Source organism: Salvia splendens, chromosome 6 (assembly GCF_004379255.2).
Source record: "Salvia splendens isolate huo1 chromosome 6, SspV2, whole genome shotgun sequence".
Classification (NCBI taxonomy): Eukaryota; Viridiplantae; Streptophyta; class Magnoliopsida; order Lamiales; family Lamiaceae; genus Salvia; species Salvia splendens.
In genome coordinates, this window is record NC_056037.1 from 5,081,376 (window position 1) to 5,133,802 (window position 52,427).

General features: G+C 37.8%; 7 protein-coding genes and 1 long non-coding RNA gene across 12 annotated transcripts in view; 4 read left to right on the forward strand and 4 right to left on the reverse strand.

Moving 5' to 3' along the window:
• Window positions 1–1,131, forward strand: part of LOC121806997 (protein gamma response 1-like) — a 3,142-nt gene extending 2,011 nt beyond the window's left edge. Inside the window, exons 2-3 of the mRNA XM_042207183.1 lie at window positions 1–81; window positions 396–1,131. The exon at window positions 1–81 is cut by the window's left edge and continues 1,349 nt beyond it. Of these exons, the coding sequence (XP_042063117.1) occupies window positions 1–81; window positions 396–1,003 (689 nt within the window). The 3' untranslated portion in view covers window positions 1,004–1,131. The remainder of the gene's footprint in view (window positions 82–395) is intronic.
• A 1,102-nt stretch (window positions 1,132–2,233) lies between these two features.
• Window positions 2,234–7,869, forward strand: LOC121807147 (SURP and G-patch domain-containing protein 1-like protein). Of its 5 annotated transcripts, none has more exons than XM_042207348.1 (9): window positions 2,234–2,378; window positions 3,644–4,053; window positions 4,897–5,023; window positions 5,551–5,657; window positions 5,970–6,122; window positions 6,636–6,770; window positions 6,922–7,098; window positions 7,305–7,483; window positions 7,583–7,869. In XM_042207348.1, exons 2-9 carry the CDS (start codon window positions 3,660–3,662, stop codon window positions 7,607–7,609), a joined length of 1,299 nt encoding a protein of 432 aa, XP_042063282.1. In that variant the 5' UTR covers window positions 2,234–2,378; window positions 3,644–3,659; the 3' UTR covers window positions 7,610–7,869. The 5 variants fall into 5 exon arrangements, with proteins under 5 accessions (XP_042063282.1, XP_042063284.1, XP_042063280.1 ...); XM_042207350.1 differs by having other exon boundaries at window positions 2,238–2,378; window positions 3,657–4,053; XM_042207347.1 differs by having other exon boundaries at window positions 2,255–2,378; window positions 3,110–4,053.
• An 18,791-nt stretch (window positions 7,870–26,660) lies between these two features.
• LOC121809430 (transcription factor bHLH130-like) lies at window positions 26,661–28,884 on the forward strand. The gene is made up of 6 exons (XM_042210051.1): window positions 26,661–27,319; window positions 27,556–27,884; window positions 27,977–28,150; window positions 28,233–28,298; window positions 28,385–28,453; window positions 28,540–28,884. Exons 1-6 carry the CDS (start codon window positions 26,881–26,883, stop codon window positions 28,603–28,605), a joined length of 1,143 nt encoding a protein of 380 aa, XP_042065985.1. The 5' UTR covers window positions 26,661–26,880; the 3' UTR covers window positions 28,606–28,884.
• A 1,943-nt stretch (window positions 28,885–30,827) lies between these two features.
• On the forward strand, window positions 30,828–32,530 carry LOC121806192. Its single transcript, XR_006051646.1, has 2 exons — window positions 30,828–31,194; window positions 32,001–32,530. It is a non-coding gene; the product is annotated as an uncharacterized LOC121806192 (long non-coding RNA).
• LOC121806191 lies at window positions 32,520–35,831 on the reverse strand. Its single transcript, XM_042206139.1, has 7 exons — window positions 35,486–35,831; window positions 34,111–34,284; window positions 33,947–34,039; window positions 33,799–33,867; window positions 33,401–33,607; window positions 32,913–33,038; window positions 32,520–32,825 (listed from the first exon to the last, which is right to left on the reverse strand). The coding sequence occupies exons 1-7, from the start codon at window positions 35,747–35,749 to the stop codon at window positions 32,667–32,669; spliced, it is 1,092 nt and encodes a 363-aa protein (XP_042062073.1). The 5' UTR covers window positions 35,750–35,831; the 3' UTR covers window positions 32,520–32,666.
• Window positions 35,832–36,174: 343 nt separating this feature from the next.
• Window positions 36,175–42,369, reverse strand: LOC121806776 (chaperone protein dnaJ GFA2, mitochondrial-like). The gene is made up of 18 exons (XM_042206921.1): window positions 42,137–42,369; window positions 41,973–42,045; window positions 41,809–41,883; window positions 41,180–41,262; window positions 40,988–41,071; window positions 40,852–40,890; window positions 40,339–40,446; window positions 39,494–39,538; window positions 39,297–39,384; window positions 39,103–39,167; window positions 38,960–39,034; window positions 38,201–38,273; window positions 37,657–37,748; window positions 37,492–37,563; window positions 37,177–37,233; window positions 36,986–37,034; window positions 36,761–36,827; window positions 36,175–36,515 (listed from the first exon to the last, which is right to left on the reverse strand). The coding sequence occupies exons 1-18, from the start codon at window positions 42,209–42,211 to the stop codon at window positions 36,419–36,421; spliced, it is 1,317 nt and encodes a 438-aa protein (XP_042062855.1). The 5' UTR covers window positions 42,212–42,369; the 3' UTR covers window positions 36,175–36,418.
• A 1,932-nt stretch (window positions 42,370–44,301) lies between these two features.
• LOC121807623 (mitogen-activated protein kinase kinase kinase 20-like) lies at window positions 44,302–45,204 on the reverse strand. Its single transcript, XM_042207894.1, has one exon. The coding sequence runs from the start codon at window positions 45,202–45,204 to the stop codon at window positions 44,308–44,310; it is 897 nt and encodes a 298-aa protein (XP_042063828.1). The 3' UTR covers window positions 44,302–44,307.
• Window positions 45,205–49,547: 4,343 nt separating this feature from the next.
• On the reverse strand, window positions 49,548–49,949 carry LOC121807997 (metalloendoproteinase 3-MMP-like). The gene has a single exon (XM_042208328.1). The coding sequence runs from the start codon at window positions 49,947–49,949 to the stop codon at window positions 49,548–49,550; it is 402 nt and encodes a 133-aa protein (XP_042064262.1).
• Between the last annotated feature and the right edge of the window lie 2,478 nt (window positions 49,950–52,427).

Consider the following 52,427-nt stretch of genomic DNA (forward strand, 5'->3'; position numbering starts at 1 on the left):
ATCTTACTGAAGAAACTATGCTACCTCTTGAAAGTGAAAATAAAGTGATGGGACACAACGAGACTCCAGGGCCATCATATGGTAAGCTCTATATTTGTGTATATTTTGATAACATTTCATTTTTTCTGCTTGATTATCAGATGTGAGTTGGTCATTCTGGAAAACATTCCTGGTTTGCTTAGCTGTGTCCTTGAGCATAGCCTAATCATTGTCAGGAAAAAACTAGCCTCCACTCCATCACACTACATTAATAACTTGCAAAATCTGCGGCTATTAGTATCCTTTATCTTCAAGCCTTTTCTTCTTTTGAACTCAAAATTTGCACACAAATTGTGGTTAGCATAATATATTCATTTAGAATGCAGCTTCTCATTTTCATTTCACCGCTTTTTCAGATATCGACAAAAAGGAGGCTGTACCGGTTCAGAGGACCAGTCCTGCCGCTCCTACAACTTCCCGTATTCTCATTGCTCCAAAGCACCCGAGTAGTTCAAAACCTTGTCCCTCAGCTGGTATGAAACGCCCCCATTCTCTATGGAGGGACACAAGGTCTCATCAGAGCCGTGTGGGACCTGATCCCCATGATGATTTCCTTGATACTCCTCTAGAGAATGTTAGAGATAATTTAGGGAAGGCCATGAAGGTGGCTAGTCCAGATACTACTAAGCTGAATGTGGTTAACAGTCACCTTGATGACTCTGATGATCAAACACAGGACATTGGTGCTGAAGCTAAATCAAATAAGGTGCACAAGTCGCCTCCGAGAGCTGGACCGTCAGGTTTTAAGTACGTGGAACCAGTGCGAAAGAAATCTGATCGTGAAAATCTGAAAGGTTTTGAATGCAAACAATGCAAGAAATTCTATGATGCTGTTCTCCCTGGTACTGATAAGGAAAGCAGCCGCTGTGAACACCACAATGGAGTATCTAGGCATCGATATAAGTATGCTCCTCCTTCAACTCCTGAAGGATTTTGGAATATCGGATTTGAATCTGAAATGTAGTTTTTCAGTTGAATATGCATACTGCATACAAATGTGAACTAACAAATAGGAAGCCTGAGTTGTACACTTAAAACTGAGCAATGGCCGCCAAGTAAGAAATTTAGATCATCTACTACACATACTGATAAAAATTGTTATCATACCTAACTTTTATCATGCAATTTATTTGTGAGATCCATATGCAAACTTAAATTCTGTTTATCCTACTGTATGACTTAATAAAAAGGAAACATAAAGCAGCTGAACTAGGCAAAATAGCCCCATAACTTGCAATTTAATAACTATATTTGTGTTTGGATCATTTTACATCTTGAACACTGAGGCAGTAGGAAGTGACAATCCAAGGTCAATTATAATGCCCTAGTGAATAATTATGTAATGACGTCATCACATTACACCATTAAGAAATGTGGATCGAATTGGTTCCAGTGTATTGGAAGTGGATGGGTGGCTTAGTTAACTTGTAAACTTACTTACCCACTTTTCATAATGTATATATCCAGAGTTTGAAGAGACAAATGTGCAACTGAATGTTGATTTATGTGTTATGTTTACACATTTTGTGGTCGTCCCTTTGTCTTGTTTATGCAGAAAAATCGTTAGGACTAGCAGATCAAACTTTGGCCTTAAATGATCACAATGATCGAGGAGTCCACATAAATAACAAAAAATTAACGACGATGATAGAAAAGTTAGCAAATGAAGATGAATAGATGATGATAAGCAATAATGTCTCCACTTTTATAATGTCACAAAGGAATTACGCGGTGATGTATTTGGCATTTTAGTAATGTTACAAGATTTTCGTTTACAAAATAGGCGTTGAGCCACTTACTTGCTAGACCAATGCCATGCGATTAAATAATGTATAATAATCTATCCTGCCCTGCCCTTTACATATTTACACACTTTTGGGTCTTGACGTTAATTACAAGTGTTATCCCACATTTGCTAGTAACAACATAGTATTACTCCGTCTTTAACTCTTTCGTTTCGTTTCGTTTCGTTTCGTTTGAAAATATACCACATTTGCTATTTTGATATATCCCTTAAAAATATACTAATTCTATTTAGAAAGTTATTTATTTTTTTAAAAAAACAGAGGGAGTATAGTATTCTTGTTGGGGTAGAGGGGCAAAATAGCCATTTCCGTCGAGCGCTTTTTTTTTTGAGTGTGTTGGAGGTACCGACAGACCTAAAGTCGCATCACTAATAAAACAATAAAAATAATACGAAATCGTTTTGCATTCAAACGAATTGGGTTTGCCCTCATCCTAAACATACAGATTCCACCTATTTCTAATTAGGGTTCCGATTAATTTTCCACTCTCGATCGCCTGCACTCCGCCTACCCTTTCTCTTCATTGTTTATTAGGTATACTAAATAGCATGTGATATCCGAATTCTGCTCCTGTTTCTGGATTTTTATGTTCTCATTTTTGGGTTTTCTTTATATTGTTGATCGCAATTCACTATTTTCGAAATTGGTGGGGGATGAAGGTGAATTGTTATACTTCCTTGTTAAAAGGATTTTGGTTTAGCTCAACTATTGGCGGAATGATGTTTTAGGAGCAATTGTATCGTCTTTGACTGCATAATGTTTGGATTTTCTCTAGATAGAAGTATGTTTACAATCAATCCAATAGAAACAGATGATTTTACAGATCTTATTCTCCTTGCTTTTAGGTTCACGACAGACCTTTTCAGTTTATTTTTTTTTCTGCTGTTTGTTGTTATAAGGGTATTAGTTACTCTTTTGATAAAACAAGAGATTTTATGAAGAAAAGGATTAGTTGTGAAAATAAATCAATAATCTCCATAAAAAATGAACAAAATTAATTTGATTAGATGAAAACAGAAGAAATCATTAGATAAAATAAAAATATACAGAGTTCTCGAAATTGATAAAACATTGAAATATACAGCTCCCATGTATGGTACCTGGAAGGGAGATTACAAAAACCTTGAATTTTCTATGACTTAATACCCCAACAAAATCTAAACTTTGCCATTTCCGCACTTATAAGGATCCTCTTGCTCCTTGACTTCTTTTTAGCTACAATGACCAATAGAGTTACTTCAAGAAGGGTTATTTTGACATTGTAGGGCATGTTATTCATTTGTTGTAGCTAGTCTTCATGTTGGAAACACACCTGTATTATTTCTTGTACACGTGCCACTCATTACCGGGTTAGGCAAGTTTTTATTCTAGCTTTGTATGACTTTACAACCACTGATTGTCTTTTCAGGTGTCTGATCTATTCAAAGTAATACTCCTATATAGTTTTTGGAGTGCTGTATTTTCTTCTTTTCTCAACTTGGTTCAGTGCCTGTAGGATTATCCACATTGTGCGTCTTTTTTTATTATTATGAAAACAGATATGTATATGTCACTATTATCATTGACCACCGTACTCAATAGATATTTTTTATCAATCAATTTCTTATTTTAATCATTTAAAGTCCTACTTCTTGCTGACCATGATATGCAGCCTTTTGTGGTTTATTATGCTACTTATTATTTCCAAGAGTGCAACTATTTATTAGAAGCATTAAAATTGCTGTCTTTTGTTAACTCTATTGCTAAATCGAATTTGAGCTTGCTTGTCAGTCAGTGGCTAACAGTAAGCATTGAGCCAGACTTGGTGTTCAGGTAATGGATAAAGCAACCAATCCTAGCTTATTTGTTAATGATGGATCTTTCATGGAGAGGTTCAGACAGCTTCAACAGGAGAAGGAGAAGAAGTCTGAAATATTGGATAAATCATCAGGCTCTAGTAAACTTGTGACATCTAGTCCAAAGACTGTTATTAGTAATACATCCATAGAGTTTAAGGCTAATGGCTCTCGGAAGCCAAACCAAATTCCTTCAAGTGGAAAACTTGCATTCAGCTTGAAGCAAAAATCAAAACTCATCACACCCCCTGTTAAGTTTGAGGAAGATGAAGATGATAACGATGCTGGAAATTCCTCAGATGATGGGCCAATGAAGCGGCAGAAGTTGAGCCAGCATGATATTTCTGAACAGTCATCTAAACAAATTGATGTTGGTAATTACTTCTTTTGTTCATCTATCTTACACTTGGCAATGAAATCAAGCAGGGTCATGTTTTTGTTGGTCACCGCTCTGCCTGGAAGCAGCTTCTCAGGATATTATGATATGCTTCTTGCACTGTTTGACTTTTACTGTCTGAGGTTTATGGCTTCCTGTACATGCCCTGTATGTACAAGCAATGGGTGTGGATTGTCACCTTATTTTCCATTTCACAGTGGTCTTGTTCTTACTTGCACAGTATATTTTTTTCAATCCCCTTTTTTTAAGCAGCGATTCCATTGAGCCCATTACATTGTAGTTATAACTGTCTGTCTTCTTTTTGTTGTATGTTTCGTGGTCCTAGGAACTTTTACAAACTTTATGGAGTAGCCACGAATTTCTATTGATCTTTGTTGATTCCCTTGAGTCTCTTATTTTTATCTACACAGAATTCTGCTTATTCTTTTCACTTGGAGACTTGTCCTTGCCCTTCCTTCTGGTCGTCCAGCCTCTGCCAGAAACTTCTATATTTCTTTGCTAGGAAATGAGTCATAGTGCCATTGCTTTCTATAACTATTAAGTTAGACCTTCATTTTGCAAAATTGGTGTCAAACTGCTGCGTGTGCCTTGTCCTTCTTTATAGAATTTGACATTTTCTGTGCAAGCTGGTAGAGTAAAGGCAAAACATTCTTGGAATTACTTTTATCTGATGAATGTAGCTTATGCATAAGCCTATCAACATCGACGGAATGAGATTTCCACTGAAAGATTTGGAATATGTGGCACGTCTGCTACAAGAGTAATTTACATTCACTTGTTCATGCTCTTGGTATTGATCAGTTATTTAAGTGAATTGCAGCACCACCTCCCCCAAGTGATCCTACAGTAAGGAAAGTTGCAGACAAGCTTGCAAGTTTTGTGGCCAAGAATGGAAGGCAATTTGAGCATGTAACTAAGCAGAAAAATCCCGGAGATACTCCCTTCAAGTATGTACTCATTTTCTTTGGCTTGTCTCTGTATATTTATTGGATTAAAATGGCTGTGTCTATTACTGCACTCACTGCATTTTTTCTGTAATATCTGAAACACTTTGTTTACAGAATTTATCCTTCACCAGTGTTGGATCATCTGCTATAATTTTTTTGTATTTTCTTATGTTTGTCATATCTTTCACTTATAATGTTTTGCATTGCGTAGTTTGAAACAAGACCCTCTATCTAGAATGGTCAGGAATATCTAAGATACAGCAACTTATGTGTTGCTGATTTTTGTATCTACTATTTTAATTTCTTAAAAATGAGACGTCTTTCTTGATGATTAACTACTAGACTTTTGAGCAATTTCAGTGTTCAGTATGAACCTGATTGGGTTGTGCCTATATTTTATTACTGTATATTTGTTTCTTAGCCCTCTATTTGATGATAGTTGCTACTTATCCCGAGGGTAGGTTGTATGTTGTTAGTTTGTACTTACTCTTATAGCCTCAACATCTTCCCTATTTTTGTTCAATCAGATTTTTGTTCGATGAAAGTTGTCCAGATTACAAGTACTATGAATATAGACTCAGTGAAGAGGAAAAGGCATTGTCCCAAACCAGAGATTCACAGACATCAGAAAGTGGTTGGTTTCTGCTGAAAATTTTATCTTCGCTTTTGGTTGGAAATGTCATATTCCAAACAACTAAGATTCCAAACAACCATCATTTCTTTTGGATAAGAAGATCTTTTGTTAATGCTTTATATTGCTATTTGGTGAATGACATAATTTTGTCCAAGCTTTGAATTCTTTCTTCACGTACATCTGTGACTTACCATTTTATACTCAACCGGATGTGCCAAGCTGGATTTCTTTCTATAACTTCATTGACTATACAAATTTGCAAACACACATATCTAATTTTTCATTTTCATCGTTCCCCTCATGGTGATATAGGTAATGCACCTCCCAATCAAGTGGCCAGTAGGCCTAGTTCCCAAAGATCACAACATCAGCATTCTAAGTATCAAATTCCACCTTCAGCATTATATGAAACCACAGATCACAAAGGAGCATCCTATGGATCATCACAAACAATTGGAAGATATGGTATCTTATTCTTTATATATATATATATATATATATATTTCTTCAGTAGGTTAGGGTGTGTGCAATTATCTAAGTTTTACATGAATCTGTATGTTCTGCTCCATTATTGGCTCAGCTTGAAATGATTCAGGAGTTTTATTGATAATACGATTTAAGAGTTCTATTAATTAATAGATGCATTCTTTAAGGGCTTTACATTGAATAAATTCCTTAAAATAAAATAGATAAGATAAGATTTTGTAATGATCTGACATTAAGCAACTTGTATAAGTAAATAAAATCGGTAAAGTGTTCTAGTTTTTGTCCATTGTTGGATCTTCAATAAAAACTGGTGGATTAAGTAGAAAATTTTCTTGCTAGACTTGTACTAGTATTTTAGAAGGTCCGTTTATGAAGTGTGTATTTACAGTTTGTAATTTTGAAATGGATTTCCCCTAATTCTCTATCTCTGCACTTTTGGTCGTGTTCTGTTGCTTACGATATTTGGTATCCCGTGTTTGCAATTACTGATAGGTGAATCAAGTGCCCCATCTGGCTCAGATCCTATAGCAATGATGGAGTACTACATGAAAAAGGCTGCACAAGAAGAGAAGCTGAGGCCTCCTAAACACTCAAAGGATGAGATGCCCCCACCTGCATCCTTACAAGGTTGAGATTCATATGAGAAGGCTATCTTCCTCCCCTCTTCCCCCACTCAGAAACCCCAGAAAATAACTGCCAGCAAATGCTCATTTTAATTTCATTGTTAAGTACCACATAATTTGAAGTTCCACTCACGTGTAACCTCCTCTTTATGCAGCTTCAAAAAAAGGTCATCACATGGGTGATTATATTCCTCCAGAAGAGCTCGACAAGTTTCTGGCAACATGTAATGATGCAGCTGCCCAGAAAGTTGCCAAAGAGTATGCAGATAGGATGAAAATTCAGGCTGATAATGTAGGCCATCGGCTCTTATCTAAAATGGGTTGGAAGGAAGGTAATAGCTGATCATATAAAATGGTATATGTAAATGTTGAAATGAAGCCTAATCTTTTGAGAATAGAATCATGTCCTGATTACCATGGAAATTAGAATAGCGAATATATTCCTTGTTTATCTGCGCTTTGATAGTTATATACAGCTGTGGCATACTGAAGTAGTGAATGCGATTATTCAAGACACTTATAACATGTGTGAGTGCAGGTGAGGGCCTGGGTAGCTCGAGAAGTGGGATTGCAACTCCTGTTATGGCAGGAGATGTGAAAAAGGACAACTTGGGTGTTGGTGCACATGCTCCTGGGGAAGTGGCCCCTGATGATGACATTTATGAGCAGTATAAGAAGCGCATGATGCTTGGCTATCGTCACAGACCGAATCCTCTGGTATGTGCTCATAGCATTCTTCAATATAAGTGCACCCATCCTCGTGGTCTTCACAAGTATCTCATGCCATCTCCTTTTGCAACTTTTGCTTGTTTGCAGAACAATCCTAGGAAGGCATATTACTGATGGCTTGATCAAAAGCGTCTGCTCCAATAAATGATCATTCCTGTTCAAAAGTTTCTGCCCCATTTTATTGGAAAAATTTAATGACAAATTCATGCCATGATACCCCAAATGCATTACTCTGATCTTTTGTATATTTACAGTTCTCCCTCCCTTGTTCAGGACTATTTCCTTTGTTACCCAGTTAATTTTGTTTCACTAGTGCTTTTCAAGTTCCATTGTACTTTCTTTTACTGCTACAAAAATATGAGTTTATTTTACTATGATCTTGGCGAATGTGTTAATTGATAACAAAATGATAGCAGTTTGCAGTGGACATTTGGTTTTCCTGTGAGATTTCTAGTTTTAATGTTAGTTTTGGTGCAATTATTCTCTTTAACGATGTTGAAGTCGCACCAATCTCATTTAACATTCTTGCATTTGTTCCCTGGATTACGTTCAATGGTGAAAATCGTTTTGCTAAAATTCAAAATTATACTCCCTTCGTCTAACAACAAGATTCATATTTTTCCATTTCTATTCATCCCATAATAAGAGTCACATTTCACTTTTGTCCCTCCCACAATAAGAGCCACATTTCACGTTCCACTAATTCAATTCACTAGCATTCTATTATAAAATCAATATAAAAAAAGTAGACATTATATTCCACTAATTTTTCAACTCATTATTCTTCACATTTCTTAAAACTCGTACTCGTACCTGTACCGAAGAATGTGATTCCTATTATAGGACAGGGGAGTAATACTTTTTTTTTTATATTTTTTTTGGCCCCAAAATTAGAATAAAATAAATGGATAAGCTTGTGTTTGGATATCATAGTATCCGAGGCCCATAATGGATATGATTGTCGTCACCGGCAATTCGAAGGTGAAACGAACTAATTAAGGATATGAGAAACAAACAAACAAACAAACTCAAGGACATCACATCAATAATTGCATTCAACTATGATTAGGAGATGAGAAACATCGAGGACCATTCATTTGCAATTCGAGTCGAGTCGAGTCGAGTCCAACTTTCCGTCTCGCCGAAATATTGTAAGCTTATTTAAATTATTTGGGATATTTTTAGAGATATTAAAAGGTTAAGTTTAAGTCCAATAAAAGTCCATGTCTGTTCTGTTTTTGCCTTCTTTATTTTACCTTGCGCCGCCCAAGATTTAAATAAATTAGTGGATCCCAAATAGGGCAAGTATAAATAATAAGTTGGTCGTGATCAAAGGGAAGGGTATTCAATAATATAAATAACTCCAAAATCAACCTTATTAATATGATGATGTATTTTTGTTAAAATTTTGTTACGATTCTTTATTATTGTATAATCAAAGATTGACAATATGTTCGGAAATAATAAAAAAAATTTAAGATATCGGTCGATTCATTATAATTAAGTGAATAGATTTATAAGTGGAGTAGTAACTCTATAGTTGGGGAAATAAGAATATAAATGGATATAGGTGTTGAATTAGGGGAAAACAATTACTCCATACTTTAGTTAATAAATGCATTAACACTGTTCATAATACTGCTATAGCTTACTTTTCTTTTTAGGTAATATAGCTGACTTTTTTTTAAATATAACTGCCTTTTTTAGATGCATATCTTTCGACAAGACTCATTTTGTTCTTCTTATTATACCCTTCAAATAAACTTTTTTATTTGATTTTTTGTATTTTGAGAAAAAGAATGGGATCTTTATTTCCAAAATAAATTTGTTTTTTTTCTATTACTTTCTAGAGGGCAAAATCGACATCTGAATAACATGCATGCTCAAATAAAGAAGTGACATTATTTAAAGTTGGATTTTTCAATTATAAAAAAAAAGTACTATCATCTCTATGTGCTTATATTGGTCTAACGGAACTATTTGACGGATAGCATATTTGAGGTTCAAATTTAAGAATAATGTAATTTTTTAAATTGTTTAGACACTTAATGGTTGATAGAAAAATGACGTATTCAGACTTGAAGTTCTAATTATATTGAAAATACTAGATAGACAAAATGATAAAGTGTATATTTATCATATTTGAAAATACGTATATAGTTTTTTAGCTATTTAGATGAAAACGTCTAAAGTAACTTTGACTTTTCGATAAAGTTAATAATATTTTTATTCATTCTATTTACTTTTCATTTAATACATTTTATTATTACTACTACACCAATTTTTTACTCGAACAATATTCAAAAAAAATTATATTGAGTTAGTGAAGTGTTGATGAATACAAAAATATCTTATCAACCAAACAATATCCAGATGGTTGATTCCTACCGCTTATAACTAAGTGGTTCGATCCTACTATAGTTTAACAAGTTAATTCATAATATAATAAAAACGTAAAAATTAACAAAAACAAAATCAATTAATATACCAAACAAATGTGTTTTTCATGTGCAATCCACGACGCACTAATTTACGCAATATCACATTAACCACCAAGTATCATTCTTGTTGTGTTTGTATAAAAGTATAAAACTTAATCCTAAATCCTAATATAGAATAATCTAAAGAAGAACATGCAGTGTAAATTCTCAAGCATAATTAAGCTTTATTGTGTTTTGGACGACTTACTTATCAGAATTGGATGGTAAAAATATGAAAATTCTTATTCTTGCTTTGTATAAAGAATATTACTTTGGAATATATGTTGATAACATTCCTCTTCTTAATCCGTATTCATATTCTTTATATTCGTGACATGCTAAAAGCATCTTAATTTAATCGGTATATAGTATCTATAACAATAGGACCAAAATCATAAAAAAAAAAAAATTTAATCCAATTTAATTTATAGTAATTTGAATAATAGATGGTCCAACTTATTATAAGTATTAATTATGCATTAATTCAATTGTTACTTTTATATAGCATGAATAATAGTGTCTATAGAGATTCAATTATATTTTATTATTGGAAGGATTAAAAATATTCCGCATGCCCCCCACCACGATCGCGGACGAACCATGGCCACGGTCTCAATCCGGTCCAAACTCGACTCAATATGACTCGTACTCATTTAATGACTTCAACTCATGACCTAATATATAAATAAAATATTTCTTGTGACTAAAAATAATACTACTACTTGTAAATACTATAAATATAAATATTGTTGTCTAATCTGCACCAATCCAAAAATTCAACTTTTGAGATAATATAAATTTGAAACAATTTGAAATACCTTAAAAACTTTCAAAACGAATCTAATATTTTGATTTGGTTCTGGTTGATTATACCAATTATAAATATTTTGCTCAACATTTTATCCCTATTACTATAATGCTTGTGAAATTGTTTTTCAATCATGTTATGTCTGAATTTGATTAGGAAGAAACAAATAATTTTGGCTGCACATAAAATTTCAACTGGAGTCTTATTCATGCATTATGTTTGTCACTAGATGCCGTCATTGTCAACATAAAATTGTAGGCATGGTGCAATAGAGAAGTGGGAAAATAGACTACATCAATACTTTCCAAGTTTTCAACTAATGCTACATGTGTAAGAATTAATTATAGTTAAATAATTTAGAAGAATAAATAATACTGTAATTATCCGAATTTATAATTTTTGCAAGTTTTTTCAAAGTTATTTGTTCAAAATAAACATATAATTAGTACTCACCATAAAAGATACACATAAATTGTTTATCTAGTGCAATATGATATGTATCTAAATCTCGATATATGTATCTATATCTCAATGTGATGTTAAATTTGAGATTACTATAAAAATTTTGGATACAATTAGAGATCATATATATGTAGACAAATAGTGTAACCTAATTCTAGACAAAAATCCAAACTATCACCGTGGTTAAAAACTGATAATTACTTCATTTCAGGTTCTATACTCTAATATTATAATATCAAATTTTGTATTTTTCTAGTAAAATTGTTTGACGTACGCATGCTAAAACAACATTATATTACGTAAAAAGTACCTATTTTCAACAAAATTAAAGAACAATGTTTCAATTACACGTTTTAAAACAACATTATATTATGTAAAAAAAAGTTCTATTTTTGACAAATTAAAGAACAATATTTCAATTACACGTTTTAAGATCGTTTTCATAATATAAACTCAAATAAAGATTATAGAAATTGATGCAAATGAATTCTAGCATCATAGATTGACAGGAGTTCATGACATTTCTAATTTTCCGGGTCAAGCCTCATTTGGTTCGGATTTTCATTAAATCAAGAGTTCACACGCACACACAATTCATCAAAAATTTCAATTATAAGATTAACTACCTCTATCTCGAACTAATTAGTTGACCATAATTTCGCCCAGTTGACAAAAGCATAACTAAATTGTTAATTTCAGAGATTTGCCTAAAATGCAAAGGTTTCACTTTTTTTAATTAATATAGACCTATTATTAATTAGAGTGAACTACAAAATTAGCCCATATGTATAACTAATCGAACGCTGGAGGTACCCATGTTTAAAAAAATGCACCAGACGCCTCTACGTATGGGTATAATATCATTTGAAATCCTTTTTCACTATTTATGGTATTTCATGCCCTTCTCACTCTCTTTTATTTTTCCAAAATGCCACCCAAGGGCATTCCGGTCTTTCCATTATTTAACACTTTTGAAAAGTTGAAAATAGTTTGAAAATGGGGGTTGTTGCAATCTTCTCCCTCTTGCCGTTAGCCATTTTTAGTGATGATAATATTATAGTAATAAGAATTTTTATATATTCCTAATATAAATTAGTTTTAAAAGAGTGTGGGTAAAATAATTTTTGTATATTAGTAGTATACTTTAATCTTTATTATTATTTCTTAAGGAAAATAATTTGGGAATAAAATATATTTAATTACCATTAAATCATTAGATTAATATGTGTATTATATTTCTAGTATTTATAATTTATTGGTATTATGTTTATATAAAAATCAATATTTTAATAATATATTTTACAATATTTTTATAATTCATATTTATTTATATTAATGAAATGTAATAATGAATGATTGGAAAGGCAGACATGCCCTTAGTGGCATTTTAGAAAAAAAAAAGAGAATGAGAAGGACATGGAAGACCATAAATAGTAAAAAAGGACTTCAAATGATATTATACCCATACGTAGAGGTGTCTGATACATTTTTTGAAACATGGGTACCTCCAGCGTTCGATCAGCCATACATAGGGGCTAACTTTTTAGTTCACTTTATTAATTAATGCTATACGTATGCAGCGGCGTATCCAATTGTAACTAGTATATTTAAATCTTAAATAGGTATATGTAATCATAATGGTGGAGCGGTTGGAGTCTCTAGTGTTATGGCTGAATGTGTGGGTTTGATTCCCATCGCCCACATTTTTGCATACCATCTGTTTTATTAGTCCTCTTTCTTTCTTACTTTCTTACATGACACTATGTTCTAATTATTACTCTTTGACTTTATGTTTTAGTTATTACTCTTTATTTAATATCATTTAGATTTAAATCAACTTTCTTTCAATTTTCATATTTTAATCACTTGATTTTTTTTTCTACACACTTCTTTTATAGTACACTTTTTTTTTCTTACACTCATTTGTAACTCTCTTATGGCTTTGTTTTCTTCAATTTTTACTTTTTGTTGAAGAATATATATTTTAAAATCAAACTTTTCCTCATTGCTCGTTTATGATAGTACATAAAATATGAAACATATATTTGACGTAAAACATCAGAAATAAATTATATAGAAAATGGTAAGGATGCATTATGTCGTTTTTTTAAGTAATTGAAGTTTTTGCCTAAAATAAGTCAAAAGATGATTTTTAATTAAAAAATACATTCTGCAAAATTTATTTTAAAATTTTCATTAATCCATTTTTTTATATATAATGAACTTTCTTAAGCAAAAAATTAAAAACAAAGATTTTGTTCAAAATCAAAATAAAGAGAAGAAAATTGATCTTTCGGATTTTGAAGTTCTATATTGTGGTGATAATTTATGCACCCTCAAACCAAAAAATCCTAGATTATGTTGAAATTTGATAAATTTTCACTTCCCACATCGGTGGGAGTTAATAGTTGGGGGGGGGGGGGTAAGTTGCCTTATAAAAGGAACTCCCCCCTCATTTGTAATGTATCCCAAATTTGTATTCTCTTATCCGTCTATATATAAGCGAGCTCTGCAGAGGGTGCTCAGAGACGTATGCAATTTGGCCGAACTCCGTTATCAAAGTTTCGGGTGTGTTCTTTCTTTATTATTTATTTTGTTCCGCATTTATTTCTAGCTTTATTCTCTGTTGGGATATTGTATTCTATATTATTTGCGGGTTTGTAGTAGTGTTTTGTACGGTTCTTTTGGGTGTTTTTATATTGTGATAAATACACCGACTGATAAATTCGGTTAGGAATCTGGTATTTAAGAGGGACAGTGTCCTCGCCAGTCTTTCCAAAGAATTTATTTGGAGAAGTAATTTTATCGAGTAGACCCCATTGGGTTAACTCTGAAATTACTGAATCAGTTCATTTCACTATTTGAGAGAAAATTACCCGGTTTTCTCAACAAGTGGTATCAGAGCCAAAGGTTCGTCCTTGGTTCTGTTTGTTTGTAATATTGAATACTTTATTTTGAGTCTGTAACGGCGGGGAATGATCAAGAAACAAAGGCTAGTTCTTCGTCATCATGGTCGAGGTTTCCACTGTCAAACATGAAATTGACGGTGGAGATATTTGACGGTACTGGCCATTTTGGTATGTGGCAGGGGGAGGTTCTAGACTCTCTTTTCCAGCAAGGTCTTGACATTGCCATTGAAGAAAAGAAACCAGAAGATATAGATGATAAAGATTGGAGTACCATAAATCGGTTAGCTTGTGGAACAATTCGGTCGTGTCTATCCAGGGAGCAGAAGTATGTTGTCAAGAATGAGACTTCTGCACATAGATTGTGGAAGACACTGGAGGACAAATTTCTGAAGAAGAGTGGTCAGAATAAGCTCCTTATGAAGAGAAGGTTGTTCCGATTTGAATACCGATCAGGTACCACTATGAATGAACACATTACTTTGTTTAACCAATTAGTAGCAGACCTACTAAATTTAGATGTGAAATTTGAGGATGAGGATCTGCCATTGATGTTGTTGTCGTCGTCTCTACCTGATGAATTTGAACATCTGGAGACCACATTACTCCACGGTAAAGAGAATGTGTCTTTAGATACTGTATGTTCTGCTTTGTATAGTCATGAATTGCGAAAGACAGATAAAATGAAAGGCAAAGCAGTTACAGATGAAGCATTAGTGGCAAGAGGTCGTCAACAAGGCCGATCAAAGGAGAGAAGAGGAAGGTCCAAATCGAAAAGGCGAGTTGCCAAAGATGAGTGTGCTTTCTGTTATGAGAAAGGACATTGGAAGAAAGACTGCCCAAAGTTGAAGAAGAAAGAAAAGGCTTCGCAAGATGCAAATGTTGCTGAATGCAAAAATGATGCGGAGTCATATTGTTCTTTGACGATTTCACCTTCAACATCGCATCCAGACGAGTGGATATTGGATTCAAGTTGCACCTATCATATGTGTCCCATCAGGGAGTGGTTCTTTGATTTCGAAGAACTCAATGGCGGACTTGTTTACATGGGGAATGACAGTCCATGTAAGACAGCCGGGATAGGCTCAATCAAGCTACGGAATCAGGATGGATCCACTAGAATTTTGAAGGATGTGCGGTACGTGCCCCAGTTGAAGAAGAATCTCATCTCATTGGGGGCGTTAGAATCTAAAGGCCTAGTTGTGATGATGCGAGATGGAATTCTTAAAGCAACTTCAGGAGCATTGGTGATGCTGAAAGGTGTGAGGAAGAACAACTTGTATTACTACCAAGGTAGTACAGTTGTTGGGACAGTAGCAACTGCAACTTCGAGTAATAAGAAGGATGCAGAGGCGACGAAGCTTTGGCATTTGCGATTGGGACATGCTGGTGAGAGATCATTGCAAATTCTCGCCAAGCAAGGATTATTGAAAGGTACGAAGTCTTGCAAATTAGAGTTTTGCGAGCATTGTGTTCTGGGAAAACAACGAAGAGTGAAATTTGGCACTGCAATCCATAATACGAAGGGAATTCTGGATTACGTGCACTCAGATGTGTGGGGACCTGCCAAGACTCCGTCACTTGGAGGTAGACACTATTTTGTTACTTTTGTTGATGATTTTTCCAGGAGAGTTTGGGTGTACACTATGAAGAGAAAAAATGAAGTCCTTGGGATTTTTCTAAAATAGAAAGCTCAAGTTGAAAATCAGATGGGGAGGAAGATCAAGGTTCTCCGATCTGACAACGGTGGAGAATACAAGAGTGATCCTTTCCAAGATGTATGCCAGAAGTGTGCATAGTTCGGCATTTCACAGTGAGAAATACACCACAGCAGAATGGAGTGTCAGAGCGTATGAATCGAACACTAGTGGAGAAAGTTCGTTGTATGCTGTCTAATGCTGGGCTAGACAGGAAATTTTGGGCTGAGGCCATCACATACGCTCAACACATTGTCAATCGTTTGCCATGTTCTGCCATTAATGGCAAGACTCCTTTAGAGGTATGGTCCGGTAAACCTGCAACTGATTATGATTCTTTGCGTATTTTTGGTTCTATTGCATACTATCATGTGACTGAGTCAAAATTGGATCCACGTGCAAAGAAGGCTTTGTTTTTGGGTTTCAGTGCTGGTGTTAAAGGATATCGGTTATGGTGTTTGGAGTCTAAGAAGACGATTGTAAGTAGGGATGTTACCTTTGATGAATCTTCTATGTTGAATAAGATAAATCCAAATAGTAGTGATACTTCGCAGCAGGTGGAGTATACACCGAAGCAGGTGGAGTTCGAAGAAGCAGTTGTGATCCCAACTACGAACACCACAAATGACTCTCCTACGGAAGAAGAAGAGTCAGATGATGAAGAGGTTCCACCCCAAGAACCTTCGCAGCAATCAGAGCCAATTGTAGTTAGGCGAACGAGGCGGGAAAATAAGAAACCTGCTCGATTTGCGGATATGGTAGCATATGCGCTTCTAGTTGTTGATGATGTTCTATGTATCTTTTCGAAAGCTATTGAAAGTTCAGAAAGCGATGGTTGGAAAGGTGCTTTGGAAGAAGAGATGCAATCTCTTCAGAAGAACAAGACGTGGAAGCTGATGCCATTGCCGAAAGGCAAGAAGGCAATTGGATGTAAATGGGTTTTTGCAAAGAAATAGGGATTTCCTAACAAAGATGATGTTCGCTACAAAGCAAGATTGGTAGCTAAAGGCTACGCCCAGAAGGAGGGAATTGATTACAATGAGGTATTTTCTCCTGTTGTTAAACATTCCTCCATTAGAATTTTGTTGGCTTTGGTAGCGCAGTTGAATTTGGAGCTAGCTCAACTTGATGTGAAGACCGCGTTTTACACGGTGATCTGAAGGAGGAAATCTATATGACCCAACCGGAGGGATTCAAGGTTGCTGGTAAAGAAAATTGGGTTTGCAAGTTGAACAAATCGTTGTACGGATTGAAGCAGTCTTCAAGACAGTGGTACAAACGGTTTGACAAGTTTATGAAGGATCAGATGTACACAAGAAGTAAATACGACCACTGTGTGTATTTGCGCAGACTTCAAGATGGTTCCTACATCTACCTACTCTTATACGTTGATGATATGCTGATAGCATCAAAGAGCCAAGTTGAAATTGACAGATTGAAGGCTCAATTGAGTAAAGAGTTCGAGATGAAGGATTTGGGAGAAGCCAAGAAGATTCTCGGCATGGAGATAACAAGAGATAGAGAAGGAGGCAAGCTTTGGCTGACACAGAAGCAGTATTTGACCAAAGTACTACAGCGTTTTGGTATAAATGATGATTCCAAACCTGTAAGTACCCCACTTGCTCCTCATTTGAAACTTAGTTCTCAGTTATCTCCAAATACGGAAGATGAGCGAGAATATATGGCGAAGGTTCCCTATGCTAACGCAGTTGGAAGCTTGATGTATGCAATGGTGTGTACAAGACCAGACATTTCACATGCCGTTGGTACTGTGAGGAGATACATGCATGATCCAGGAAAGGGTCATTGGCAAGCTGTGAAATGGATTCTGCGGTATATCAAAGATACTGTAGATATTGGTCTGTTGTTTGAGCAGGATAAATCACTTGGTCATTTTGCAGTTGGATATTGTGATTCCGACTATGCTGGTGATTTGGATAAGCGAAGATCTACTACGGGCTATTTGTTCACTTTAGCGAGTGCGACAGTTAGTTGGAAGTCTACCTTGCAGTCAACGGTAGCTTTGTCTACGACAGAGGCAGAGTACATGGCCATTACTGAAGCTGTGAAGGAGGCGATTTGGCTTCATGGGTTGCTGAAAGAATTGGGTGTTGGTCAGAAACAACTTGAAGTATATTCTGACAGCCAGAGTGCTATTCATTTAGCAAAGAATCAGGTCTTTCATGCAAGGACGAAGCACATTGATGTTCGCTATCATTTTGTGCGGGAAAATCTCGAAGAAGAGGAAATTGTCATCAGAAAGGTTCCAACTTTGGAGAATCCTGCAGATATGTTGACTAAGGTGGTAACGAGAGCCAAGTTTGAACATTGTTTGGACTTGGTTAATATTCTACGATTTGGAGCTGGCGCTTGACTGCGCCAATATGAAAGCACCGCGAGTCGTTTGTTTTGGTGGAGAAGATTTGTGTTCGGTGGAATTTGAAATTTTGTCAAGGTGGAGATTTGTTGAAATTTGATAAATTTTCAATTCCCACATCGGTGGGAGTTAATAGTTGGGGGGTAAGTTGCCTTATAAAAGAAACTTCCCCCCTCATTTGTAATGTATCCCAAATTTGTATTCTCTTCTCCGTCTATATATAAGCGGGCTCTGCAGAGGGTGCTCGGAGACGTAGGCAATTTGGCCGAACTCCGTTATCAAAGTTTCGGGTGTGTTCTTTCTTTATTATTTATTTTGTTCCGCATTTATTTCTGGCTTTATTCTCTGTTGGGATATTGTATTCTATATTATTTGCGGGTTTGTAGCAGTGTTTTGTACGGTTCTTTTGGGTGTTTTTATATTGTGATAAATACACCGACTGATAAATTCGGTTAGGAATCTGGTATTTAAGAGGGACAGTGTCCTCGCCAGTCTTTCCAAAGAATTTATTTGGAGAAATAATTTTATCGAGTAGACCCCATTGGGTTAACTCTGAAATTACTGAATCGGTTCATTTCACTATTTGAGAGAAAATTACCCGGTTTTCTCAACAGATTCGCCACTGTACGTATGCATCTTTATGTTTTATCATACCATTACCAACATTCAGCCAGTAACTTTAACCAACCTACCAAATTGCGTAAAATTTGGTTTTCGCTATTCCATAAATTAAGCGTACATATATACTAACAACTAAAGAGATGCATACCACTTTTTTGCCCATATTTCATATGGAGGAGTATTACTTTACTTGTCAACTCAACTTTCTTTCCCTAAACAAAAGGAAAATAAAGAATAATTCAAAACTTTTCACCGACGAATAAAACATTCATGTTTCATAATTTAATAATTTCAAACTTTGCAAGTTGCAAACTTTGAAATATGGATACCGTTGACTTCCTTGAAGTTGACTATTACAATTAAAATAAAATAAAATAAAAGAAGTCTAAACTTTTGGTGAATATTTCAAAGGCTGCTGAATTGTTATTATTGCAATAAATTTAGGTGTGTTGAGTCTTTTCATAATTAAATATATTGTCCCCCACCAAAACGTTACGGTTATACGACAGATGATACCCGCCGATTTATTGCAATCTTTTTTTTTTCCTTTTTTGACAGAAACATAATGTAGTCGTATTCGTCGCAAATGCATGAGTTATGTGATGACTCATAATAATATTTAGATCGAGTGCAATAAATATTTATAAAAGTGGCACGTCAAAATTGGTAATATGAATTGATGGTGACATGTCGATCACGTTTACACACACACACACTTTAAATTAAGCTAAGTACACGAACATAAAATTACAATTAATTAATAAGTACGTATGATGATATATTAAAAACAGAGAAAACAAACAAGAAGCATCGTTTTCACGAAAGTAGCCCCTCTCGTCTCCGTACATGCATCTTGTCCGAAAAAAAAACTAAAATTAAAAAGAATACAGATTGAAAAAAAATATTAGCCGCCTTCTAAACAGATGCGCGTACTCTCCTTCAGCCTAAGGGCATCAGTAACCCCGTCCCCATTTCCGGCCCCAAGTCCCCTCCACGTCATCATTCCTCTACAGTTGCGGCCCAGGCCCCAACTGCTGTAACCCTGCAGGTTGCGGCCCGGGCCGCAACTAATAAATGACACTATTCACAACTCCAACCTATTTTGAAAGTAAAATAAAAAACGCTGTAAATTTATAACATGAAAAATTTAATTTCATCGAATACTGCAAAATTACAACATATAAATTTTCAAACTGAAAATAAAATACATGAAAACATAACGTCAATGCTGGAAAACGTTGTTGCGAGTCCAAATTTCTTCGATTAGATCGGCTTGGAGGCGAGTGTGTTGTTCCTCGTGGCGCATCGCAGCTGAACGAGCCATGACATTGCGGATGTCGTGAGGAAGGCCCTGCACGGGCGGCTCGGTGACAACGTAGTTACTCCCGGTGCTGGCGAGCGGATCGTCGCTCCACAAAGTGACGTTATCTTGTTCGTCCTCAACGATCATGTTATGCATTATGATACATGCATACATTGTGTCGGCGATGTTTGACCGCTGCCAACCACGGGCCGCTCCCTTCACGATAGCCCACCGCGCTTGGAGGACTCCGAATGCACGCTCGACATCTTTCCGAGCCGCTCTTGCCTTTGGGCAAACATTGCCCTCCGATCGGTTGTCGGAGCTGTGATAGTCTTCACGAACACGGGCCATCGAGGGTAGATCCCGTCTGCCAGATAGTACCCCATACTATACCGACGGTGGTTGGCCGTGAACTCTAAGTTCGGTGCTCGCCCAGCACACAAGTCGTTGAACAATGGAGACTCGTTCAACACGTTGAGGTCGTTGTTGGACCCCGCGACACCAAAGTAGGCATGCCAGATCCACAATCTGCAATCGGCAACGGCCTCCAACACAATCGTGGGATGTGTGCCCTTGTGCCCGCTAGTGTATTGTCCTTTCCAAGCCGTTGGACAATTCTTCCACTGCCAGTGCATACAGTCGATCCTTCCAAGCATCCCCGGGAAGCCGTGGGCCCGCTCGTGCATGTCGACCAACTTGCTAACGTCGTCGGTCGTTGGCTTTCTCAAGTACGTATCCTTGAATGCTACGACGACTGCCCGACAGAATCTAGCGAGGGACTCCCGTCCAGTAGGCTCGCTTACATGGAGATACTCATCGAACATATCTGATGTAGTTCCGTAAGCGAGTTGACGAATGGCAGACGTGCATTTCTGCAACGTCGATATACTTTCCCGGCCCACAGCATCGGTAGTTTGGCAGAAATATGGGTCACGAGCTACAACGGCGTTGACAATGCGTATGAACAAAGGCCTCCGCATCCGGAACCGGCGACGGAACATCTGATCACTCCATCGCGGATCTCTAGAGAAATAATCCGTGAAAAGCCGCAAGGCAGCTTGTTCACGGTCTCGGTGAATATACATCCGGGTACGTGGTACCCGGGTTCGTTGTTCGTTCCGAGCTTGAATAGCAGCTTGGAAGCGTTCAACTTCGTTGTTCATTTCTTCTTGGATTGCCGGGGTACCGCCTCTCCTAACACTCGGGTCAATTGATCTTTGAATATTCTTTGACGAGGAGGCATTTTTTCGAATTCTAGGAAGAGATTTGAAGTTGAATGTGAAGTTGAATGTGTATGAAAATGGTGTAGTATTTATAGAAAAAAATTTCGAATTTAAAATATATAAAAAAAAATTTGGTTGCGGCCCGGCCCGTCACCGTGCAACGCTGGGCCGGGACGCGGGACTTGCGGCCCGTCTCCGTGCAACCCCGTCCCGGGCCGGGACTCGGGACGCTCCCCAGGCCGGTCACGCGTCACCGGGACGGGCCTGAGCCGTGCCGCCCTTCCGTGTAATGCATGGGACGGGCCGGGACTCGCAATTTGCGGCCCGGCCCCAAGGGTTACAGATGCTCTAAGAGCATCTCCAATGGCGGACGTCCGGTCGGACGTCCGCCATTGTGGCGTCGAAGGTCGGATACGGACGTCCCGTGAGGACGTCGCGTGTCCTCGGACGTGCGGGCGACGGGCGGGCGGACGTCCGCCACTGTGGACTGGGTCGGACGTCCGGGTCGGACGTCCGGTAATTAATTTTTTTTTAAACTCTATATATACGGCTCGTTGAACTTCATTTCATTCGCACCACTTGTGTTAACAAATTTCTCTCTTCTTTTACTACATATTTCATTTCTACTTAATGGAGAACGATAGGAACTCCCCTGCCACGAGCGAGTCGCAGACTCCGGCGTTTCCCATCGACCTGGAGGGAAACGTTAGCGAAAATGCGACAACAGTTCCGACAATGTCGGGGATGGGTGGAATGGGTGGGATGATGTCGCCTTATATGTACAATTGGATGGGTGGGATGGGTGGTATGATGCACAGGGCTGCGGGGATGGGGGGCATGACCCCAAATATGATGATGTCGGGGATGATGGCGGGGATGGGGATGGGGGGCATGACCCCAAATATGATGATGCCGGGGCCGGGGATGGCGATGGCGATGGGGGGCATGACCCCAAATATGATGGGGATGGGTGGGATGATGCAGGGGGGAGGGGGTGGCAGGGGCCCACAAGCGGACGATGTCTATCGGCCAGTTATCGATATGACTGATACCCCCTCCACTTATGTTCCGGAGACTTAGTTCACCAGCTTGGAAACTTTCTCTTTAGAGGAGTTGGGGCTATCTCCAGTCAGGGAGACTCCAGGCAGGGGGAAGAGACGTGGCAAGGGCAAGGGGAAAGCCCCGGGCTCTTCCTCGCGAACGGTGGCAGAGGAGGAGGATGAGGATGAGACGGGAAAGAGGACTGTATGGAGCCCGTGGGAAAATGTCGCTCTTGCGAAGGCTTGGGTTTCAGTAGTCGAGGATCCCTATGTCGGTGCCAACCAACATATTGACAGACTGTGGTATCGTATCGCTGAAGCCTACCACATACACAAACCGGCTGGGGCGAAGCGTCGCGTTCCCGAACAGTGCCGGAAACAGTGGGAGCGGTTGAGGCCTAAGCTTAGTCGATTTGCGGGCCTCTACCAAAACAATCTCCGCCAGGCAAGCAGCGGTATGTCCGAGGAGGATGTCCGGAACCGTGCCTTTGCTCAGTACCCCGACAGAGCCTTGAAGTTCAAACAATTCGATCAATGGGAGGCCTTTCTCGTGGTGAAGGATTCCCCAAAGTTTTGTGGGGGAGTCGAATCGGGCTGGGCGAAGCAGACGAAGATCAACGCTTCTGGTGAATACAGCAGCAGTGCTGGTTCGCACGAGCTCCCAGAAGCCGACAAAGTGTCCCCGCTACCTCAATCAGACTCTCGTCGTCGTCGTCGCATGGTTGGGCAAAAGGCTGAGCAGCGGAGGGCTAGGGGAAGCAGCAGTGGGTCGTTCGAGGTCCAATCGGAGGCCCCTGCTCCCCCAGAAGATATCGACCGACTCACCCGCGCGCAGTTAACGACTAGCTTGGTCCGGACCATGCATAGGTGGCATAGCACGACAGATCTTGTGTACAAAAGGATGTTGAAGGATGTCATCGATGGATGTCGGCGCGATTTGGGCATGCCACCCATTGGAGATGATGGCGCCGAGATTAGCGGCGGGGACGGCGGGGGCGGCACGGGCGACGGCGAGGGCGGCACGGACGACGAGGAGTGAGCCGAGTCAAAAATTTTATTATGTAATTTTTTCTTTTTTATTATGTAATTTTTTTTCTTTTTTTTATGTAATTTTTTTAATGAAGCATTTGCAATTTTCTCGTATTCCGTGTCAAAATTATAATTCCGTTACGTATATTTGTGAATTTGTGATTTTTTTTATTGCGGGAAGTCCTAGTGGGAAGGGCGATGGGAAGGGCGGATTGTGGAGGGGATGTCCTAGTGACGTGGCAGTGGGATGGGAAGTCCTAATGACGTGGCAGAAGGTGTTTTTGGGATGTCCTAGTGGATGTCCGAGTGGGACATCCGACCACTGGAGATGCTCTAACTCAAATTATTATCCGTAAATATTGGGTCAGTTAAGAAATGTGACCACAAAATTATAATTAAATTTTTTAATCGGGTTGAATTTAATAATAGTAAATTTCTGTATTTTCAGTTGTTTTATTATCTCTACGTATATATGCACATTAAATTCATAGTATTTATTAATTCTCTCTCCTTCCCTTTAAACATTATCCATTTTGTTAATATCATAACTAGATTCATTAATTTATGATTAGAGCTTATTTATTCAGTATAGGAATCATCCCAGCTGCCCTTTATAAAGTCAAAATTTGATGGAGCAACCAAACCAAACCAAACCACACATGTATTGGTCAACTAAATCCATATTAACAAGCATTTGCTTTTCCCCTAAGCCAAGTTTTCTTATGCTTCCAAGGTTTGGATGACGTTTACTTAACCCATAATTTATGAACACAAACACTCCACGCTTAAGGCCATCCACAACGCTGTTCCTATACCGTTCCTATACCGTTCCTTAAACCACTATTTGAGGGCCCCACTGTACTTTTTTACTCCATTCCTTAACTAAGGAACGGAACCTGCAACCCTCCGTTCCTTAACCGTTCCTTAACCGTTCCTTAAATTACTATTCATTCTATTTCAATTTTTATTTTTATTTCCAACTAAATTAAATTAAATAAACACACTTTATTAAAAAACAAACATACTTTATTAAAAAACAAACATACTTTATTAAAAAACACACAATATTAAAAAAAATTACAACTTAAACTTAAAAAAATTAAAAAAAACACACAATTCAAATCCTAAAAAAATAAAAAACACACAATAAAAAACACACAATTAAACGTGGGAAAATAAAAAAACTACTCCGCCGGCGAATCATCCTCCGGAGGCGGTCGAGGTTTAGGGGGAGGGGGAAGACCAAGTAGTCCTGCCATATGCACAATTCCGTTCCACCAGGCCGTGTATTGGGCGTACGAGAAGCGGGAAGTGTCCGCCATTGTGGCGGTTATGTACGCCACCATAAGTGTGTTCGAGCCTCCTTGTGAGCCCGATCCCGAGGCCGACTGGCTTGATTCTCCTCGGCCCTTCCTCGCTCTAGCCGCTTTCGCCGCCTTCGTCCCTTGCGGACGACGGCGCCCACGGCTAGATCCCTCGTACTCGGCGGCCGTAACCCCAACCTCCTGCGTGCCACGATCACTGGGCGCATCGGTGTCACCAGACGAGTACTGGCCGCTCGTCGTGTGCTTCGTCCGCTTTGAGGTTGATCCCGAGCTGGAGCGGACACCACCGGCCCACCTTTCCTCGTCCTTGACGAGCTGCCAAATATCAACATATTTGAACTGTACACCGGTGTCCTGGTGGAAGGCGCGCATAGCCGCCCTCAGTATGTCGGCGCCCGAAGCTCCGCTTTGGTAGTGCGCCGCTTCGGTGGAGTAGATCCCGCAGAATTTTTTGACCTGTAAATCGACTCGGCCAAAGTGAGCACGAAGCATTGTATATTTGCGCTTCCGGGCCCCTTTCGGCTTAGTCTCGTGGTAGACATCACGGACCTTTTCCCAGAAGCACTTGGCGGCTTGTTGGTTGCCGACGATGGGATCATATGAGACGGTGAGCCAGGCGGTGTACACCGCCTTTGTTTCTTCGTTGGTGTAGGGATGCCGGCCCAGATCCTCCGGCTCCTCCTCCTCATCCTCCTCGGGTGCCTCAGACGCAGCCCTGTAGCTTCCTCCCTGAGTGGGTTCAACGGGGATATCCTCCCGAATCTGGGACAAACCCTGGGAAAGCCGCGAGCCGGAGCCTCGAGCGTAGGCATCCACATCGAAAGTGGGTGGTTGGTACCCACCCGGCGTCGCCGACCCCTGCGTGCCCGGCGTCGATGACCCAGAACCACCAAGTGTGTTGTACATGGTCTCCCAATCGCCGAACGCGTTGAGATCCCACCCTCCGGCGCCGCCACCACCGTAATTGCCGTCGCCGGACATTTTTTGAAGAGATAGAATATGAAAATTGGAGAGAAATTGATGTTGATGTAGGAAGAATAGATGTGTAGTTGTGTATAAAATGAATGAATTAGGTGTATTTATAGAATAAGAAAATAAAAATAAAAATTAAAAAAATTAAGAAAAAGTTAAAAAAAACGGTAATGTTACCGTTTAAAAAAAAAATTTTTTTTTAAAAATTCGATTTTTATAAAAAAAAAAATAATTATTGCGTCATTGCTGACGTGTCCCACTCGCGGGCCGGCGAGTGGGAAGCACGCACGCACGGGGATCGGCCACGTCGCCCAGGCGCGTGGCGGCTTGTTCCGTGCCGCGTTACGTGCCGTCGGCACCCGGCACGGAATGGGAACGAGACGGGAGCGCAGCGCCGCAACGCGTTCCGCGGCGAAACCGTTCCGGCGGAACGGCACGCGGAACGGTTTCGGCACGCGTTGCGGGTGCTCTAACAAGTGGTGAAAAAACCAGGTGGGGTCCACTTCCGTTCAGCCTTTAAGAGCTATCGCTGACTGCATGCCGCAGCAGCTTTGGGGTCCACTTCCATTCTTCGTCGGTCACCATTTTCAGCGCTACGGCAATTACCAATGCACACCGTCTTTTGATGACAACGATATTCTCTACTATCTATGAACCCATGGCTTCTGTTTTACAGAATCCACCGTATGCCAAAAAAGAGATTAATCAAGAAATTAAATTAAATCCCCAAGCCCGGATTGAGATTCGTAGGCACTTAGTAGTAGTAATTAGTTAGTCTTAACCCAAGTAATTAGGTATGACATTGTTTTCAGTGCTCTTAAGATATTAGCCCATAAACAAAGGGCTATCTAGTAAATACACTGCCATGATTTGTGATGTACTGTATTATCCATTTGTAATAAAAGATAAAAGCGAGGGCACATTCACAAATCAGGGGTCAATCGAGCTACAATTTAATCATTTCTGCTCTGCCATTTCCAATTTTGCTATGTCTGTGATTCTATCATGTTTCAGATGGTTACAAAAATTGCAAGAAAGCAAAAATTCCTGTAGAGTTTCACAGAAACAATACACCCCCTTGTTTTCATTCAGCCTCATCAAAATCCACTGATCTCGGAGCTTCCATTAGTAGGAGTAGTATTATGTTTAGCTCAGAGGCGATCTCGAGTGATATGAGCAGAAACAGCAGCTTTCTTCTCTCAAATCCGAGTTTCAAGAGCAGAGATTCCATGGGGTCCGATTTGTTTCCGAATCATGCTCAGCTTCAGCAGCAGCACGGGTTAGCGCGGTACCGATCGGCGCCGAGCTCGTTTCTGGCCTCGCTATTGGATTCGACTGGTGAGAACAGCAGCAGCGGCGACGAATCGGAAGCTCTGTTGTCGGCGCTGATGGATGGGCAGAAGAGCGGTAATCAGATGCATTATCATCTGAAGCAGGAGACCGAATCGGAGCCCCGGCCCGGGTATGAGAGTGCTGTCGTCGGATCTTATTCCGTGGGGATGGAGAATTTGGTTAATTCGAGGATGAATAATGGATCCAATCTTGTGAGGCAGACTAGCTCTCCTGCTGGATTCTTCAATGGTAATTTTGCTGCTCATTTTCATGTTTGTGTGTGTGATTTTATGTTTGATTTATTTTCTGCAAATCATGAGCTCTATATTTAGTCTGATTTTTGGATCTGGTATATGAGATAATGATGAGCTGTGGGAGTTGGAATGACAAATTCTTTTCACAAAAATGATTATTGTAGTACAGTAGTATGTTTTTTGATTAAATTTCACACGAAATTATAGTATATGTTGAAACAATTTTGTTAGGATATGGTATGATGGGAGAGGTGGAGAAGCACAGAGCTCAAAACCATTCAAAAGCTACTTCATCATCATCACCGTCAGCTGCTGGTATGAGCAGTCATATTAATTTCTCATCCTCGAGGTTCATGCCTACCATACCTGAGAACGTTAACGAAAGCATTGGCATGCGTAGCCCTGAGAATGGCCAGTTGGGAAGTGCTAATGCCAGAGAGTTCGACGCCCTCTTCCCTCAGGACTCGTGGAATCATGACACTCCTTTCAATAGCTTGAAAAGAAGTCGAGGTGGTGACAGTGTGAAGATGTTTTCCAGCTTCAATGAGTTGGAAAATCAGGTATATATGCATTGAAAATTGCCTTCTCCTTTTAAGCTTACTATGTTAGTGATTGTGTTTGGCCCGTTGCTGATGATTATCCGTTTGATCAGAGTGGGGAACCAAGGAGAAGCCATGGCTTAGTTCACCATATGAGCTTGCCTAATACTGCTTCTGAAATGGCCGAATTGGATAAGTTTATGCCAGTTCAACCGGACACCACCACTCCTTGCCAGATTAGGGCGAAAAGAGGCTGCGCCACTCATCCAAGAAGTATAGCAGAGAGGGTAAAAACTCTTGTTCTCGTTCGTTGCCTCATTAGCTGCAAAACGCGATTCATAATCATATGATTTGCTGATTAATCTTTAGGTGAGACGCACCAAAATTAGTGAAAAGATGAAGAAGCTGCAAGATCTTTTCCCAAATATGGACAAGGTAGTATTCACTTTAATTTCTTGCCCAAATGTAGAAAGAAAACATCATGTTTCATGTTTTTGCTAAGGTGGATTGGTTTATGACAGCAAACAAGCACAGCTGATATGTTGGATTTGGCAGTTCAATACATTAAAGACCTTCAAGGTCAAGTAGAGGTAATTAAAGAGAAGAGATGAGTCCCTTTCAGTAGTCAAGATTCACATGATCTTCCCCTCATTATTCTTTCTCCTTTCTTGTGCAGACGCTCACAGAGACGAGGGCCAAGTGCGTTTGCTTGAGACCTCAACAAACAACTCCCAAATCGTAGCATAAGCTAGCTTCCACTCGCCTTCTAAGTCGAGGCTGTCGTGTATACGCGCTCGTTTTGGCCAGTAGGTGAAGGAGCGCTTTCCGTTGTCGATGTTGGAAGCCTACAATGTGGATTTACATTGTGATAATGATTATATATGTAGGTTGATTTTATGAATAATTTGTGTATGTATATTTAAGGTGCTTAGACATTTTAGAGGCTAGCTACGTTTTGGTTACGTGATTGTGTTCTAGTTGTTGGTGTTGATATAATATTGGGATATACGGTTCAGGTTTAGAGTATGTATTGTGATAAATCGTAGTAATAATTTAATAGTAGAAGTTATTTAGAAAAACAGAATAATATCGAACTAATGCAATGAGAAGTTGGATATCATTATGTATAAAGATGGGAAGATGATGGTATAGAATACGGAATTAGATTCAGTAATAATTGTCATCTTTTATGGGAAGTTCCTTTGAGATTCTTTATTCTTGTCTAATCTAATCCTGCTGCAATTGTAATTTCATATCAAAGAATTGATTATTGTTTTGTTTGGATTGAACTATTGGATAACAAATTAGCAAGATGCATGAGACTTAGGGGTGGCAAAATGGGTAGCGGGCAATGGGTAATTCTCATCCCGACGATAACGGACAATGGGGCGGGATCGGGTAGTGTGTTTTAGAATTTTGCGGGTAGCGGGTATACCCGTTAGTCCCGTTAATACCCGTTATTATTAGTATTAGCCATACACCATCTTTTAATACTCCCTCCGTTTTATGTAAATAAAGGCATTTCAAATAGTTAAAGTGAAGAAAAAAATAAATAGTTAAATAATAATAGCCATATACATATTCATTATGGAAAAAAGTAATATTAATAAATAGTTAAAGTGGAGAAAAAGTAAAGTATGATGGAATAATGTAGAGAAGAGTATTTATACTAGTATTATTTTTCCAAAATAAATGTAGAAAATGAAACTCATCTATTAAGGCGGAACGACTGGAGTACTTTATAGAACATACAATTGAAAACTCACCGTAACTAGCTAGAGTGCCCCTTACTTTTATTTTCAATCTATTCAAAGCTTACCATCGATATTAATAAAGTAAATTAGGGAACATTGTTGGCTATTAGGATTTTCAAATTTCCTATTGGGATTTTGTATCGGGTACGGGTACCCGCCATATCGGGTACGGGATACCCGACATAGGTATCGGGTAATCCCAATATGTTGCGGGGTGGGTATTGGGACAATAAATTTGGCTGAAATCGGGTACGGGTACCCGACTTGTTGGGTGCGAGTACCCGTGGATAACCAGTTTCACCACCCATAATGAGGCTTAGTAAGATTATGATAAAATAATACTAATATTAATGATGATGGTGATGATAATAAAAATTTAAAATAATAATAATAATAATAATAATAATAATTTGCTTGACTTAACCAAGAATCATTTGAAAGCATTTTTGTGTAATCTACCATGTCAATATAAACAGTATTCTATGTAAATGAAAAGCACGATCCTCCTAAGTAGAGCTGGAATATTAAAATTTAGGACCAGACGCAGTCCAAAATTATCAATGGCCTAATGAAATAGGATCGGCCCAACTTTAAAAATTATCAAAAGTCAATTTTGCCATTTTGGAATATTTCTTATTAATATATTCATTATACTCATAAACTCATGCAGTATTTTACTAATACCTTTTATATTACTACTATATTTCTTTCATTTTTTTTTATTAAAAGTCTCGTTGTCAAACACGCATTTCAGTTAGTATTCAACTAACTTTTAAATGCTTTGCCAATTCAAATGACTTTTATCGGACCAATTGAGAATCATACTGCACATACTAAAATACTTACTCTATGAAAAATAATCATATGTTTACCATTTTGAGATGTACACAAAAAATAGTCACATTTCTATAAATAAAATATAGAAAGTATCTTTCCAATATTTTACCTACTTTTTCTCTCATTCTCTCTCATAATTTATCTACTTTTTCTCTTTTTTCTTATTTTATCAAATTTCTCATTAAAACTTGTGTCGTCTATCAATGAAACTATTTTTTTTTGGACGGATGGAATTATACATCGAAAATTTCAATTAAGTACCCATACTAGATTTTGACAATAAAGTGTGTACATGTATATCATGATCCCGAAATTTGAAATAAATTAATATTGCACTACTGAATATAAGTTGGAAATGATAAGAGTAGTAAAAGAGTATTAGAGAAGTCAATAGTCTTGTTGAAATAGTTTTGGTTACTTATTTCCATCATCTTCTTTTTCAGCATATTTTGTGATTATGTCGAATTTGTACGGAGGGGGGCTTTCGGCGGCAACAAAGTCGACTACGTCTTCAAAACCGACTCTGCGCCATCGGAGTTGAGTTCCAGACTCGGACAGTTGAGATCGATTGTCAAGCCCAGATTTGGGACACTGCTTGCTGGCCAAGAAAGCTTACTTTATTCCGTTGCTATTTTCAATTCTCTATTCATTTTTATATCTAATAGTTGGGTCATCAAAAATGCAGAATAATTATTGTAGGATTTCGAGCTCCTAGAATGAATTAGCATCGAATTATCTAGGTAGAGGCGATTGATTGGTTTGCTCTGCTTAACATAGAGTTTGATTAGTTCTTGCTTCTGTCTATTAGCTCAAGTGTCCAAATACACACATGTTTAATAAACTGCTTTGTGATCATCGGAAACTATATAATTACTAAATGAACTGGAAGTTGTTTGGAGTTGGAATACAACAAGGTGAGTTACGGGGTTGCCATATGCATCATGTTCAAGCATTCCTGGTCTACTTTTTTAGTTTATAGTACATCATCTTATTTAACTAAGTAGAGGAAAGGATAAAGATTGGCTTAGGACTTACTCAGATTAGTGAACTTGCAAACCTAGGATCATACAAAGATTTTGAGGCTGTTGCTTGCAATTTCTGTCTGTATTAATACACAAAAAAATTACTACTGTACTATCTTTTTTACTCTAGGTAAGTTCTTATACTATTATAATTATCTCTTACTTTTATTTGAAATGGCCGCTGCATTGATCAGCCACCTCAAAAGCAGTTTAGTGTGGGACTGATGGTTCTTAAAATTATATGTAATCAAGTTCAAATCGAACTTTTAATTTACCCATATGATTGTTAAGTGAGTGAGGAAAGCAAGGTTTATATGGTTTGTGCTTGTCAGAGAAATGATTAATTGTTCTAAAGCCATGTTGTTTGTCACATTTTCCAACTCTGTTATCTGCTATACCTTATAGGAGTACAAGTTGAAACTGTAATTCTAAGAATATACTATTCATTTTGATGACAAGTAATCAGTTTTACAGATTCCAGTTTGCTGATTCTTTCACTTGGTATTTGACACTCAATGAATCAGATATAGGGCAGTCACCAGTGCCTATTACAGAGGAGCCTTGGGGGCAATCCTCATTTACGATATCACCAACCGTCAATCATTTGACCATATGGCTAGGTGGCTTGCGGGGACAACATGCTGATAGGAATATATTCATTATGCTCGTAGGCAACAAATCTGACCTGGAAACACACAGAGATGTAGCAACTGAAGATGCTAAAGAGTTTGCCGAGATGGAGAACCTATACTTTATGGAAACATCAGCACTTGAGGCAACAAATGTTGAAGAAGCTTTCCTGACTGAGATTTATCGTGTCATCACCAAGAAATCGCTCATTGCTAACGAAGCAGAATCTGGAGGAAATTAATCGCTTCTTCAGGGTACCAAGATTGTCGTTCCTGGACAGGAACCTATGCCTACTGCAAGCAACTTTAGCTGTTGTAGAACATCATAGTCTAATCCTTCATCTTGGTAGTTTTCAAGTAAAAAATGCTGTCTGTAACGTTATCTTCCTCGTGAATCATATATAACAGGCCTTGTTTTATTGAAATTTGAAAGTTTCATTTCATTCATCAAAATCAACAGATAATAATTAATATCCTCATTCCACCAATTGATTCAAGTAATCAACGACACAACATTCACACAGCTATTTGGAAATAAAACAACCAGTCTCCAGCTGCAAATTACGATGCCTCTTCTTTACGTCCTTTGAGATTGATAACCGCGAGCTCCAGTTCTACAAACTCTCCAGCACACATAGGAGGGTATTTGGAGGCTAGCGGTGACTCCGCAAAATGGCCTAGCGGTTTCAAAATTGCATCCGACGCTATGTGCCCGAAAAGCTAGGTCATTAAAGAAAAAGACGCATTTTAGCAAGTCGTCTCGTTTCAAGGTCATAGCAAAGCAGAAGAGCAGGAATGACAACTCACTGTTGAGGAAACTCTCCAAAGGCTGCGGTTTTCGTCTGAAGCTACTTTCATTGCTTCAATTGTGCGATCAGTCACAGCAACTTCGTGCATGCCAGCTATGCATTCTCCAGCAGTTAACCATTCTATCTGCATACCAAAACTCCATTAGAATATTAGAGCAAAATAATAGTACTAGGAAAGATCCAAAGTTCACACCTCAAATTAATGCTTAGCTAATTGGGAGATATTAAACAGCAAAAGTAAGAAACACATCAGGTTTAATAGTAATGCTTATCAAGTTATCATACTTCTACCATGGTAGCACGTTTTCATCCTCAACAGTAACAATATTAGTCCCATCAACAACAGTGAATCAATATGGTTTTCGTAGCATGAGTTAACTGTGCTTATCTTTTAGCTAAACAAAACAAAAATGAAAAAGTTAACATTCCACAAAAATGTAAACTATGGGTATTTATCTTCAGACATGCTAATACTTAGGAAATCACCTGCTTTCCTGTTTGAATGAGAAGACATCCCAAAGGAACTTTAACTTCCATTTTTTGTCCATTTCTCAGCCATATATTTAATCCCGGGAACCTACTCCTACCGTGAATAGTAAGAAAGTTGAGGTCATAATGATACCCTGCAAATACAGTGCCCATTTGGCCATGACGTTTTAGATTGCTTCCTGTTGGAGCAAGTAGGTGTGGTCCCTGAAATGAAAAGCGGATATTTTTACATAAAGAATGTCTGAGGTAACGAAATTACACAAGTACAACAGATTTGCATCCTGACACAGCAAAGATCACATACCCACACCCAACATTTGAGTAGATGTTCAGTGTGGGAGTCATGCATTTGTAATATATGAGATGAAAAAGTAATAGGATTAAGAAGAGTTAACCTGATTCATAAGAGAAGTGAATGCATCTTTCTGCAGGCCAAATCCAACTGCTGCCATTTCAGCAACAACCTAACAAAGAATGTCATGACATGAAAGAAGTAATTTAGTACTAACAATGCAAAACAAGAACAGGGAATCTGACACTCACCTCTATCGCAGACACCATCTTATATCCCCATGAATCCATGGTGTCCTTCCACGCAGGAAATCCTTCAGGTATGACAGGCTCAGAGTTAAGTTCCTGCCAAAAAAATATGTATAGGCATAAGAACCATAACAACAACAGTCCTAGAACCCCATTAAGAGATTGACCTTAAAGCGGGTGCTTGATGGCCGTGGACCAACCCTCCACATATACCGCCACTTAGGGTCAGGTCCAGCGGGTCTGGAAGGCTGAGATTCTATTGGCATCGATCTTAATTTCTCTTGCATTTCTTTATCCACTAAACTACGGGGTACTTCAACTCCTTCAGGTGTTACTCCAACCTGAGTAAACATAACATCAACATCGCAATTAGAATTGAGTGATAGAGAGAATCAAATAAGTATCCTTAAAGGGAGTCACTCCAAACAAAAATAATTCAACATATAGCAGTTCTTAATATGAACTATATAATCCCATCATTATCTAGATTGAACTCAAAATGGATTAGGGAGAGAAGAGCATAAGAATAGAACACAAGCTTAATGTCTAGCTCTTCCTCAACTCTTTTTCTCAAAGCTCATGAAAAACTTACTACCACGTTATGTGCAGGTAAGTCTATGACCAAAAAAAGTGTTCAAACAAAAGTGAGACATGTATAAGTACTAGTTGATGAATCCACATATTTCTCTTGTTTTACAGCCCTTTCATGCTTATACCGGGTGTAGCATGACAGCTGTTTTGTGGTAAAAAAATGCTTCTATTAAATATAACATGTTTATGATATAGTATTAGGAAACATCTGTTTATTTGTAATTACATTTTGAACAAATTGTTATTCTTATCTCAGATGTATGACTATGCCAAATTGCCAACCTAATTAATTTTAAGAGAGAGCTACTGGTACTTTGCTACTACATCTTAGAAAAGTCTCCATTTTTGGTTGGACAAGAACAAGTGATCATGCAAGTTTTGAGTAGCAGCCAGCCAAATGAGAAAAAGAAAAAGAAAAAAAAACTTTCCGTAGGGGGTTAAGAAATGATATTTTAACAAATACTCTATTTAGTAATCACTAAGGAACAAATAAACTTGTTTAAATATGAACGTTAGCATATGCTTCTTTGGACACAGAGGGTATGTGGTTACTCTGTTAATTCTTGCGACTTACTCTACTCTAATACCACTCCAATCAGTCAAATTCACTATTTTTTCCACCCAACTACCAGCAGAGATCATCAAACCAAGCCATATTGATCACACATTTGGTTTATTTTATATTGAAGATGAGACAAAATGCCCGAAAGATTTACCATTGGTTGAAGAAAACACAATTGACTATGGTAATGGAGCTGAGATGTAAAATGCACATTTGTGAATTGCATAAATACCAATGCCATCAAACGCAAAAACACTAACACAATCTAATTGAGACACCAGAATTTACTTAAACCCCAAACCTATAAGTGTCTAATTCCAATTGTCAAAACCCAATTCGAAATCAGTCAAAGTCAACAACACACACTACAGAATCAGGAAGTAGACGACCTGATAATGGAGCTGCGGACGCTCCTGCCGGCGCTTGAAATCATCGGGCATTTCGAAATACTTCTCCATCATGTCGAGAAAGCGATCGTTGTCTTCGGCGGAGCATCGCGGATCCTTAACTAGCAGAGCCCCCGTCTCTTTTAGGGTTCGGCTGACCTCCGAGCATAGACTCTTCAGATTCGAATTGGCCTCCAACTCCGCCGTGCTGGAAGAATTACTGGAGGATTCCAAGTAGGGCGCGAGATCGATCACCGGAATCTGCATAGCTGAGTGTTAGAGAGAGAAAGAGAGTTCTTGGGATTGGAAGGGAATTTCTATTGATATTTGACGAAATGGCTTTGGCGGGAATATTATTGCCGCATTAATATATTTATTACAGTTTTTGGAAATAAAATTACTCTCATTTTTGTTTTCTTGTTCTCTCCTACTTTCCCTCTCTTTGCATTCTCTCCCACATGTCACAAATGTGCATTTTAAAATCCTAATTATGCAACATTCAAATCTTTACGGTTAAAACATAGTAGTAATATTAGTATCAATAACTACAAACTATTGTCTTAAATTAGTGCTCATAAATATTGCATTCCTTTATGATAAAATGACAATTTCAACGCTTCACACATAAAATCGGTACTTTTAAACTTGTGGGGGCATATTTTGTTTAATTGTATTTTCAATGACTAAAAGTCTAAAACCAAGTGTTAAATCATTTTGCGAGAAGAGTCCGAGGAGATGAATCTGAATTTGAATATGGTTTATGTACAGTATGCCTCTTAAGAAATCCAAATCTACCATTATGGGACTATAATAAATATGGTCACTACAAATACACCCAAAATTGCTAGGCCAAAAAGTATCTTCCGCCCAGAAATAAGGTTCAATTACTCTCTCCTGCTGCCTATCTAGATTTCACTGATCCAGTGATATTGGGATTCAGCCCGATGCTCCTGCAGCCGCACCTTTATCGTCTTCTCTCTGTTCTTCTTTACCAAACTCTTCGATCAATTGGCGCTGCCTCTGTGTCAGGTTTCTGGTACAAGGTAAGGTAGCATGGGAAGCAAATAAGTTAAATGATGTATGACAGTAGATTTATGCAATATGGTATTGAAGAAACATAGGGTAAGACAAATCAAGGGGAAAAGGTACACTCGAGATGAGGCAATATAACAACAGTGAGTATCATCAGTTAATTATTAGTCTATTAAGTCATGATGTAGGCAGACAAACTTTGTGAAGGAAAGTTTTAACTAAAGAAGAAGAATCATAGTTTCTTACGTTGGAATGCTAACGTTGAAGTGCACATATTGATCACCAAATGAAAAAGAATTTCGGACTTTAATTCCTGCACAAAGACATCAGCAAAACATTATTTTCCTAGAAAAAAAATTAAGTTGTACATCCCTTAACCCTTTATTCAAGAAATGAATTCAACATTCATTATATAGAACTAGATATCGAAGAGAAAAGGAAACCGTGTATATCCAGGTAGAAGACTCTTACCCTTTTTCCTCAGCACCACCTTCTGCCCAGGTTGAGTGCCAGGGCGAACCTACATATAAGAAATGATATGTGAATATCAGATAAGACAACAGTTAAGGGTTGAGAGTACGCTAAAGCAAGCACACACTACGTAATCATGATTGCATTATCTTCTAAACAATAAATTAACTGATAAGCTATATCTAACAAACCTTAACAACAACATCCCCGGACAGTGTAGGGACCTGGATCGTTCCTCCCAAAATTGCCTGCAAAAGAGCACAAGATGTGATCAACTTGGCCAGAGTGATAACTCAGGCTCCAAAAAGAAGACATGGAAAGCATGAGCTTCTTAATCTTGAGGTTAATTTTTTGTATATCACTGGATTATTAACCAATGCACAGCTAACATAGATGGAGTCATGGAGCCAAAGTAGGAAGTAGGCCAATTTATGAACTCATTGTGATCTATAGTTATTAAATCCAAAGGTGGAACTTGAACCTCCAACTTTCTAGACATGTATTACCTGATTGATGCTCAAAACCGTATCAACATGGATATCAGCCACTTCTCTTCGGAACACTGGGTCTTCTTTGACCTTGTAAATAATACAGCATGGTTAACAAGTATGTCAATGTCAACCCATAAAAGAAATTGCAACATCAGCTACTGAGCAAGCAAATCAAGCCACCTTTAGTACAACAAAAAGATCACCCGGTTGATTTCCATCAGGATCCGATCCACCACTTCTGGGGACTTTAATGGTTTCATTATTGTCCACTCCTGTAGATACAGAACCATGCAGAAACATGTCATTTTGTAACCACATTCATCATCATATAGCCAAGATACATTAACTAGAGAACAACTAAATTGCTTCCAAGGCCCTAATTCAGAAATCAGACAATTAATATACTAGGAAGATTCAAGCTTCTAACAAAAAATTGATAAAATAAAGCATATGTCTAATATCAAATATTTGTTGTATAGCTATGTGGTTGCTAATGTAGCAAGCTTGTAATGTCTCCCAACCAATGGCAGTTCGACTAAGATAGTTTACGAGGAAAAAGCAATAAAATAATTCATCCATCCTAATATGCAGTTATTACTTCGAAACCATAATTTATACACATCAAAATATCCAATAGGAAGTCCTTTCGAAACGGAACTCAAAGTAAGAACTGTAAGATTAATAAACATGGTGGAGAGTTGGCTATGATTTTCTCTGAGCTCACCTGCCATGATATTCACCTTCACTGTCTTCGGCCTTTTTACTACCCGCTTACCCCTGCAGGACTTGCAGAAGTCCTGTTCCAGAAAAGACAAAAAGTAAGACTACAATAACCAACCGCCATAATTTCAATGTGAGTAGAGTACAGTAGCATTTAATTATTCCAGTCCAAATAGGATACTACTATTTTAGCTAACAGCAATACAACCAATACTTCTTCCAGAAACTATTTCGACCCTCAGTTTTATTGATCTTGTGATAGTGGAAAGTACAGTCTCTAACACTTCTCATACAGGTTTGTGGTAAGAACTCAACAAACTCATGTATCTATTATTTCATTCACGGATACCTGATGTATCATATGATATGAGTTCATCCATTGAAACTTTTTGCATGCCAAAGAAGGTAAAACAAAGAGAAATATAATAAAGTTGAGCTCAATTCAGGAACACAAAAATCCTGATGCACCTTTTCAGCTTTTATACACTATCACTTCTACATGAACAAAACAAGGGACGCATTATAGCAAGAGTACTATTGTGAAGAAAAAGAATTCAGGAGGAAACACTGCCATACAACATTATTCAATGGAAAATCACAAACTCTACCCAGTGAATGTTATTGTTCACAGCATAAGTGAACGCAGTCACATTAAACGAATAACTTCAGAGGGCATAGTAAAGTGTGGATCCAAAGGCCCGAAGCAACAAAATCCGACTATTTACTATACAGTAACTTCATTTTGGAAATGTAAATGTCATACCGAAACAATTTTTCCAGCTCCCCCACAATTTGGACAAGTAGCTTGGACTGTGAAAGGACCATTTTGTGAGATAATCTGTGAAAGATAACCATGATGTTAAAGTGAAGTTTCCAACTACAAGAAGTAATTTTATAGGTACTCACCATGCCAGAACCTCTACAGCGTTTACAAGTTTCAGGTCTTGTTCCAGGAGGAACACCAGCTCCGCCTAAAATGGAAAATTATGTGATTCTGAGTAATGAACTTGGGAAGAACAGTATGTGGCAAATTTTTTTCTTTTGAAGAAAGAATAGCATGTGCACTTTGATTATATATAAGGGGAAAAATATGACCATACCACAAGTTTCACAAGTTAAATCAGTCATGATTGACAGTGTCTTGGTGCATCCTTGGACAGCTTCCATAAAGGATAGTTCAACAGCGACCTAAAGTAATACTGAAATTAGTTAGATTACATTCGTATCCCCCACCCGCGCAAGAAAGAAAAAAAGATACAAGGTATATGATGCTATTGTTTGATAAACTGATAATTACCTTAACATCTTCTCCACCCATGTCCCTATTGAATATGTTGAAAATCTGATCCCCGAGAATAACCAAACACAAAATCGCACATCAATCATCAAACATATGTAGAAGCTAAAGAGTATTGCACAAAGGCTGTTTCACAAAATATAAACATGTGCAGTGCAGGCTGACAATAAGTCAGTGTTTTGCTAGCAGTAAAAGGTTACCACTAATAAAAATGAGAACCAAGTAATGAAACCTTAACAACAAGAAAACTAAAATTTATAACAACAGTTAGTTTAGATTGTTATGACTTGATAGGCAATTTGATATGAGAAGAGTCAAGAGGAGATTCCCGAAAAAGGCATGTAGCAGTTGATAACTTCAGGTTCTAATGAGTCCTCATATATGCTAAGAAGACACCTCTAGATAAGTTATTTATTCCTTCAGAAGCATTCAGCGTAGAAGCAACAGTTATAATAAGTAATCACCCATGGAAAAAAAACAGGACGCCTCCACATAAGCTATTTAGTCCTTCAAAAGCACTAAATATAGAAGGAACAGTTTGACGTGGAATAGGTGAGCTCATCTTTGTTTCTTTATTCCCCACCGTACCAATCATCATTGTGGGGAAAAAAGCTACATTATAATCAGTAAGCACCCATGGCATAAACTATCCTAAGTTCTCCGGAAACTAAGTGTTCTTATTTCACTCCAACAATATCCAATTTTATTCTACTATCTGTGCTAATAGCCTAATAGGCGAATGTGATTCAGAAGCACTAGTAGTTTAGGTAGGTAAAATCCCAAAAAAGAGAATGTATACGTGGAATGGAACACAGGAAACAAGGCATCATGAAAAAGAGGCTTACATCAGCATTTCTGAATATATCCTGGAAAGGATTAAAGCCCCCACCACCTCCAAATGGATCAAATCCACCTTCACCTGTACCAGCACGTTCAAATGCTTCATGCCCTACCTGTTACAAAAAATGAAGTAATGCCAACTGAATGGTTACGGCCCAAAAACCTAAGTTTGAATGTGATGCATTTTTCAAAGTCTACTGTTTCCCGAGATGAAAGTAAGACACTATAAACAGAATGACAAAACATACATCCACAAGGGATCTTTTTGCGTAGTTTTTAAAAATTTCCAGAAATTATAGACTTATTTGCTGGGATATTTGAGGTAAGTATAGCTGAAATCCATGGAAACATCAATATTCCATCATATCCCATGCTTTGTTAGTGCATTATTGCTAAGGTTGAAAGTCCCTGTATCTGACTCATATATGCACAAGCATATGCAAAATTATGTGTGAGTGGTCTTCGGTGTTTCCTAACATATCCTTAAACCAATTAATTACAGATAAAATATTTCATACCTGATCATACTGTTGGCGCTTTTCATCATCCTTTAATACCTGCAGAAGATCGGGAAATAAAATAAGATGATCCCAATAAAGACAGAAGATAATTGGTAAATAATTCTTGAAAACCTGAAGGTCCAGGAAAATATACCTCATATGCTTTCTGGACTTCTTGAAATTTCTTTTCAGCTTCAGGGTCATCTTTATTAGTATCAGGATGCAACTTCTTTGCAAGCTGTTGCAGACACATCATACGAAACATTGAACAAAACCCTTTCAACACACTAAGGATAAGGATTGTAGTTTCCTTCCAGGATCAGAAGAAAAGAATAGAGAATCGTACCCCATAATAAGCTTTTTTAATTTCGGATGCTGATGCACTTTTATTAACACCAAGGACATCATAGAAATCTCTTGACAAATGTGCTAGAAAGGCGGTGAGGGAAAATAGATAAGGAGGAAAGAAAACGTTAGCAACACACTTGCAAAGCAGATTGGATCAGAAATGGAAGTTAATGAAATAAAAAACATCACAAACAAAAAACAACTGGTTGTGTTCCAAGTGAGTAAAACAAAACAAATAAACAAAATCTTGTTCCTCAATCTCTCCAATGTTTAACTAAAAGGCAATAGATACATTAACTAAATTAAATACAGTAACTAAATTCAGTCCAAAAAAAAACACTTCTCATTATAAGGATGTGAGAGGCTATCAGCTTAAGATAATGGTGCACTGAATTTAACTGTTATGGTAAATTCAATTTTTTCATATTTCTGCTTATTTTGAGTTTGTGTTTTAATGAAAATATCCTCGAAGTCATTTAGCTGATACTAATCATAGCTCCTGTAAAGAAATTGATACAATGCAAAAAACATGTTAACTATCAAAATCATAGTGCATCTTTAACCTTCTTCCAATTGAAAAAGAAAACTTTCATACCCCAGCAACAAGAAAAAAATGAGAGTGATTACCAGTGCTATGGATTGACCGTTTGGCGCCTGTATTATCACTCCAAAAGGCTGGCTTTAACACATACTTGCCATTGCCTGATGTATCCCACCAAAAGACAAAAAATTAAATGAGAATAAAATCACAAATCAAGCAATTCCAATCTGCAATCCGGAGTTGGAAGTACCATCTCCATTATTTAAATAGAAAAGGCCCCTGGATTGACTGCACGGTGCAGCGCCGACGCCCCTGAATCCTCCCTTCAATAAGGAATCGCAAAGCTACAATCAATTGAATGACATCTGCGATACTCACACAAAAGATATAGAGGGAGATAGTATAAAACCGTACAATTGAATAAGTACTGTGGCGCAGAAGGGATGTAAGAGAGCGGCGGGCGAGGCGGAGGCCATGGCACCGGACCATCGCTAGGCCGTGTAAATGTAGCGAAAGCAGAGGCAATAACAGTAGAGAATCGGGATTGGAGTAAAACCCTAATCAAGTTTAGAGGTGAATTAACTATGTGGAGGAGAAGGTGTGAGAGAGAGACGAGAAAAATAGCAGCTGAGTTGTTGGAATCTTCTAGTCGTGACGGTTAAATTGAACACGATATTAAACTAGGTTTTTCTTTATTTTAGAAAATCTGTTGCTGACATTAAATTTTGGAATGAAATTGTGACCATGTAAATGGCAGCAATTAAAATTTAACCCAAAAAAAATCCTTATGAAAAAGTAAACTCCAAATTAAAAAAAAAGTAGTCCATGAATACATTAAGGGACATGAAATAATTGTATTTCATGTAATTCTTGATTATTTTTTCTTTCTCATTATATTTGAATTCATAAAATATCAATAAATTTAGGTCAAATATACCCTCACGTAATTAACGGACAGAAAGAAAAATTGAGAAAGGCCTATATAGTGATATGTGGTGATATTCTTTCGACTTTATTAACCTAAAAGGTTAAGACTTTATTTTCTAGTGATCTAAATTAAAGTGCTATCTTCTAAAAATTAAATCATCAGTTTGTCTATTTTATGTATATTATCATCATCCAAAACAAAAAAAAACGTCAAACAAAATGACATTCAACCAGATGAGAGAATAACATTTATATAGTTATCTTTCAAAAAGAAATATAAATTACTACCATTCAAATAGTATGGTCCTACGTTATAGACAGTAATGAACATTTCCCTCTTATGCCAGGTGAAAAATTGTTGTTGATGTTAGCTGAAATGCTGAATAAGGCTATGATCAGTATCAAAAAGGAGAGGTAGTGCAACAATTGTCACTAGCAGTAGACGGTGGATGAGTACCATAAGTGAATAATGTTGAAAATCTGATGTATCTATTTGACATATAGTTTTAGTTAGACTACAATTGTACCCATTTACCCAAAGAAAGAAAGATAAATGTGATGTTATTGTTTCATAAACTGATAATTTCATTAACATCTTCTCCACTCATGTCCAATTGAATTTGAATATGTTGAAAATCTGATTTCCGATAGAAAAGCAGACACAATAATAGCACACATCAATCCTCAAACATAAGTAGAACTAAAAGAGTACGATACTTGACAAAAATATAAGCATATATGTGCAGTGTAAGCTAACAACATGACAAGGTTTTGTTTAGCAGCACTGTAAAACTCCTTATATCTACTACAAATATACATTATAAACAATTAAAATAACCTTAACAAACAAGCTAAAAACAGTTAGCTTAGGTTAGGATATCCAGTTTCAATGCAACTCCATAAAAAGTCACTTAGCGGTTAATAACTGCGCTAACGTCAGTAATTTCCTTCCGGGATCAGAAGAAAGCAACAGAGAATCATACCCCGTGTATATACCTTGAGGTTGATGTGGACTTAACCATGTCAATTCTTAGTTAATTACTACAAATCATGCAAGCAAAATAACTTTCATATACTACATATATAGTGAGACGATCATATGAATCGTGACACCATATTGCATTACAAAAACATGTGACACATGATCATATTCAATATGCAGTTAGCTTAATAATGTTGTACGATGTGGTACGGTTGCTGAAGTGTGCGAGCTAAGCGATGGCTACCAACTTGATATTAATAACTTCAACAATTTTACACGACACATACTAGTACCAACGAGTTTTCAAAATAACAAATATCGAAGCTTCTTCGAAGTTCCTCCTCAACAGAAATTAATGAAATTCATCAAGCTCCATCTATTGATAATTTGATATTGATTGAGTTGGAGAAATTAAGAAATTACTTGGGACCGATTTCCCGATGTATATCTGTATACACAATTAAATTTATTGGCATATAACATATCTAACCTAATTTTCCAATAACGTCGGCCGGAAACGGATAGCTACTCAAGGTTTTTTTGCTAACAAAAACACACACTATACCACAGTTATAATAGCAACAAGAATTGAATTTCATTGATTATAATGGAAAATCCGGTTCACAAAAATTAGAACCATCCCTGCCACATAACTAACTAAGTAAGTAGAAAATCATCAATGGACATGGATTTTTGGGACGTGGAAACACTGCGGCAAAAGCGAGTGCAGCTTTGAGGACAAATGGTGGCGGCGGTGGCGGTGGGCCATCTTCAAAAAAGGATGACGTAGCAGACTCTCCGCTCTACACCTCGCCGCCGGATTCTTCACAAAGCACTTCCTCAGAAAATCCTTGGCCTCTTCCGATAAAACGTTCGGGATCTCCGGAATCTCATCGCTGACACCGATCATCATCAACACATCTGTCGCCGTTGCGTCTTTCCTAATCTCCCAAGGCGCTCTCCCGGTGAGCATGTTGAGCACGGTGCACCCCAGCGCCCACACATCCGCGGCCGCCGAGTACTCCAGCCGCGATATCGACTCGGGGGCCGCGTAGAGCACCGTCCCCCTAAACCCTTGCTTTTCATCAATAACCTCTGCTATTTTCTTGCAGCTTCCGAAATCGGCGAGTTTTGAATGTTCGCCCACGAGGAGCACGTTGTGCGGCTTCACGTCGCAGTGCACGTAGCCAAGTTTGTGGATGTGGACGAGGGCGGTGGCAATGGATTTGGCGTGGTGGCTGACGACGTCTTCTGGAAGGCCTTTGGCGGCGGAGGAAAGGATTTTGTCGGCGAGGGAGCCGCCGGGGGCGTATTCGAGGATGATGTTGTATAGGTTGCGGCCGTTCTCGGTGGTGATTTGGTCGCCGAAGCAGCGGAGGATGCACGGGCACGATTTGAATTTGTGGAGCAGCTCCTTCTCCATGGACAGAGTTTTCGACTGCGAGATATCGGCGGATTTGACGGCCACAACCGCCGGAAGATGAGGATTGTGGCCGCCGTCTCGGTGGGTTGTGGCGATGGACACAAAGCCAAAACCGCCAGATCCTAGGGTTTTGCCTCGCGTCCACGACATCTTCGCCAACTCTCTCTCAATAGTATTTGGGATTGAGGAATTTTTTAACTATCCCACACCACCTATATAAAAAATAACTGCGATAATCTATATGGATTTGGATAAATTAATTTAGATACGGATAGATTTTATGAATCTTTGATGTATATCGACATATTTTAAGAAAATTTAATTTTCCATATTTAAATTTTAAATTTATTAATCGAATTAATTCCAAATAAGTAAAATTTATCTCTAAGTCGAAGTACTAATGTATAAACGGACACAAATAAGATATAGGTGTAATAAAGTAAAATACGAGTGCTAGTACTCTATAATATCTGTGCCCCAAGCGTGGAGATATCAATCAAAATATAAAATACAGTAATTGTTAAATGAATGATTAAATTACTTATATTAGATATATTATTTACTCAATATTTTATGATTAAAAAAAACTAATTACGGGACATTTCGGCCCATCTAAAACAAAACTCATAGCCTATTTTACAAAAGGTGGAGTAATTATAGGTAATTGCCACAAATAAAACTGATTTTTATTATTAATAAAATAAATTATTGTTACTAATAAAAATTATTTTTATACACTACAAAAAAGGCTATTTCCGAGCACCAAAGTGATTGAATAAAGGGGGTAAGTGCTCGGTAAACGGGATATGCCGAGCACACTCCGAGCACTTTAGGTGGTCGGTATTTGCTTTGTCAGCATATTTCTTCTTCTACTTCCGAGCAATTGTAGGTGCTCGGCAAATTACACACCAAATGCTGTGGCTAAAACGACGTAGTTTTACCATAAATCACATCAATTTTTTTTCATGTCTTGGATGATGCTGTTGAATTCATCCTCAACAACTGAAGACTCCATGAAATATTTGAGCACTAGCTGTCTTTTGTTAGGGATTATAGTCTTCTAGTGTCTTTCTTGTATACGACCTCTGCACCTGTTTTACTGTTTATATAAATCAATCATCTATCTCACACACCATGTACCTGAATAGAATGCTCCATATGTTGGGTTGGAGAGACTGGAGTTACAAGAGATAAACAATACCGGGCGTAATACAACCCAAGAAGGAGGAACTAAAACTGAAAATTCCAATGAAATCGAAACTGTAAACTGAAAATAAAACTTAGCGATAAACAATATGTTGGGTTGGAGAGACTGGAGTTACAAGAGATAAACAATACCGGGCGTAATACAACCCAAGAAGGAGGAACTAAAACTGAAAATTCCAATGAAATCGAAACTGTAAACTGAAAATAAAACTTAGCCGAGTCGAGGAGGCCTCTTTCCGCAAGACGAGATACGCCCCGGTAGTGCTATCGGTTTGACGTGTCGTCCCCAAAGATAAAACGGCTACGTCTCTGGTGAAGCAGCACCGCAATCAACAGAGCTCCGGCGAACTGGATGGAGGAGAGGACAGAGCTTTCGGGAAGAAGGACAATGCAGAGAGAGTATGATGCTTGTGTGTATGTTCGTATGTTGTTCTGTTGTACTAATGCAAGGAATGACTAATGACTAGCCTATTTATAGGCTTGGTCCACTGCGGGGGTCAACTCAGCCTTGATGGCTGTCATCATGGCTCATTATGGCGGGCCTATAACCGCCGCCCGTTGCTAGTTTGAAAGGTGGAGTGGTCGACGTTGAATCAGGCTACTGATCAAGCCATCGCTCAAGGCGCAGCAGGCAGAGTTGATCAGGCTGCTGCCCAAAACTGAGGTGGTCCAAAACATTAAGTCTGGATCCAGGAACCACCCAAAGACCAATTGCCAAGATCCAAGGGCACGGCTCGGCTCGGCGCGCGTGTGCGCGCGTGTGGACTCTTTCACCCATCTTAGTCCACGATAATTACTAAATGTAACAAGTCACTTAATAAATACACATTTAAAGATGTGTCTCATCTCCTATGTGGGATAATTAACACTAGTTAATTACTCCTTACACTTTCACCTCATAGCTTTATCAAAAGTTACAATGTGACCAACTTTAATCCACTATTTCTCACTCACCGGGAGTCGGATTTGAGAAAGTGAATATACTACGGTCATTTACGCGGAACGTAGATCGACGCTATATCATTTAATTTCTGAAAATTAAATGTCTCGTCACATTTATTATTGGTCAAACTTCGTTGACCGGATATCTTAAAATCAAGATTCCAACACCATATTCACCATGAATACATCACTTCTCTCCAAGACTATGTAATCAATATAATCGCGGCCATCAAGGACGTCGCCTGCCTTGCAAATGGCTCTAGCTCGCCCTGCAAGCCGAGGTCTTCTTTGTTCTATAATTTTCAATGAAATCCAAACACAGAGGCTACTTCCAAAACTCAAAACATTTCCACCCACATTCGGCCGAGAACTCAACAAATTACACATCAGTGTTAAACTGTTAATGATGTGTAATCATTTATGATTATAATATTGCATGAAACTATAATTACAATTATATTATTATATATTATGAAGGATAATCAGTATTGAAACTATCCATCGTAATAATAAATATAATAATATAATTATTATAATTTATTATTAATTATTTATTAAAAGAATTATATTATTACTTTTTATAAATAAAAAATAATAAGTATATATTTTAGTTTGGTGTTTAAATTAAATATAAAATTTAAAATTTTGATATTTTCCAAACACAGGAAAGTAATGTTATTAGGAATCATATTCTTGGGATCCATTTTTCTAAGAATCATTTTCCTTTCCAACTTTACTTTCTTGTCAACCAAACATGACAATGGAGTATTATTGAATCTTAACCCTGTATTCGAATTGAAACAATTCGAACATCCTTGATAATAATTCGAACATACTCCCTCGTCCACAAAAATAGACCACATTATGAATGACACATGTTTTAATATGAAATTGGTAAAGTAGGAGAGAAGGGAAAAAAGTAAGAGAGAAATATTGTTAGTGGAATGTTGAGTTCATATTATTAGTAGTTTTAATTGTATTAGGTAGCAAATGCGTGGTCCTTTTTCAAACTTTGTCTATTTTTCATGGACAACCGAAAATGACAAATGCGGTCTATTTTTTATGGACAGATGGAGTATTGCCATTCAAGACACGTTTTATCTGTTGAAAACCGAAAAAAGAGACAAAATTTCATACTCATTAAATCTCAGTATGATAGTACATCTAGGGATGTTAATCGGGTTGGCCAGTCGAGTTTCGGGCCAACCCTACTCGGGTTGCGGGTCAACCGGGTGCGAGCTAATCGGGTTGTGATTTTTTTTCGGGTTATAAACGTTCAACCCTAACCCTGCAAGGTCGGATTTCGGGCTAGCCCAGCGGGTTAATCGGGTTGCTACCGATAAGATTGACATGCGATCAATCCAATAAATAATAATTAAAATTAGCTATATTCATAAAATGTAAAATATTTAATTATGATAAATTTGAGATATATGCTTAAACTCAATCATAAACATGATCAAATACTAATATTTGAGATATTCCGTGAAATCTTAATGCACGTTTTAGAAATTTAAATTTTTTTTTACTGAATTTGAAGTTTATAATTTATTTATCAGTTATTATATTAATAAAAATTTAATATATAATTTGTATATTTAATATAAAATTGATGGTTAATTTTTTAGTTATTTATATTATAAAATTAATCAATGAACTGTCGAATTAGGAGTAAAAAAAATAGAATAATAGAAATTTTACTGGGTTTTCGGGCCAGTCCATCGGGTTTTCGGGTCTGGCACTGACAGGTTGCGGGTTAATCGGGTGCGGGCTAATCGGGTTTTGATTTTATTAGGCTAGAAATTTCCGACACTAACCCTATAAATTTGGCGGGTTGTATCTCAAATACTATAATGAATACTATGTCAATATTTAATCAAAATTAGAATGAAAATTAATTAATGTTATCAAGTACTCCGTCTCACTCTGATAAAGAGAGTTAGAGAGAGTTGAGTTAGAGATTAATCATTAATACGTGGAAAAATTAATTTGGAGAGAGAGAGTTAGGGAGTGAGATACTTGATAACATTAATTAAATTTCATTCTTATTTTGATTATATATTGACACTGTATTTATTATAGTATTTGAGATACAAAAGGATATACTACTAAAATAAACTCAATTAAATTCGATCAAATCAAATCGTAGTAATAGGGAGATTATTGGCACAGCTCAAACGTAACTCTTTAAAACATGCTAAGACTGTATGATTTACTTGTGAATTGATAAATTGAATAATAAAAGTATAAATAATCAATAGACATAAAACTGGAATTAATTAACAAGAAACGCAAAATAATGAAATGCTACTAGTAGTACTAACTAATGAATCTGGGAATTCAGATCAACGGCGGCCAGCGGGTGCAGGTTTCTCGTCAAATTGTGCGCGCCTATGTTTCATGGTGTTGACGCCACCGTAGATATCGGGATTGCCGCATCGCGGCATCGTCATCAACGACAACGTCTCATCGTCCAATATTCCGGTGGGGCTGATCCCGAAATTTTCCTGATACGTTTTGATGGCTAATTCCAGAATCTGCTCTTCCGAAGCACCAATTTCGAGATTAAGACGCGCGTATTCGAGATAACCGTAACTTTGAAGAAAAGATTTCGAATCAAAGGGAGGAGCATGAGCATCGATCTCCGCTGCGGGTTTTGCCAACACAGAACCCCCTGGTTGGGTCGCGAAGACGACGACGGCGATCAGAAAGATGAGAGAGAAGATATTTATACTCTTAGCGGCCATGGCTTATTTGATCTGTGATTAGCGTCTGTGGAATTTCAATATTGTGATGTTATGGTGTTGTGTCGATTTATAGAGGATTCTTAGCTCACCTAATTCTGTTAGGATTATGATATAATTTGATTTTTAGATTTAAATACATATAATCCATCAGATAATATTCTATGCAACAAAGATATTCTTTTCTTCCCCGTTTCAATTACTCCTATTTTTATTTTAATTCTAACTTCTTCTGTTATACTATTTATATTATAGCATCTCTAAGGGAAGAAGGTATATAGAAAAAGTATATTATGTATTTACATTCTTAAAAAATGAAATATACCCTTTTAAAAAAATAACATATTTCAAAGGGAAAATATATATAGAAACGTAAATAATACTTTGTAGGATTGTTCTTTCCTATAATTGAGGTCGTATTGTATATTTAAGTGCGTTTTTTCTAATTCTTTCTAAGTCATTAAGGACTTGTTCAGTGTATTTTAAATGGGATGTCCTACATAAATCTGCTTTATAATTGATATTGTAGGACCCACCAAATTGGTGGACATATGCTGTAATTCAGTGTTTTAGATATGGGCCGACATTTACCATCACAAATTTGGCATTTTTTTAAATGTAATTAGATAAAGACGGATCTGCCCCCTAAAAGTGTGAAAAAATTGAATTTACGCGGCTGAATCAAAATTAGCGCGGCAGAGTGGGTATCTTTAACCTTTTGCAGCGTATACAAAAATCAGGCAGAAGGCACACAATAAGTAGCAAAAATTTCAGCGAGCAATCACTCTAGGGTTTTGTCGAAATGCAGGTATTCCATTTACTCCTTCCCTTACTGAATACACAGGTTAAGTAGGTTACGATTTATGTGCTTCGGCGAAGCATTTGTCGCCTATTTTGTTGCTAGAATTGAGGTCTGAGGAGTAGTTTCATGGTTCAACAAAGTGTAACTGCAAGCGAAGGTATTTGTTGTGCCTACCCTTACAGATAAAATCCATTTATTTATGGCCGTGTACTCCAAAATTTGTGATTTTCGGTTTTGCTTGATTTAGGTCTTCACCACACACCTCGGCAGAAGTATCGCAAGGGTGACCGCACTCGGAGAATGTGGCTTGAACGTGAGGAGGAGATTTTGGCAACAAGCTTACTAGGCTTGGTGGCTAGTGGATGGAAATCCGACAACGGATTTAGATCGGGGTACCTAACCAAAGTCGAGGATAGCCTTCGTCAAGAGTTCCCCACCACTGATTTGAAGGGAACCCCTCACATCCAATCTAAGATTGGAGCCTGGAAGAAGAGCTATGGACTCCTCAGATCAATCCTTTCGCGTACTGGAATTGGATTCAATACTGATGGTGACAATAAGATTGATTGTACTGATGAACAGTGGGAGCAAATTGTTGCGGTGAGTACCCAGTTATATCTCAGGTTATCTTTCACATGGATGTAATTGATTTTTTTGGATTCTATAAAATGAGGTGATTGATGCTCTCTGAAATGAACCATCCATTTTTCCGTGTTTTCATTTTTGGTTCTGTTCTCTCTCAAATGTTTGTTATAATCCCTAATCTCAATTATTGATGAATACAATGTATACTTGTTGTGCTATTGAGTCATCTCAGGTGCAAATACTTCATACTTCAGTGACTTATCTATCATTAGATAGCACTACTGTCTTAATGGAATTGCTATGAAGAAAGAATATTTATGTTGTTTGCACAATTGGTTTATTTGGTTTTGGATGATTAAATTGCTTTTGAAATGTATCATTGTAGGCTGACAAAGATGCAAAATTTATGAGAACCAAGTCGTGGCCCTATTGGGAGACATGGAAATGTATCTTTGGCAAAGATAGAGCATCCGGGCTGGGGGCAGAATCAGTTCATATGGCAGCAGATCGTACGCGCGCCCAGATGGCTGGAGGCCAGATGTCTGGAGCCCAGATGCCTGGAGGGAGTCAGGTTAACGAGAACGATTACCACCCCTAACTTGATGATATTTATTTCGACACATCTCCAACTACTGAGCAAACGACAGAAATTAATGACACCGCGTCCAGGCAAAGTGATAAGGAAATGTCTGCTACCAAAACCAGCGGTGGTAAGCGCAAACGAGATCTGAGTGATGCCCCTCTGATGGAGTACCTCGGTAACCTGCATGCGGAAACAAATGCACGCCTGGAGATGATTTCCAAAAGGATTGGATATGAGTTTGATTGTGGCAAAGCGAGGGAGGATGTGTTCGATAAATTATGCACAGTCGACGGCCTCAATCTGGCTCAGAAGTATGAGCTTTGCAACATATTGGGAGACAAGCCTCAACGTCTTGAGGTGTTCAACGGTATGCCACCAACAGCTCGTCTTGGTTATTTGCTAAAGCTCATCGAGGACAAGTAGAAAAATATGATGCAAGGCCACTATGGATATTACTTATGGTACTTGGTATATAGTCTAACTAAGTTTTTGAATTACATATTTAGGACAT

Coding starts and splice junctions, on each gene's coding strand:
- LOC121807147 (XM_042207348.1), top strand. CDS start 3,660: ATGGATAAAGCAACCAATCCTAGCTTATTTGTTAATGATGGATCTTTC. Junction 5,024..5,550: donor CCCGGAGATACTCCCTTCAA/GTATGTACTCAT, acceptor TTGTTCAATCAG/ATTTTTGTTCGATGAAAGTT. Junction 6,771..6,921: donor CCCACCTGCATCCTTACAAG/GTTGAGATTCAT, acceptor CTCTTTATGCAG/CTTCAAAAAAAGGTCATCAC.
- LOC121809430 (XM_042210051.1), top strand. CDS start 26,881: ATGTTTAGCTCAGAGGCGATCTCGAGTGATATGAGCAGAAACAGCAGC. Junction 27,320..27,555: donor TCCTGCTGGATTCTTCAATG/GTAATTTTGCTG, acceptor CAATTTTGTTAG/GATATGGTATGATGGGAGAG. Junction 27,885..27,976: donor TCAATGAGTTGGAAAATCAG/GTATATATGCAT, acceptor CCGTTTGATCAG/AGTGGGGAACCAAGGAGAAG.
- LOC121806191 (XM_042206139.1), bottom strand. CDS start 35,749: ATGCAGATTCCGGTGATCGATCTCGCGCCCTACTTGGAATCCTCCAGT. Junction 33,868..33,946: donor AGATGGTGTCTGCGATAGAG/GTGAGTGTCAGA, acceptor ATTCTTTGTTAG/GTTGTTGCTGAAATGGCAGC. Junction 33,039..33,400: donor TCATTCAAACAGGAAAGCAG/GTGATTTCCTAA, acceptor TTTGGTATGCAG/ATAGAATGGTTAACTGCTGG.
- LOC121806776 (XM_042206921.1), bottom strand. CDS start 42,211: ATGGTCCGGTGCCATGGCCTCCGCCTCGCCCGCCGCTCTCTTACATCC. Junction 41,263..41,808: donor ACGGTCAATCCATAGCACTG/GTAATCACTCTC, acceptor CCGCCTTTCTAG/CACATTTGTCAAGAGATTTC. Junction 37,035..37,176: donor CCGGGGATGTTGTTGTTAAG/GTTTGTTAGATA, acceptor TCTTATATGTAG/GTTCGCCCTGGCACTCAACC.
- LOC121807623 (XM_042207894.1), bottom strand. CDS start 45,204: ATGTCGTGGACGCGAGGCAAAACCCTAGGATCTGGCGGTTTTGGCTTT.
- LOC121807997 (XM_042208328.1), bottom strand. CDS start 49,949: ATGGCCGCTAAGAGTATAAATATCTTCTCTCTCATCTTTCTGATCGCC.